General features: G+C 51.3%; 1 protein-coding gene across 1 annotated transcript; it reads left to right on the top strand.

Annotated features, from left to right (window-relative positions):
- The first annotated feature begins 35,059 nt into the window (after nucleotides 1-35,059).
- On the top strand, nucleotides 35,060-53,968 carry Gpr26 (G protein-coupled receptor 26). The gene is made up of 3 exons (XM_026384312.2): nucleotides 35,060-35,727; nucleotides 44,285-44,398; nucleotides 53,737-53,968. The coding sequence occupies exons 1-3, from the start codon at nucleotides 35,060-35,062 to the stop codon at nucleotides 53,966-53,968; spliced, it is 1,014 nt and encodes a 337-aa protein (XP_026240097.1).
- Nucleotides 53,969-70,953: the final 16,985 nt, after the last annotated feature.

Here is a 70,953-nt window from a genome sequence, read left to right on the forward strand (position 1 = left end):
ATGTCAAATTACCAAATCCAAACCGACTCCAAGCTGAGCCTTGGTAAAATGTCACAGGAGGTCCATCAGGGCATTGCATGTTCTTTTGGCCCTGAGGTAAGATGCAGAAGGAAACAGGGTTCCCAGCGTCCGGCTCTGCCCAGGATGCCAGTGCTTCTGAGAAAGGTCATCTGTGTTGATGAACAGGGTGTGTGGTGTAAGGACCAGGGCTGGAGACGCAAAGCCAGAGGTGACAGACCCCTTCCCCTAAGCTGCTGCCTGGGCACAATCCTGGCAGGTCAGAACACTCACCCGACCTCGGTAGCTAGGGTCGCAAACCAATTGCTGTGGTCGCTGGGATTGACAGAGAAGGAGAGAGAAGACACAGCCAACCTCAAGCAACTGAAAACATCACAGCCACTGTTTACAAGACCCAAGGACTGACAAGGCCCAGAGGTCCCCTGAGCGGGGCCACTTAAAGACACTGCAGCGCATGGTGTGTCTTCAATGGAACTTATTGCACAGGGGCTGGAATGGGGCACTTTCCTTATTCAGATTATTATTTTTTTTTTAAATCTGTGTGTTGGGGCTGGGGTTGTAGCTCAATGGTAAAGCACTTGCCTAGCCTGTGTGATGCCCTGGGTTCGATTTCCAGCTCGATTTAAACATTGAATCAGGACTGGCAATGTTGAGTTTCATCCGGCTGATCAATTTAAGATGAAGCAGCAGAAGAAAATGCAAATGTCAAATTATCAAATCCTGAGCTGCTGCCTGGGCACAATCCTGGCAGGTTAGAACACACCCACCTTCCCCTGCCCATCCTTAATCAGGGCACCACTGTCCCTCCCATCCTACAATTTTATTTGGGAATTCGATATAAGGGAATCATGCCTTAAGCAACCTTGTGAGGTTGGCTTCTTTCCCTCGACGTTATCAGAAAGGGAATGTATTTTACCAGAATCGAATCTGCATATTAATTCACAGAAACACGACTCTTTGAACTTCTCTGTGGCTGTCTGGTTTATGAAAACCTCCAATGCGGGGGACTTGGGTGGCCAACCCGCAGGCGAGCCCACCACTGGCTGTGAGGGAGGTTTGGAGGAGGAAGGAGCCGGCCAGGGTACCCATGATGACAGTGGAGACAGCGAGGAGCACGGAGGAGGTGATGGTGCTGAAGGTGACATGTTGAGAATGGAGAAGGTGGTGACAATGGCAAGGGGCTCCCACCAGCGACAGCTATGCCGACATGGATTACGAGGCTGGAGATCGTGGGCATGGGCACAATGACAGACAGCAAGGGTGCAGATGGGAGGATTCTGGCCGTGAGCTGCTCACCACCAGTGACTGAAGCATGAAGGGACGGTGGTGAGAGACGGTGGCCGCCATCACAGAAGTGATCAAGCGGGGAAGGTTTTATGTCTACAAAACACTGTTGTGTCATCCTGTCACCCTGGCAAAGGGTCCGGGGTAATCCCATATTACAGGGGAATTGAGGCAAGAAGTGAGAGACTTGTTGGAAGGTCATAAATAACAAGATAAGATCTTTGATGTTTCTCACTTCAAATCCAAGCTCCTGGGTCTAGCATCTTCAGGGCCTTGCCTTCAGCTGACTGCTAACAAAGATCCTGCGCTCCATGCAGTAGAGAGTCCCTCCCGCCTCCTGAGCTCACTGCAGTTCTCAGAACCACGTGTGATGAGCAGGAAAGCCCTCCCGGCAAATGTGAGCAAGGAGGTGAACCCCTGGTCACTGCTGGGAAGCCACTCTAACCCCAGAGACCTTCAGGGCTCTGTGTCTTGCCTGTGAGAACCACACAGTCACAGGCGAAGCCACCTTGATGACAGTGTGGTGTCCCATGCCAGGGTCAGGGGGAGGGGAGAAATGGGGTCCTCCTCTGGCCCAGAAAGAGTTGGCAACTCAGCCCTGCCCTGCACACACCTCCAAGACCTGCCTTCTGTGACCACCAGTCTAGGGACACAGGGAAATGCAGGTGTGGTTGGGAACAGGAGGGAAGGAACTGTCCGCCCAGACCAGGAGGCTGACCACATCCACCACACCACCCTGCCGGGCCCACAGCCATGCTGGCCAGAGAGAAGCAATGTCCAAGGACCCAGTGGCTTCTTTCTGTGGACATGATGGGCAAGTCGGTGGGAGAAAGAAGGAAGAGGAGGCGTTTGAGGAGGAGGAGCTGGGAAAGGTGCAGGGCCAGGCTGGAGCAGACCCCATGGGAGCATGGGCTGGGGTGTCCAGGAGGCCCCAGCACACTCACCGGTTCCAAGGGGGGCTCAGGGCACACCGGGAGGGGGGTGGTCTCAGGCCGATTTCCCATGCTTGGCCATCATCTGGATGCTCCCTTTGTTACTTACTGATGCAGCCAAGGCGAGTTTGGTGGTTTGAATTGTCCCATGTCCTCAACACCCAGTAGAGAAGGGAGAGGTGGGCAGCAACAGGAGTTTGGTTTTTTTTTTTTTTTTTTTTGACATATTTTATTTGCAATAATTTTAATATTGTGCTTTATTTTTTAATTTTTTTTATTATTAGTTGTTCAAAACATTACAAAGCTCTTGACATATCATATTTCATACATTTAATTCAAGCGGATTATGAACTCCCATATTGCAGATTCACATCATTACACATCCACTTTTTTACATACTGCGATACTAGTGTCTGTTGTATTCTGCTGAAGATAAACAGGAGTTTGAACATGGCCAGTGGCAGACAACAACATTTGTTTAGAAAATGCGGTCTGCTTGCCATGCAGCTGGCCTTAGGGACAGCAGCAGCGAGGGGTCAAATGTGCCGCCCTGCCCCCCACCATGTAGGACATGGCTGCCCCCAGCGGGCAGCCTCCTGAAAGAGACAGGGAACCCCTGAGAACATCCTGAGGCTGGTCTCCCGGCTGCCTCTCCTGGTTAGAGACCACGTGTCACTTCATCTGCAAACATTTCAGCGTGACTCTCTAACAGTAAGACCTCTGGTGTCCTGGGATGGCCGAAATCCCAGTTGCTCTGCACTCCTGAGGCCCTCACCAGCTGCTCGTGGTCCTGAGCTCTGTCAGGGTGGGGGGGCTGCTCATCAGAGCTGGAACCCAGGGACCTAGAGGGGCCCTCGCCTGGGCACACATAACCAGAACTCACAACCGACCCACATGGCATTGAACATCCAGCTGGTGCTTATAGGTACCTGGTGGCTGCGGGCACTTCCTGGCTGTGCCAGCATCCTCCGGGCTCTACTCTTGTCTTCACGCGGTCATCCTCCCTCTGTGCCTCTCTGTCTTCACGGGCATTCTCCTCTCTGAGTGTCTCTTGACGGCTTGTCTCTTTTTGTAAGAACACCAGCCTTATTTGACTAGGGTCCACTGTACCGCAGAACGACTTCATCACAACTTAGTTACATCTGCAAAGACCCTGCATCCAAAGAAACCAGCCTTCACCGGCACCAGGAGTTGGATTTTGACATATTCCTTTGGGGGGGTCACAGTTCAACCACAGCCAAGCCTTATTGCCGAAGCCCACCACAGACCTCCCAGCACCGAGAAGCAATTCTAGATGTCATTTTTGAGTGAGTAGTTGGCGTTCCCAAGCTCCCCTGCCGCGCGCACAGTACTTCGCTGTGAACTCGGTTCTCCCAGTCACACAGGACTCAGGCTGGCCAGGGGGGGTGTCCTGTCCAACCACATCCCGTGGAGATGCTCCCATTCTATGGAGTGGACAAAATGTCCAGTGGAGAGAAAGCAAACTGACTGTCAAATTGGGTGTGAGTTATATTTATGAAGAGAGAAAACCGGAGAAGTTTATTACAGCTCCAGAAATACAACTGTGCCAAGAAAATTAGATTTTTTTTTACTGAGATATAAAATGAAGAGACTAAAAAGCTTGGACAAGTTGGGAGTAGGAAAGTCCCACTGACAGTGTCCCAATCTCTTCCCCTGCAAGACCCTTTTCCTTTGGGGAGAGGCCCATGTTGCTTTCCTCTCCATTCTAATTTTACTGAGGCATAACCTACCCATCACAAACACGCCCGCTGGAATTGTAGAGTTCCGGGATGTCCGAGAAATGTCTGGACCGGTGGCAGCAATACCACGATCACCATCAACACTGCCATCCCATCGAAAGTGTCCCGGTCAACCTCATTCCAAACCCCAGCCCAGCTCACCCCTGACCTGGTTTCTGACACTGTGGATTAGATTCAGGGTCCCCCCACCCCCAGAGTTTTATATAAATCGAGTCATATAGTTTGTGTTCTTTGTCTTTTTTGGTTCCTTACATATTATAGATTCCCAGGCGTTGTGTTTGGGGGGTTAATTTCTTTGCGTTCCTTAGTAACATTCCATCATATGAATGTATCACCATTTGCTCATTCGTCCTCCTGCTGATAGACATTGGCTGTGTTTCTGGCTTCGGGGGATCACGAGTACAGCTGCTGAGAACACCGTGTAAAAACATCTCTGTGGACGTAGACTTTTATTTCTTTTGGATAAAAATCTGGGAGTAGAATGCCTGGGTCATATGATAAGTGTGTTTTTGACGTTTTAGGGAAAATGCTCCTCTGATGGCCAGTGTTTCATGGTTGTACATCAGTTATACATCTTGTGAGTCGTTTCTTGGAATCTCATGCAATTTCCCAAGTTTGGGGTTGTGTTCTATCATTAAGTTGTAGGTGTTCTGGATATAAAATGTTTTTCAAATATATAATTATGAAAATTTTCTCTCATTTTATAGTTTTCTGTTTTTAATTTCTTGAAGATGACTTTAGAAAAAGTTTTTGATTTTGATGAAGTTAAAAAAAAAAGTGTTTTTGGTTTACACTTTCCTGAGAGTCCTAAAACACGGTTGCCTACTTTAAGGTGGTGAATATTTTCTCTCATGTTTTTTAATAGAAGTTTTATAGCTTTCACTTTTAAATTTATGTCAAGAACCTATTTCAAGTTTAATCATTGCGTAGAGAATGACATAATAGTCATTTTTTTCCTGTTTGTGAGTCTAGTTTGTCCAACACAATATATTGCCTCTTGACCATTGATGAACCTTGAAACCTTTGTTCAAATACAACTATCTATTTATAGGTAGGTCTTTTTCTGGAATCCCTGAAGATTGGATCTTTAGGTTAATGTCTTTCATTAACCAAGGAACAGTTCCATCATCATTTTCAAAGAAACTACATCAGAAAAGAATTAAGGGGTCTGGGGAGGAGGCTCGGGGATAGAGTGCTTGCCTAGGATATGGGCGGCCTTTGCTTCCATCCCAAGCACCACTGAAAAAAAGAGAGAAAGAAAGAAGGAAAACTACCAAGTGTCCTACATTAGCAGGGGAGGAATGGAATGCAATAATATTATAAATGCTATAGAATTAAGCAGCTAATAAGGACAAGAAAAACTTTGAATACCTTTATGCCAATATTTTGACAATCTAGATAAAATGAACACAGTTCTTGAAAGACAGAAACTACAAAATAGATTCAAGAATAAATAGAATATCTGAATAGGTAATTAACTATAAAATATTAAGTTATTAATTAAACGTCTTCCCACTATCCCCTTGGACTCTGTAGCAGTAAATACAAAAGCCAGAGGCAGTGGAGTGGCCTCTTTAGAGCTGACGGGCAGGAACAGAGCCATTTGGAATTTTATACCCAGTGAAAAATCCTTCGAACATAAAGGGGAAAAAAGATGTCTTTACACAAAACAAAGAAGGACAGAATTCAAGAATTCAAGAAATATCAATGAAGTTCTTCAGACTATAACAAAATGGAGCATGGTACTGCAGGAGGGAATTAGGGACAGCAGAAATGGAGACTGATCAGCCATTATTTCTGCCCGAGCTACACCAAGATGATTTTGAATGGGTTGCAGATGCTTTTACTGCAGCTTGGTGCTTCATGTAATTGATACTGGAGCGATATTGCTGGTTAAATATTTTCTACCAAAAAAGTAGCCATGGTTTTTGTAACATCTGTAAAAACCGTTGTCATTTTCAGAGGGCTGTGGTGCATGACCAAAATTCTATGGTTCAAATATGTTTCTTTACAATAGTTGCCATTCGTGCAAGATTTAGGTAGCATTTTCCAGGCATGGGTGAATACCTAAGTAATGAAATTCAAGTGTTAGAGACACTTGAATAAGTGGGAGACATTAACTTTGTATTTTCCCATTTGTCTGAAGAGCTTGTGGAGTTGTATGCCTTAATGAACAATAAAAACTAATGCAAATAAAATTGAAAATCTCAATATAGAATAATGTCTCCTTTCCATATAGGTTTCTGTTCTGTCTTTGAGTTTTTGTGGTTTTGTACTTAAAAAGATTCTAAGACTCATGCGTTCTAAAGATACAGAAAAGATTTATGTCAGGGAAGCAAAAATATCTAATACTTTTACATTTTCAACTTTAAATTCCTAGAAGTTGTTTTTTTCAATAAAAATACTTAAATATTTGTTTACTCAACAGAAAATTCATCATATTTCTATGGTGTACTTTTGCTCCCTTACATATTTTTCTATTCTAAGCATCTTAAATTCATGTTTTTAAAAAAGCTGTTGCACATGGACTACATTTGAACTTTACCTTGTTCAAATAAATGGTGTACACATAATACTTGCCTTTTAAGAAATGGTTTGTCATTTAAAAAAATAAGAGTCAACATACCAAAGCTAGGTACACATCACGTTTTTTTTTTAAATGGTTGATTTAAAATGTACATGACTTAATTTCCAAAGTGTTGAGTAATTTGAATCTGTTCACTAACTCTGTTTTTTTTATAATTGCAAATCATACTGTAACATATAGCGACATACACAGAATTGATATTTTGTTTTGAATGAACATGAAATTTTTATGTGTTGGAAAACTTGATTTAGATTTTTTAATTTGAAAATCAGAAAACATAATTTGGCATTTAATCTACAGACTGTAGTTTTTCTACTTAAATGTTCTACAATGATCTCATTTTTGTGCCCATAAACATGAAGCCTCATTGTTGCTGTATCTTTATTTCTTATCAGATGCTGTATTAGAATCATTGTAGTTTTAGAGAGACTGACTTTTTGTGGAGCTGTTTTCCTGGGAGTTGGAGAATTACGTTAGGAAAGCCCTTTGCAGCCTCGCTGCATGTGTAAGCTGGGTAGTGGCGTGTGCAAGGGTTTCCTTCCACACCCACCAGCTGAGTGCAATGACTGAGTGGAGTGTTGAATGAGGTTTATAAAGACTTTCTTTTTTTCCTCTTTCTTTCTTTTAGAAATCTTCAGTGGGAAATAAAACATAAGGTTATGAAACAGGTGAAAGCAAAGGAGAACTCCTGGGTCAGGCAGGCCCTCATGAATAGGGGCTGCAGTGGCTGTATTAGTGGTGAACAAAATTAACTTTGAGGGAAAAAGAAAAGCCCCAGGGATAAAGGAGATCAATGCGAGATGGTAAAGAAAAGCTTCCCTGAGAAGAAGTAAGGATTCTAAGTTGATATGTACTCAGTCATAAACCCTCAACATGTATAACAAAACAAAAACTGAAAGAATAAGAAAATGTCCATCAGTTTGGCAAGTTTTTTTTTTTTTTTAGTTTCATTTTGTAACATGCAGGGCGTAACTGAAGCAGGTGGAACTTGGAATCACTTTGGGAAACATTTTGGTGTTAGGAAGAACAAATCCTCAGCCTGGAGTCCCCTGAGGGGTGCCGCTGGTGGCAAGTTCTCCCCTGGAGCCAGTCCAGGCCAGTCCAGGGGGCCCCTGCGCTGAGAGCTGCTGAGACTGGGGAAAGGGACGGGGCCTACGGAGCTGGTGGGAGGGAGGCTGGGGACTGGGCATGTGACTGACAACAGATGGCAGCCACCGTGGAAGAAGGAGCTGTGGGCAAGAAGGGGAACCAGCCTCGGAGATGTGATGCTGAACAACCACAAAAGTTGTCGTTGCTCTTTGTGTGGCTCTCCTGGGTGACATTTCCTACCACTGGTGACATGGAGATGCCTGGCTTTCCTGGGTAGGTGACTCAGGGCATGTGTCAGATGTCACCAGTGTGTCCCTTGTAGACACAGTCCTGTCCAGAATTTTCCCCCTCTCCCTGGAGCCAATGGAACATGACAGCTTAGAAAACAGGCCCTTCTGACGGACGGATGGGTGCCTTTCCTGAGAAATCCCCCTTAGGAGACTCCCGGGGAAGCCCTGGAAGGGCATTGAGTCTGCACTCCCATTGCAGGTGAGAAATGAGGCGTGGGGAGGAGACGGGCACCTCCCTGGGACAGAGAGGAGCATGGAGTTTGTGTGTCATTAGGCCTGTGCGTGTCATGTGGGTACTGTCACTGTCAGGTAAGGCTGTTCAAGTTCTGTGGCATATTGTGTCTTACAAAGCAGAGCCACTCCTTGTTGTCTTTTTTGAGAATAAAAGAGCCTTTCTGTGAGCAAGCCACAGCAGCACTGTGGTCCAACCTCTGCAGGCTATAGAGGAGGGGGTTCTCCCTCATCCCGGGTTCTGGTGTGGGCAGAGCACCTTGAGCTTAGGAGGTTATCAGGTGAGAACGGTCGGGGAGGGGATGGAGAGAGCAGCATCCTGGGTGGACCCAGAGGCATGAACCTGTCCACACACTGGTCTAGCCCTGAGTAGGGTGGAGTCCGCACCGCCCTCACCTGAGTCCTGGTCAGTAGAGAGGGTTCTAGGACTGTCTGTGCTCCCTTCAGAGACCAGACGGGGCGGGAGTGTGATCCCTGATTGTCCTGGGGCAAGGACGTCTGTGATCTGTGGTGCTCCACTGCCCACCCCTTCCTTGATCCCACGCAGCTCAGTCACTGTTGAAGTGGAGAAGGAGTTTGGGGTGGGCCTCAGGGTCAGGCAAGAAAGCTGAAAGCAAAGCCAGGGCCAAGACACTGGGTCGCCTGCTGCCAGAAGAAGGGGTTTCAAACCCAGCTGGCCAGCAGGTCTCCCAGGGATCCTAGGGACACTCTGGACTGGCAGGGGATGCCTGGAGAGGCGTTATTCTCACTTCGATGGTAGCATCTGGAAAAATATGACTGAGAAAAGTTCCAGAGGAAGTAGGAGGTGTCCTGTGTGGTCTTCAAAATGCCCACAACTTCTCTGGAGTTTAGGAATTCTGTGGGTCACTGACAGCAGAACCTGGCACGGCAGCCCTCAGCTCAGCCAATGTGAAGTTCAGGTGAGCCACACTCACTAAAACCCGCCTGTCTGTTGACTGTCAGGCCTGGGTGCATTTGTAGACTCTGAGTAGGCAGCCTGCAGCCTGCTCCGCAGGGTCCCCACTGCTGCTACTCAGCAGGAGTTCACTAAGTTGGTGGCTATGACCTGCCCAACTGACAGCAGTTTCCAAGAGCAGGTATGTAGCTGACAGGAGTCGACGCCAAGCTCTTTGGAGCCATGAGCAAGCTGAGTTCTGATGTTTCATGGACGTGAAGCCATCTCACAGCTCCACCCTGAATCCACATCTCAAGCCTGAAGTCCACCGTGAACCCACCCATACCCTTCAGGCTGGGACGCTAGTCCTGGTGACTCACAGTGACAGTCTCCCTGTAACAAGGAGGAGACAGAGTTGGAGGTGGGGACAGAAGGCAAAGGGAGTAGGGGCACTCCCAGTGGGCAGCCACCGCCTGAAGCCCTTCCTGCAACCTTACTTCTGGAAGTGAAGGTCCTGGTAGGAGCTCATCGCCCTTGAGCCCTGGGCTTTCTCTGCATACCCGACCCTCTTTGAGATGAAGCAGTCAGCTCCATTCTATGGATGAGTACACTGAGGTGCAGAGAGGTAGTCTGACTTGGTGGAACCATCATGAGTGAACAGTGCAGCTGCTTTCACGTCCCAGGTGGGGATCCAAAGTTTTTGCCACCACAGGAGCAGCGCCCGCAGCACGTCCGGAGTGGGTGCTGCAGAGACCCACTGACAGCTCAAGGATGTGCAGGACCCAGTCTACTCCCCAGGAGCTGGCTGCACAGGTGAAGAGAGGCGATGGTAACTGCTCGGAACTGATGCACTGAGGACCCACTGAAGCTCGGGCGGAAGTGTGACTGGATGTCGGACGCCATGCCCACCTCGGTATTTAGGGAGGGCTAGATGGCATCTAGGGAAAAGGGTGCTTCCTCTGCATCTCTCCACACCAAGCTGGGTCCCCCTGCAGGACAGGGGCCAGGTCTTATGTGTGACCCTGCTCTTGGCACCTGTCATAGTGCCTGGCACAGAACAGGCGCTCAGGGAACATCAGACAAAGTAGGGAACAGGAAAACATCTTAGGGTGACGAAAGCACTCCCCCCGGCTCACCTACGAGGAGAGGAGGCTTTTTCTGTAGACATTTGCATCTTCTTTCTAAAGTGGAAACAATAGGACCATCTCCCTGACTCAAATGAGACAAAAGAGGAGGGAGTGCATGTCACCCCTAGGTTCTCTAAGAGAGAGGCTCACCCAGCAGACCTGCTGGCCCAGGAGGCCTGGACCCGTAGCACAGCCCCACACAGAGGAGACTCCAGACTTGACTCTAAATCCTGCCCGGTGAATGGCCTGGGCTGAGTCTTGCTGATTGCAGAGTTCCTCCAGATCGACTGGTTTCAAAACATATTCAGGTCAGAGACTAGCCCTCATCAAATGCTTCTGCCTCTTCTCCCAACTAGACTCCTAGGGGGCCGGGGTTGTGTCTTGTTCCCTGTAGTGGCTTTGGGATCCAGCAGAGCTGCCACTGCTATCCTTCTGAGTGGCATTCACTGATCTGGGCATTGTGGCTCCATCTAGGCACGCAGGCATCGACTCCATCTTGATTTATTAATTCACTCACTCCAATCATCCATCTGCATCCTTTTGTGATTTGGTTGGTGCATCCTGGCCATCTGCTCTGTGCTGGGCGTTGAGGACGTAGAGACAGACAAGTCGTGATGATCGTCAAGGAGCACCGTCAGCAGAGGAGGCAGGATGCACACCGACCCTTCAGTGCAGGGACAGTGACTCCAGAGCACGGCACTCAGGGGGGAGCAGCCCAGAGCAGGGCCCAGGGTGAGGGTGCAGCCCAGGCCCAACGGGCTGCAGGGGCGGGGATGGCTGCCAGAGGAAAGTAGCATTTGCCTGGAGTCCTGAAGGATGTCCAGAGCAGGAAGGCCAAGCCTGTGGGGCAACACGGAGGTGAGAATGCCAGGTATTGAGCGAGGGACTCCACGGGAGTAGAATCATGGGCTGGCGGGGGCAGGCAGGGCCTTGGCTGCTGGGTTAGAGCCACAGATGCCACCAAGGAGTTTGGACTCGCTGGTGTGGATGGTGGAGGGGACTAAAGGTACCTGGTTGCAGAGAAGGAGGACTCAATCTGATGGTGCTATGGGCAGTGTCCAGGAACAGGAGGGGCCAGCTGGGGGAGGGGATCAGAAGACCACCGCACATGCCCAGGTTTGGGAAGAGGAAGCTCTGCACAGGCAGGGACACTAGGCTGCAAAAGGAAATGGTGCTCTGGTTGCCCGTGGGCGTCCAGGGGCACAGCGAGGATTCCTTCGCCTTTTCAGCTACAGATTCAGGCTGGTCACCTTGACCCTGAACTGTATGAATGGAAATGATCAAAATTGCCATCCTTGACTTTGAGGGATAAGTAGCTTTGGAAACACACAGGCTTGGGCTCTGGGTCCACTTTCTTGTGTGACTGATTCAGTAAGGTTCTCATCGCCGGACGCATTGGAGCCAGGACGAGGGCCAGACATTTGAGAAATGCTTGAGAGTGTCCTAACTGGGTGACACTGAACTTGACGAATTTCTTGTTTCTCCAAAGTGGAAAAGCCTACAATTCTAACCTCCAGATGGTCAAGGAAAAACCTGTCCTGGGTGGGCTCATGCCCTGAAGACTAACTCCAGCCCCAGGGCAGTGGAGCTTCGAGTCTGACGCAGGCTGCACAGGAGAGGCTGTGGAGGGAACCCGGCCACTGGGGACTCACCTACGGAGGAACTTTCTCTGCAGAAGAATGAGATTGAGTCACCCCAGAGGGAGTCGGTCCCCTCCACCCCACTTTTGAGACTTTTGAGGCATTCTTGCCTCCGTCAGCATCCCCCATGAACCAACCATCCTTTGCTAAAGTGAGAGGGGAAGTCCCAGCGGGACCAGGAACCGGGAGTCTCACCAGCTCTGATGGGGGCAGGGTAGTTCCCTTGATAACTTGGGAGACGCCTCTTCATGTAGGAAAGGGGTCGGGGTCATCCGAGAAGAAGCCTCCTGGACACCAGTATCTTGCCTCTGTCCCCGCTGGGGGCCAGGTTGGTTCCCTGAGGGTCCCTGTTTTCTGGCTCTCCCACATGGGGTGGAGCAGAGATGTCCTGATTTGCTCAGGAAATTTTCAAACCTGTGCTGCTGGCTCTTTAGTCCACACCTGGTGGGTGGAGGCGAACTGGACTATCGCCCAGTTTCTGGGAGCACCGAGGGCAGCTCAGCCTATGTCCCCAGCTCAGCTGACTGACAGGCCAGGGCCCTCATGATAGAGCAGATGGGGTGGGGTCAGGGCCCTCATGATAGAGCAGATGGGGTGGCCCTGACCCTGCTCTCTGGCCCACCCTGCCTTCTTCCCTTCATCCCTTTCCTAGGGCCATGCACCCTCCAAACTGGGGTGTTTACCCCCCCACACACACTCTCCAGCCTCTGACTGTGGCTCCCGGGCCTTTCAACTCCCCTGTTACCAACCTAAGGACGCCCAGTCCAATACTCTAACCACTCGGAGGAAATCTCCTTTCTCCCAATGTGCCCAGAGCTTCACCTTCCGTCTTCTCTTCCATGGTTTCCCGCTCTTGCCCCTGTTCACACCCTCAGTGCTTGTCCCTCCTCTGTCCTGTTGGAACATTGCCCCTTCCACGGGGTCTTTCCCGGTCCTCAGTTGAACTGAAACTTCTTCTGGGCTCTTGTAACATGCTACCTCTGTAACAAAGCACCGAGATCTCTCAGCTCTATTATAGTGACCCAGATAAATGTTCCCCCGCCCCTTGGCATCCTGAACAGCATCTGCCCCAACGACAGCTCCCGCAGGGTCCTGGTGTGTGACAGGTGCTCCAGAGGGACTATGGGTCTCTTTTAGTCATGATGACTAAAATCACCACCGCATGGGCAGGACCAGATCCCCCAGAGACTGGAACATTCTATTAAGGACATAAGTGACTTGTGGGCATATTACTGTGGTCAGCTTCCTCCAAAGGCACAGTGGGTTTATCACGAACAGGATGCATGCATGATTTATGTACAGGCACGGGTTTAAAAACTCCTTTAAAAATAGCATCAAAATATGCATCCTTTCAATTTAGGAAGAATTCATTTTTCCTCTCACGTTATGAAAGATCCATTTAAAGACATTCCACACTCCAGGGAAATAAGCCGAGCATAAAGGTCTCTGCCAACACCTTGCGCAGGTACTGGCTCTGCATAATCCTCAACCCACGCGCGCTGCCTTGGTCTCTAGCGACAGAAACAAATGGCCTAATGAAAATGGAAACAGTCTGTCAATTGTCTGCACATTGGGAATTTGCCTAAGTAGATAAAAATATAATTGGCTAAAGTTTTACACATCTAACAAAATGTTTTCTGTCTCGAGCGCAAGGGCGACATTGAACACAAATTGAACATTTGAGGACAACAGTGCCCAAAGTTGGTATTTCCCCCAGCATGAAAAATGGAGAATGATTTAGAATCAGAAAGAAAGAGGAGGAGGAAGAGGAGCTTGTGCCAACATTGGGCAAAGAATTGAATAAAATAAGCCAGCCATAGTGGCCCACACCTGTAATCCCAGGGTTACTGGGGAGGCTGAGGCAGGAGGATCGTAAGTTCAAAGCTAGCCTCAGCAAAAACAGGATGCTAAGAACTCAGTGAGACCCTGTCTCTAAATAAAACACAAAATGGGGCTGGGGATGTGGCCCAGTGGATGAGTGTCCCTGAGTTCAATCCCCGGTACCAAAAAAAAAAAAAAGAATTGAACAAAACAATTCAATTGTCCACAGGAAAACATGGAATATTAGGGATGTTTCAAATAGCTTCCTGATAGTCTCTATTGGCCTACAAATTCAAAGGCTTCTCCCTGGATTTATTTTGCTTCTTCTTGGACTCAAAGCCAGCTGCCTCCTGAGGAGCAGTGGCCAAGTGCTCAGCTGGCACGTGACCAGCTGCCCAGATGAGGTTACACTTAGGGCAGGGTGGACCCAGCTCTAAACTCTCACTGTCCAAGGAAACCTGAGTTAGGATACTGCTACCTGCCAGGGCAGAGGCCAGTGTCCCTGCCTGGGGCTTTGTCACCATAATTTGAGCCTCCAGCAGGGTTTTGCCTGTCTGTGGAGAAGAGAGAGTGACATTTTCAGGATCAAGGCGATCCTCCTTTGCTGCCTGCAGTGGGTAGAAGTGGATGCCAAGCTCCATCTCTTGGAAGAGAACAGGCTCACGCAGAAGTCAGGGCTCAAGTTGTTGGACGTTTTCTCCCCAAACAAGGGAAGTTTCCACGGCTTTCACACCAGCCTCCACCAACGTCACTGGGCTCCCGTGCAGCTCATCCAACTGGTGCCCTCAGCAGGCTGAGCATTCACCCGGGGCCTGTGTTCCGCAGTCGGCAGCTGTTTCCAACAAGTGGTTCTGCCACGGACCTCCTCGAGTGGAACCTTCCTCCCTGGGAGAATGTGGGGCTTGGGGAAGGTCTCTGGGGAATGCAGCATGCCAGGTCTTTGAGGTGGCTCTGTATGGCAGTCCAAAGCAAGAGAAGCGAGTCACGCAGAGGCTTCCTTCCGTGGGGGTTTCTTCCAAGGTCACACTGCAGAGCACGCGGCAGACTCAAGCCACGGAACTGGTGGTGCTGGGAAGACCCCCACTCCTCAGAGCTCATGGAAAGTCAACACTTTCTCTAAGGAACAGGAAAACAGAGACCGCTCGTCCGCTTTCGTGAGGGAGCCCAGCCCCGAGGAGGATCAGTGCAAACTTGCGAATAGCTCAGGAATGCGAGAGCTCATGGCTTCTAGCTGGGGGACAGGACAAAGGGCACGAGTGCAGCTCTGCCTTGTGTGAGTGTAGATTCCTGGCTGCAGCCCTCACTAGCAGAGATCTCACCCCCCCCCTCCCCGCCCCGGCCTCAATTTCCTCATTGGCACAATGAGATGCTAATAACTCCCTGGCGGGGTCGAGGGGAGGAGGAAGGGCTCACATGAGGCAGGGGACAGCTCTGTGGGGTAGCACACGGTGCTCCTGTCCCATGCGCTGAGGACACAGGGCCAGGCCAGGCAGATATTATCCACGTGTGGTGGTGGCTACTCCAGTGTGCTCAGGGCCACGGGCCGAAATTAGGGTACATTCCTCTGTTCATCCAGCTGTTCTTTAGTAAGCACCTTTAATATGCTGAACACACTGTTGGCCCAGGGAATGCGACGGTGAGCAGGACAGATGCTGATCTACCTACCACATGGAGTGTGCAGGCTGACAGGGTTTGGAAGATGAAGCTCTGCTTTTTACAGGAAATTAAGTTATTCTTATTGTAATGTGAAGTGTATTTGAATATTAAGCTAGGAGTCAATTCCTCAGTTTTGCAGGTCACTTTCAAACAACTGCAGAAACAAAATAAATTTACAAATGAAATATAAATAAAACTTTAAAACCAATAACATTTGATTGATTGCATTAATTCAATGTGACAGATGATTCCGTTTTGCTGAAGCTAAGTGTCCAATTTGGAATTTAAAAGTAGAAAGGTATTGCCGTCTCACGTTTAGTTCTATGTTTAATTTAAAATTTTGTCTTTAATAAAATGCATTCACCCACTGAAGGGAGAAAATACTTGCAAATTAAAATAGGATAAGAGATTCTTGTCCAGATACATAAAGAACTTTTACAACACAATAATAAAAAAACCAAATAGTCCAATTTTTAAAATGAGTGAAGAGTTTGAGTAGATACTTCTCCAGAGAAGATACACAAAAGGCCAGTGAACACACAAAAAGATGCTCCAGGTTGCTGGTCATCCAACAATGCAAATCAAAGCCACAGTGCAGTGCCACCTCCCGCCCTCTGGGGTGACTACATCAACCTAAAAAAGAGGAGAGAGAGATTCTCCAAATATAATGGATTCCTTTGGGAATGAACATTGCAAGGCGGATACACATGGGCACATCCAAAGAGAAGAAGGGAGAACACGGTTTTTGAAGGTAAAATGAAAAGTGTTACATGGCTTTACAACTACAGGGATCGGGGGAAAGATGGACAGACAGTGGCTGGGCAGATGTGCTCTCAGAAGCATGTTTTTGCATTTGTGAAGTGCAAGGCTGTGGTGAACCTTGTGCAGTCACCTGTAGCATTTCCTCTCATGGCATAAGTACAGGACAGCCCGTCCTTCAGACCCTCGTGTTTATTTATTTATTTATTTACTTGTGACTCCCTTTTGGTTCTGACAACTGTCACATTTCTAATAATGAAATCAGATAATACCAAGAGTTGGCAAAATTGTGGAACAAATTGGAATCTTACGTGCTGCTGGTGAGAAGGTCAAATGGTGCACCCAATTTGGAAAACAGCTTGGCGGTTCCTAAAATGGTAAGCACAGTTTCCGTCTGTAACTCGGTGGGCCCAGCAATTCTGCTCCTAGATAGAGATTTGAGGGACTGGAAAGCACACGCACAGCCCAGTAGCATTTTTCATAATAGCCCAAGTGGAAATGTCCATCAACTGACAGATGGATGCATAAAACATGGTCTAACCATAGAATGATTTGGAGATCAAAAGAAAGCAGTGTCCAGATACTTGCTACAACATAGGTGAATCGTCATTACATTAAGTGAAAGAAGTTAGATCCCAAAGACCCCATATTGTCTGATTCCATTTGCATGAAATGTCCAGAACAGACAAAGTCATAGAAACAGCTGAAGAGTGACAGCCTAGGCTGAGGGGCCCTCTGACTGTGCCACTCCCTGCTTCAACCGGCTCAGGTCCCACTGTCTTCGGCATCGGGTTTGTGCCTCTCAGCCATACCTGAGGCCTGCCTGGGCCCCCTGGGGTGCTTCCCCCACTCCTCACCCTCCTCATCATGCCACACTCTTCAATTTCCCCAGCCTCCACCTGCACAGCCGAGATCCTGGACTCCTTTCCTAGGCCTCCACTTACCTGGCCAACGGTCTCTCAGCTCAGGTCCCTACTGACCCATCACTCCACCCGCAAACCTTCCAGGCTGTACCACCCTGGGCTGTGACTTTTTTGCTGACCTGCCCATCTCACACCAGGCTCTAAGCCCCCGAGGGTGAGGCTGCATCACCATGCCCACCGTTACATCCTCCAGCGTGGCATCCACATCATGACTGTGGGCACGCACCCCAGAGCCACTCTCTGCTCCACCCTCTGAGGCTGGGGACATGGCAGACCCTTGAGAGCGCTGACACTCAGAGGCAAGGCCACCTCCAGTGTCCCAGGACCATCAGGGATGAACAGAACCGGGCCACTGGGGTTGATTTTATTTCTATTGCTGCTGTAGCCACAAGAATAGAGTTTCCCTTTAGAGGAGGGAAGAGAGAAGGGAAAGAGGATGAAGGGGGAACCCAGGTACCCAGAAGGGTCACAGCTGGACTGTCTCCAGACATGGCCCCTCAGTGGTTGTCATTATCACAACCTTTTTGTGAACAGCTTTTGTTTGAAGGCCAGATGGTTCCCAATGGTTGGGGCCATGCTGATGCCACCACCCCACCAAAGCAGGAAGGGAGCAGCACCAGGAGGCCAGGGGACATGTGGTCACCCAAGGAGCATCACCCCATGGCCACCACACTGCTCACCTGCCTGCTGCCGGCGAGGGCAGGTTCTGCAAGCATAGCCTAGGCAGACCCACCGGAGGGTCTGCTGCTCAGGTGCTTGACACCAGGGCATCCTCTGCACACGTGTTCGTAGGTTATTTCTGGGTAATGAATTCCTGCCTTGTGGTTATTTTTATCTCCATTGTACAAGAGAACAATGGAATTTAGAAAGATGGGCAACACACCCACGGGCTTGGGGCCCCAACCCTGTGCTCTGCCTCCAGGACTCAGGCCCTGAACACAGGCGCTGCTGCTGGGTCTTCAGGGCACAAGAGGCACAGGCAGAGCCACACTCCAAACCTAAAGACCTCTTTTCTCTCTCCCCATGGGGTTCTTTCTCTCCCTTTCTCTGTGTTCTAGGCTGAGCTTCTCCTTTGGAACTGACTGTGAGCTCCTAAGAACACACAGTCACCTGGAAGAGACCCCGTGGCCGTGTGGAAGGGTCCACCCGAGAAAGGGGATTTAATGCCGGGGACTGGCACATTCTTTATTTTGGGACAAGTGGCTGAGGCAGAGTGATCCCTAAAAGAGAGAGACGTGCGAAATGCACCCTTCAGATTCTCCTTGGAGAAATCCTTCCTGCCACAGACTGGCATACCTCTCGGGCCCATGTCCAGCCCCTGCCTGGTGCCTTACCAGGGGTTGCAGGGAGTCTCAGGGCAGCAGATGCCTTGTCTGTCCTTCATGAAGGGTTCAAATGTCAGTGTCATGCAAAGATCCTTCCAAGCTCTGCTGGCTGGAGGGCAGCATCCAACCATATGGAAAGAAGCCAGATTGAGAGACAGGCTGGCACAGCTCACAGGAAGAGGGCCCCGGCCCTGAAAGTGAGGGACAAAACCAGAGGAGAGATCACTCATGCATGCAGGTTACGGGGAAAAAAATCATGGAAGATCTAGGTAGAGGGGCACAAGTTAATAACATCACAAGGGAACAGCAGGACAAAGGTGACAAGTTAGATTTATCCACAGAAGGACTGGCCTGGTATCTTCAAGAAATCTATGACACTTAACTGGGACTTTACTGAGCTTGGAGGGTCGAAGGAAGACGGGTGTGTGGTCTGAGTGGTCTTGCATCCTCAGACAAACCAGCTCTTGAGGACAGTTGTTGGGCTAGTCTCAGAGAAATTCGAGAGTGCTCTGGTATGAGATGGCTTAAAAATATTCCACCCTGACAGGAAAGTGGAGATTGTTTACTGAAAAAAAAATCAGATTATAAAACGTTATATGCAGAATGATCTCATTTGGTTGAAGTTAAAAAGGAATGAGATGTACTAAGGTGTTAAAAGTGGCGATCTCTGGGTGGAAGGAATATGATAACTTCCCTGTTTTTATTGTTGCTTGACTGTGTCTTCCATTTCCCCGGTGCACAGGAAGAGCTTTAGGAGCAATGAAAGACTATTTAAAACTTAGAAACCCATCCATCTGGGCAATGTCAGTGAGTAAGCATGGCAGAAAGGGTTAATGACCCAAGGAAAGTATTCCCACAGGTTACCAAGAAAGAGCCCTGCAGGGATGGAGGTGTGGGCTCAGGAGGCAATAGAAAATGCACAAACAAGGGAATGTAAATGACTGGTGTATTTGAAACCGTTCAGCCTCATTAGTAATAAAGGAAATGCAAACTAGAACAAAGAACCTCATTTCTTCCCATCAAATTAACAAGCCATAAAAGGATAAAGAAGCCCCAGTGCTGAGGAGTGTGGTGAGGTGCAGGAGGGCACAGCCACTGTCACCTCTCCGAGAGCAATCTGGTGACACCAGGACCCTGCAGCATGTCCTCATCAACACTTCTACTTCTGGGATTCTTTCTTAAGAAAAAACCTGTACATGAAAAATGTGATGCTCATTACAACATTATTTATAATTCTGAAAAATCATAGCTGTCCCAACCATCCAGCTCGGGCAGAATGGCCTAGCAGACCACGAGATCCATCCAACGCTACTCCAGGCGGTGACTCAAGTGGCATCTGGCAGAGTTGAGATGCATGCAGAACAGTCTCATTAGCACATTAAATAAAAGAGCCATTGACATTATGATCCCAACTGAGGAAAATGAGGAGCTGAAAAAGATAACAAGGAAATCTCCAAAAGGTGAGCGCCATTGGGCTGAGGAGGTGGGACTGTGGTAGGCAAGGCCCTCCATGTTTCAATATTTGCAAATGCTAATGAATACCCACTATGTTCATGATGAAGAGCTTGGGTTGGGGAGAGAATGGGAGTGTGGGAGCTGATCATGGAGTCTTTGGGGTTTGGGGAAAGTTATAGAATCTAGGAGCACAGAAAGATCAACCCAGCCAAGGGCATGAATGGCAGCCACCAATGTGCTGGTCAGTTCTCACAGATGCTTGGCAGGTTGGCAGGATCCTCATCTCCAGGAAAGGGCACATGAGCACCAAAGGGACAGGAGGCCAGGTCAAAGGCAAGACCCTTCCTGGAAGGAGGGACCTTAGCAGGTACAGGGGTGAGGGGGGTCACTCAGGGAGGCAAAGGAAATGCCTGACCGCAGACAGCCCCGAGCTAGAAGCCAAGCCGCCCAGGCCACAGGATGGCAAGGGGACTCTGCTACCTCTCAGCAAGATGCCTGGGCTTCTAAGCAGTGGCCAGGCTGTGCCCTTCTGCTCTGCTCTGGCCCCAGATACTGCTCCTGCCTCTCCACCTGTACCCTCTTTCTGGTTGCATGACTTTGGGAAAAGTTCACCTGTCGGTGCTGTTCACTCTTGTGTACGGTGGTGTCCCAGGATTGCTGTAACTGATGACCAGGAATGGTGTGTGTGTGTGTGGGGGGGGGTGTCAAAACATCAGAAATGTATTCTCTAAGTCCTGGAGGCTAGGAATTCAAATTCAAAGTGTTGGCAGGGCCAGCTTCCCATGAAGATTTTAGGAGAGAATCATTTCCTGCTTCTTTCTGATTTCTGGGGGCTACTGGCAATCCCTGGAGCTCTTTGGCCTGTGGCCGCATCATCCCAATCTGGGTCCCAAAGTCCCTCTCCTTCTGAGGACTCCAGGCCCTGGATGAGGGGCATGTTCCAGTGCAGTATGACCTCATCTTAACTCAGTACATCTTCAAAGACCCTCTTGAGAAATGAAGTCACATTTTGAGGTTTCAGGTAGACATGGATTTGGAGGGGACACTCTTCAAGCAAGAGCAGGTAGGCCTAGCAATCACGCCTATCTCAGGTGATGGCTTGAGCTTAAATGATTTGCTGTATGAGGCTTGCTTAGAAGAGTCCTCCACATTAGAAAGCTCCATCAGGGTGCTGCAGGTTTCTCTCCAGCTGCAACCTCCAGCTGCCCCAAGACCTGCGCATTCCTTAGCAGATCTTCACAGATGCAAACCCAACATCCAGTCCCAGACATTCCCCAAGCTTTACTGTCCGTGAGTCTCCTCCCTGGGCTGCCGTGCCTTTTTTGGACGGGATCTTCATGCTTTGTGATTGCTAAAGCCTCTGGTCTAGAGGCAAGTGGAAGGTTGAGAGGCAGAGTGTGAACCCCAGGGTTCGTGGTGGCCACCCGAGAGCCTCTTGCTCCTCAGGCCACCCTCCCGACGGTGGAGGAGTGACCCAGCATCTCAGGCCACCCTCCTGGCTTCTTAAAATGCTGTCCTTTCATGTTGGCACCCACCCTGCCAGCAGGGATGCTTCCAGTCCTCAGGGAGCTCAACTGCCCTTGGCCTCCACGGTAAGACAAAGGTCATAGTTACAGCTCCCTAGAAAGGTGGACTTGGCTCTGCCTCCAGGTTCTACAGAGAATCTGATCTTTAAAATGACCTTTGACCTAACTGCTTCTCACCCAATTAGAGTCAACTATGCACTACATCCTGGATTTGAGTGGCTCACACTAGTTTGTCTACCTTCTCTGGGTGAAGCACAAAGCAGCCACACCTTAGGGTGGGTTTCTGAGTGGCACCTCATCTTTCTTCTCTGACAGCCATTCTGAGAAAGAGTCTCGGTGCTGGAGGCATGAGCACCAGACCAGGTGGCCAGTGGGAGCCCCTCCCTGGATTTGTTAAGGTCCCCCTAATGAGAGAGGCTAGCTCCATTCGGAGGTAAATTGCTGGGTGCAAAAGTCCCTGGCTACCATGTGGTCTACCGGACAGTTTGAGCCAGCAGGGAGAAGAACAGTGAGGAGGAAGGAGAAGCAGGGTGCGTGGGGGGAGAAGAGCCCCAGGATCGCGCGGCTGCAGGGCTGCCTCCAGACACCTGAGGAGCGGGGGCTGCACCCCAAGGCTGGGTGGATACCTGTCCTCCCACCTGCTCCCACAGCCTCCTTTGGCCAACTGGTTATATGGGGTTTCTGTCTGCTCCGCACACAAAGCCCTTACTAAAGTAACTGTGTGCCGGTGCAGCCCCGGGGGAGAGCTCCTGTCCTCTTGTGATGGATTTTTTTTTTTTTTTTTGAGGAAGGAGAAAATTGAATAAATAAATTCAGTAACCAGAGTCATAAAAAAGAGACCAGGGCTGGTGAGGTCTGATGCTTCTGTTGGATTTCAGGGTGCACACCTGTTCCCAGGGAAAGGAAACAAACCTGCAGCGTGATAGGCACAGGCCAGAGTCCAGGCTGCCCCCGCAGGATGCTCAGAAGGAGCAGGTGCTGAGGCTCCAGGGTGTACTTCCAGAGCTTGGTGGGGACAAGTGTTCTCTCTGTCAGCTCTCCGTTGACTCTCCCCATGTCTCACCACACGTCGTGGGGACAAAGACTGGGCGGGGCAGAGATGTGGGAGTCACCTTTGGACTGGAGAGGGGCTCATGCCTGCAGGACACTGCCACGTGACACGTTGCCCATGCGGCTGCACATTGACCTGACACATGGTCTCCATTCCCACAGGGCAGAGAGCGTCTGTTGGTGTCCCTCGCTTGCAGATAATGGTGTCCCTCACCTGTTGGGGGCTCTCAGAAGCTTTCCCTGCTGACACCAAAGTCTGAAGCCAGGCTCAGGAGGACCCAGCCTGGCTCCTGCCACGGAAGCACTAGAGAGACCCTGACGCTCTCGGTGGCCCACTGTGTGTTGGCACAGAGCACTCCTCCTGTGGAACAGTGTCCTCCTCCGCAGGACCAGCTCAGCACTCTGCTCAGACGTCCCCTGTCCCTCGGTCAGCCAGCCGCTCTTCAGCAAGTGCTCCCTGGTGAGTGAAGAACGCAGGCAGCCTGGGGACAGGGAGCACAACGATGCATAAGACTGCTCAGGATTCGTGTGTCCCTAAATCTTCATCAAAACTCTGAGCGTGAGCTTCACAGGACACACACACACCCCAGCAGGGCAGGCCTGCCCAAGTCCTCCCCTGTTCTCCGGGGTTGACCTCCATCTCCTCCTACCCTGTAGGTGCCACCAGCCTTCCACAGCTGTGACTTTGATGACATGGGCTGGTCTAATCAGGGGTTTAGAGTCGACAATTGGGAGAAGTGAGGGCTGGGGTAGTCTTGGAGACGCCTCAAGCCTCCTTAGCAACCTGGGCTGGGCCTGAAGTGAAAGAGACCGTGCATTCGAGGAAAGGCAGAGAGCTGCCAGCAGTAGCCAGAAGGCCCTCACTACGGAAAACCCCAGCAAAAACGTCTGCCAAAAAAACAAAAAGAAAAGGTTTTATTGACAGAATAGACCTCTTCAAGTAGGACTTTGTTCTGGTTTGGCCAGAAGACCCAGTGCTGGCAAAGACGGCCCGGGGGCCTGCCCTCGAGGCACCAGAGGGCTTTGGCAAGGACCCCGCCCTCCTGGGCCCACTGCCTGAGCTGTTCTCCTCCCCAGCCCTGCAGGGGAACCTGCGTTTCCCAGGCTAGTTGCTGTGGTTGGTGACTTGGATCAAGCGCTCTTGGGGTGGTAGCGGCAGAGAGGGAAGAGAAGGAGGCTTAGTCCCCACTCTACCACTTCTGCCTGCAAATTAGCTTCTTGGTTAGTTTCCTCACCCAAAAGTGAGGAATGGCAAAACCCTTCACTGACTCCTCTTGCAGGGCAGCAGGAGAGAGAGCAATACTTTCAAGAGTCTTAATGCTTAAAACCTTTCCTCTGATTTAAAGGCCGCCAGCCTGAAAGGTCATATTTGTAGAATCTTCTGAGTGCGACTCCAGAGTCCCTGCATGTGCAGCCCACTGATGTCCTGAGCTGTTCTCTGGCATCCAGGCCCTGCTGGGCCATGAGATCCCAGCTTCCCAGCCTGGCTGCTGCATTTGGCTCCAGGCTCGCTCTCCCCACTCCTGGCTCTACACCATCGCTGTGCTCCTTTCTGGCCACAGCAGTCCTCTGGCCAGTTCCAGCTCTGTTCTACCACCTTGTGGCCCCAGCCGTGGGAAAGACACCATCTCTCTTTAGCTTTCACAGGCAGCAGCTTAGCCAGGAAGGGCACGTTGTGTGCTGAGGTACACAAGTGCTTCCCTTCCAGAGTTCTGCAGGCGCCAGCCTTGCCGCTGCCCTCCCCCAACCAGGATGCCTCTCAGCCCCTGGGCAGCACCAGGAGAGGTACAGGAGATGACATGTGCAAGGTACCTGAACAGCCCTCAGCTACTGAGTAAATCCAACCAGTGGTTGAAAACCTAAAGACCTTCCAACAAGGAAACCACGATGGTTTTGTCTGTGAATTCTCTCACATTTTTAAAAAACAATGCTAATTCTAGAAATTAGGAAAGGAAAAAAACACTTCTCAACTGGTTTTCTGAGGTCAACATTACCTTGCTATTAAAACCAGTCAAAGATATTACAGAGAAAAATACAGATTAATATCCTTCATGAAGCTGGCATGATGGCATCTACCTGTAATTCCAGCAGTTCAGGAGGCTGAGGCAAGAGGATTGCAAGTTCCAGACCAGCCTCAGCAACTTAGTGAGGCCCTGAGCAACTTCATGAGACCCCTTCTCAAAAAAATAAAAAATGCTGGGGATGTAGCTCAGTGGGAAAATGTCCCTGGGTTAAGGATTAAATCTCTAACAATTAAAAAAAATCCTTTATGAACATAAATGCAAAAACCCCCAATAAAACATGAGCAAACAGAATCCAACAATATATGAAGACAAAATACTGATTTTTTTTTCTAAGAATGAAACACTTGTTCAATATTCAAAAATCAATGCAATTCACTATGCTAAGATTAAAGAAGAAAATCACACAATTATCTTCATAGATGACTGCAAAAATCAACATCCATTCATGATACCAATGCTCATAAGATAGAAATCAAAAGGAACTCGTTTGTCTAATACAGGATAGGACATTTACAAATCATCTGAAGTTGGACCTTCTGCTTAAAGGTGAAAGGCTGAACATGTCCACCTATCACCAGGGTGAGGCCAGGAGGCCCACTGTCCGCACTCCCAGCGTAGGATTAGTCCAGACCTGTGAAGTAAGACAACAAAACAAGTAAAAGGCATTCGTGTCGTGGATGATGTGACTACTTACAAAGAAAATCCTGTGGGGTCTTCAGAAATGTTCCTACAAACAATGAAGTTTTGGGAAGTCCTCAGAGTCAAGGTTAATAACAAAATCATATTTATATTAATACATATATATTTGATATGTATATGCTCTATGATATGCATATATACATATATATTTACATGTGACACTCATTTATGATAAAATCCAAGTGAATTAATGATGGAATTATGCTTTCTTAATGTGATAAAGATATCTATGGAAAACCTGCAGCTGACATTACAACTGGAGAATGGCAGAATGCCTTTCCTCTAAAAATGGGAACAAAACAAAGCTTATTCCATCTTCATCGGATATGGTACAAGTCCTGGCCAGTGTAATAGGTAAAAATAAATAAATAAATAAGTTAATTAATTAATTAATTCATATAAGAAAAGTAGAAGTAAAATTGGTTGTATTCAAAATCCATGTGATTATATGTATTCATAACCCAAGAAATCTATCATGCATCCTAAACTTACATGTGACTTTAGCAAGGTCCCAGGATCAAAACTGATACATAAAAATCAACTATAGTCCTATATGTTATACGTGAACAGATAGTAAAATTTACAAAACAATGGTGTATTCAATAGCATCAAAAAGCATTATATATTTAGAGATAAAAGGGATGCAAGGCTGAAAATGAGGAATATTGTTAAAAAGAATCGAACAAGACTTAAATACACGAAAAGATACACCATGCTTGTGAATTTGAAGATGGGTCTTTCCAGCTTAATCTATAGATTCAATGTTGTCCAGTCAAAATTCCAATGGGATTTCTAAAAAATTAGAAATTGGCAAGCTACTTGTAAAATTTATAGGAAAAACCAGAAGACTTAGAATAATTAAACAGTTTTTTTAAAGACTAAAATTACGAAACTTATGCAACCTTAGTTTGGCACTTGGAGTTCTCACTAACAGGTCTCACACTAGTGTTTAAGACTTACCATAAAAGAATTGTATCAAAATATACAAAGACACAGAATGCAATGAAGAGTACAGAAATAGAATCACTCTTACATAGTCGGTGGTTTGACAAAGCTCTGAAAGCAATTCAATGTAGAAAGCAAGTCATATTTAACAAAAAATTCTTGAAAAACTATATCAAGTAAAAAAGATGTGCCTCACCCTTACCTCACACAATACATAAGCATTAATTTAAATGAATCCTTTGCTTAAATATAAAAGTCAAAGCTATAAGACTTTAAGAAAAAACAAATCTCTGCCAACTTGGGTTAGAAAAAATATTTCTTAGCAGAACCCAAAAAAGCATTAATTATAAACATATGGTAGATTGGACTTCATAAATATTAAAAAGTTCTGCTCTTCAAAAGAGACAATTAAAGGCTGGGGATGTAGCTCAGTGGTAGAGCACCTGCCTAGCACGTATGCATGTGGCCATGGGTTTGATTCCCAGCAACACACACACACACACACACACACTTAGAAAAGGAATAGGGAAGCCACAGATTAGAAGAGTATTTGGAACACATATATCTAATAGATATCTTGTATCCAAAACACATCTTAAAACTCCTACAACTCAGTGAGAAACAGATAACCTACTTTAATGCTACTTGCATAGTAAAATTGTACAGACATTTTGGAAAATTGGCATTTTCCTATAAAGTTAAATGTCTATGTAGGTGTTTACTGAAAAGAACTAAAACATCTGTGTTTTTAAAACGAGTACAAGAGTGTCCATAGAAGCTTAATTCAGAATATTCCCAAATTAGATATAACACAGATGTCAATCAATAGGAGAATGGCTAAAAAAATAAACCCCTGTGGTATATTCATACAATAGGTCTCTCCTCATCAACAGAAAGGAATGAGCTATGGAATACACAATGGCATGGATACACCTCAAATACGCTAATTGAAAGAAGCATGGAATGGATGGTTCTATTCCAATGAAGTTCTAGAACTTGCAAGATTAATCTGTGACGATAGAAGTAGAACAGTAGAGAGCTGGGGGCGGGATGGACATGAATTGACTGGAAAGGGACATGGGGAATGTTCTGGGAAGGTAGGACACTCTGTGTCTCATTAGACGTATGGAATACGTGGACGCTGTGCTTACCAAAACTCATCAAATGCTCTGCGTATGACTTTAACATTTCATTATGTAAATCAAGCCTTGGTAAGAAAAAATAAACTCCTAAGATAAAAGGAAAAAAATTGAATTCTGCATAGGGGAAAAATGCTTCTCTTATCAGAGCCATAGCACACAGCGGAAAGGCTCAGGTGATCTGATGGTTACTGGAGGCCTGGCAGAAGCGGGGGCGGAGAGCTTCCTGACACAGGGCAAGAGGGTGAGCCAGGAGTGTGCAGACCCAGGCATCTCCTCCCATCTGGCCAGAGCAAGCCAGAATGACGTCATATGTGGGACCTCACCCTGCTGTGTGCCATCTGGCTGGGAGAGTGGCCTTCTGATGCTGGCCAGTGGTTTTTGAGCAGGTGTGGCCCGGCTGGGCTCAGAGAGGCACCACCTGAGCTCAGCACTCTGCTTCCTGCGACAATCCCCTTACATCTCTGTCATAAGCAAATCATTTAGCTTCCCTTCAAAGTGGCCCCTTGGCGTTCATGCAAAATTAAAAAAAAAATATTTCCCCTGCTTTCTAAATCTTGCTGAGCCCTGCAAAAGCTGAGTCCTTTAGAAAAAGACTTTTACCTACCTCAGCTTCCCCGTGATCCCACTGCAGTTTCTGAAGGATAATATCACCTGATACCACTAGCAAGTTGGACTTTCCCCCCTCCCTCTTGCACACACACACATCCATGCCCCTGCACTGCCCCCAGCAGACCCGCAGGCAGGCTGTCCTTGAATGCATATATTATAATGCATATAGAGAGCCGGTCCTAAAATGCACAGGCCCCTTAGGTGTGATGAAGGGCGAAAGCTGAGCTCAGAGATTGCTCCCACCAGTGCACAGTCAGCCAGAGAAGAGCCAATCTCCCCCACACATCTGCCCACGCAGACCTCGAAAGCTAAAGTGGTGTGTTGCTTCAGCTGCCACGGCAGCAGAAGGGACTCCATTCCAAGCGAGTGGGGAAAGAAGGCTCTCGGATGCCTGCTCTGTCCCCTTTCCCTCTCCCTCTGTCCTTATCTCTGTTGTGACATCCTCAAGCAAATTCACCAGTGAGATTGCCTCACCCACCCACCTCATGTCGCAGATGGGAAACCTGCGTGTGTGGGGGGAATTGTCCAAAACCTTGTGGTCAGTTAGGGTCAGAGATTAGACCAGACCCTGCCTCCCTGCTTGCAGTGCAGAGTTCTGTCTGCTGCAGAGTGCTGCCAACCCATGGTCTCACGCTCTTTGGAAAGTACTGGAAATGGCTTGGGCTGGGGGCTCCTCTAATAAATGGCCTGCTGAGGACATCATCCTACTGCTGCCCTTTTCCTGGGGTGGAGGATTAATAGAAGGACCCTGGAATCACCAGCCAAGGAGGTGTCCCCTTCACTCGTACACTGGTAACATATTCACAAAGGTACAGACCCTGAGAATACCCCCAGGAAGCCCAATGGAGTGAGATGAAGTCAGGCTCCCCATTCCTCTGGGGCAGCCTGTCAGGGGCTCAGTGATAGGCAGGTGACAGGAGCTGCAGGTTTGACAGAGGAAGCGGAAGGCCTGCTTTGAAATATTCCATTTTTCAAAATGATGGGGCAGTTTTGTTGAGTGGTTAAAAGCATCCACTCTGGGAACCAACAGACCCGAGTGTTGCCCCCACTGGGTATGTGACCATGAGACACGGTTCCTGAGCTTGCTAACTGGGAGGAACCAGTCTTTTAGCATCTGCTCCGTACGCGGTAGCTGAGAGTGGTTGCTCTGAAGACTCAGTTTCAGAACTCAGCAGACACAGCACCCGAGGCCAGCTCTGTGCGTCTGTAGCCGGTGTTCACTTCTCTGTGCTTTTGTAGCTGGTGAAGTGAGCAGGAGGCAGTGTAGGAGGAGAGGAGCTGTCCACCATCCCGGTGCTGATCTGCCAGGACCGCAGCGGGCGGGGCTTCCAACCACTCAGGCGGCCCAGACACAGGCAGTGCTTGTGGGTTAGTGGGGGAAGGGAGAGGGATAAGAACCTGGAATAAATGACTTTTCCTGAAGACTCTAGTTCTGCAGGATAAAAGAACAAGCTCTACTGCCTCACTCCTGCCCAGAGACAGGAAATCAGCGAGGCCAGACATCTTCAGAAGTTAGCACAAACCAAGAGAAGCCTCTGTGGACTGGTTTCATGTCTCTCAGTCCAACACTCAGGAAGATCAAACACACACTTCTCTGCTCCCGGAGCCAGTCTGAGTTGCAAATAAAGGAGCTGCTCTGCCACTGGCTGGTTTAATGGATTTCTGGGGCGAGGTGCAGACCTCACTGGCTGTGTGTGTGTGTGTGTGTGTGTGTGTGTGTGTGAATTCAGTGGAGAGAAGAAGCTCTGCATCTGGGCCAGGCCGACTCTAGGTGGACAGCAGTTCTTTCCTTCTAATCAACAGTGGGGCAATCGTGGTGGAGGACATGAAGCCCTGGTCTGAGGAGGAGCTGCATTTCATCTCAGATCTGCCTCAGTCTATTTGAGAGCTTGGGGAAGCTGCTTTGCTGTAAACCTCCGACATGCAATCCACACTCGGGTCGTAACCCCCGTACCATGGACCACAAGAGGGGAAATGAATTTGAAGTGCTTAGCAGAAAGCCTGGCCCACAGTGAGCTCTCAGGCAGATATTGAATTCCTACAGCACTCAGCTGGCCTACAGCCAAGCATCTAGCTTGGGAAGAGAGGGAGAAGAGGAAGAGTGGGAGTGCTTGTTAATTGGCATCATTAGGAAAGACGGGGGATCAAATCTGGCATCAGAACAGAGTTGGGGTCATCTCACTTCCCCGCTCAGTTCCAGGACCCCAGCATGCTGCCTGACCTCTTTGAACCTCTGTTTCCTCATCTGTATCATGGGGTCATTGCAGCATTGCTTGCTCAGGGCTGCAGGGAAGATTAAATGAGACGAGGCAGGGAGCACCGCAGCAGAGCCAGCCTTGGGTGAATGTGGCCACACGGGCTGTGTCCATCAGAGGGGAGCCTCGGCTTCTCCCTGGAGTTTGCAGCGGAGACTGTCAGGCAGCTGGCTCCTTCTTCCCTATGGCTGGGCCTGACACCTTCCAGGGCTGGCCTGTGGGCCGGAGACAGCCACAGAGACTCAGGAGTGACAAAGACCTGTCCCTCAAACCAATTCTTAGGAGAGTAGACAAGTAAGCCAGAGGCCCAATGGCTATTGGAAGAACTGTTCTGTTGATTCTGCTTTCCCAGCATGAGGGCTGGGCTGCGGGTGTGCCTAAAGGGCAGGAGGGCCAATCTGATCTGATAGTGACAGCAGAGAGCACTGGACAGTGAGAGGGCCCTGGTCAGCATTCCATGCCCTGGTCTGCCACTCACCAACCACCTGTCATTATTCAAAGAATGGAAGGACATCTCCTTTAGGGTGTTGGCATCCTTATCTGTGCCACAAGAACACTTGTGGTTCACTCTTGGAAATCCCAGAATTCTACAGGGATCACAAGAAGTAGCAGTTGTGTTAATGCTTTGAAAATGGAAGCCAGCTGATGGCTCAGGTGGAGAGGCTGGCAGGGTTGTGCCCTCAGTGTGACTGAAGGCTCCAGGCCATGGAAGCCAGGAAGCCATCCTCTCAATGGGCCTGAACTTCTGTGCTTAAGCCCTGCCCAGGCTCCTTCCTGGAGGCTCACCTTCTGCTCAAGAGCTACAACTCCACGAAGCTGCCAGACCTCAGCTCTTAGGCATCTGCTTGGGCACCTCCTTCCCCATGGAACATCAGTTATTGCCCCTCCCCCTCAACTTGCACACATCTAGAACTCTCTGCTTTGCCAAAGGAATGTGCTTTGGGTATTCACGTTGCCTCCACAGGACCTCTCTTGGGAGCCCTGGTACCACTCTGGTCCCCGTTCAGTTTATATCAGTATTTCCTCTTTCTGACGATAACTGTGGAAAGGAACAGTGTAGTCATCAGCCCATGTTGAGAGTCGTAAGTGTGTGTGCGTGTGTCATAAAGATACTGGTAGAGTAGAAAGAAGGTGGGTTTTTATGTGCAATGGTGGACCTGGATTCGAACCCTGACTGTGCCATCACAGTCCATTGATGCCAACCTAGAACAAACTACTGGGCTCTCTGGGTCTCGACTCCTTCACTGGTAGAGATGGGATCATGATACAGATGCTGTAAGCATGGGCAATGGCGTGTGCATCCGGCCTCCTCTATGGAGCCCTGCTGATTAAGCCCTCCCTCGGGGCCCAGTTTGGGTATTTAATGAGTCATGTTAATGCTGTCATCAACATTCCATCACTACCGACTCCTCTCTGGCTTGAAGTCACCTGCTGTGCAGCTCTGCCACGGAGCAGTTCCCTGGCAGGCACGCCCCAGGCCTTGTTGCCCCTGGTCCAGCAGGCTGCATTCTTGATTCATCCTGGAAGGTTAGTGCGGACCTGTGTCCAGGCCAGGCCAGGGCCTGCATCTCCCTTCCTCAGTGACCGTGAACCCCTTGCTGGTGTCTAGGACCATGTTAGAACCTATGCTTAGCAAGGCTCAACCTGGCTGAGGCCAGGGTGGCTGGGGACATGGTCTCTATGGAGAACAGTCCTCCCATAGCCCCACTGCGGGTAGGAAATTTGTTTAAAACCCAAAGAAATTGAGCTTGTTTTCTTTAGGAAACTGAGATAAAATATTCTGAGTGTCTGACATTTTAACCTTTTGATGTTGCCTTTATGCAGTCAGGAAGCAAATAATCTTCAAAATGATTGTGTGTGTGTGTGTGTGTGTGTGTGTGTGTGAGAGAGAGAGAGAGAGAGAGAGAGAGAGAGAGAGAGAGAGAGAGGAGAAGAAGGAGGAGGAGGAGGAGGGGGAGAACACATGTATGTACATGTGAAGGTAAGCACAACAGTGTTCACTGGCTTCTGTTGTTGGTGGTCATTATTTTGATATTTCAAAGTTGAGTTTTGTGTTTTTTTTAACTTATATACCCAGAGACATCCAGAGACCTCTGGAATATACAGAAGGAGCCAGTCTGTGGAGCTAGGGTGCAGGCTTCATACCTTGCCAACTCTGTCACTTAAGCTCTTTGGCTTCAGTGCCCTTATCTCTGTGATGTGGACAGTGATAAGCTCTTTTCCCTGTCACTGTTGCAGGATTACAGTGTGATCCTGTTTGGACATGTTCTGTAAATTCTAACATTCTATGAGGATTTTACTTAACACTTTGCATTCAGGCATCCAGCTGCCTGACCTGGCCACTTCTCATACAGCATGATCCTCCAGTGTGGCCATGGACCACCCTCAGAATCACCCGAGGAGCTCATGAAGAGTGCAGAATCCCAGACCCTCTGATTGGGAAATGCTGGGTGTGACCAAGGAATCTAAATCTTTAACCAACACCCAGGTTTACTAGTTAATTCTGCCAAACGCTAAAATGTGAGGATCAAGGATGGAGACAGTGTCCCTCAAATATATTGGTTGATTTGTTTCCTCCATTAACAGTGCTAGAGCACCTATCTTATTTCAGGAGCTATTCTGGGGAGGAACAGTCTTTGGAAGCAGGGGAGACACTCAGATGTATACCTCACTCTGACACCATATTCTAAATGTCTGTTGAAGACACATAGCCAGCCCTGAACTCCATAGGACAGGAGGGGACCAAGAGACAGGGAAGATTCCTGGAATTCTTCTGTTTTCTTCTCTGGAAAGAAAAGTTGCACACACACACACACACACACACACACACACAATCTTGTATACTGCTCACCACAGCTCTAAAAGGTACTTACGGAAACTGAGGCTCTGGAGGTTAAGTGACTGGCCCAGGGTCCCATGGAATCTGTGAGTGATGTGCTGGTAAATGTTTAACGCAGGCTTGGAGGGTGGTGAGGCCTGATTTGTGCAATTTGCTAATTTCTATGGTGCAAGTGCTCCCAGCATGGCAGATTTCAAGCCACCAATGTCCTGTCTTTGAAGGGGGCTGGAGAGGGATGCTGACAATTGGTAGGAGCTGGGCTCCAGCTCTCTGCTGTATACAGTTGCCTTTCACACACAGACTGCTGAGGAGTGCCCTCTGTGGCAGTGCGGAGGGGAGAAGCCACTGATTTCCCTACCCCCCTGCTGTCTCATTTCATGAGCATCTGCACTGTGCTTGATGCTAGATGAGGGGAGGTGAGTCTGATGAGACCTCTGCCTTCAGGGTCGACTCAACAGTGATGGGAAAATGTCCCATCCAGCCACCACAGGCCCTGCCAGGAGGCTTCAGGATAGGATTGTCTGTGCTCAAGACAGAGGTTGCTAATGGGGTGCAGGTGGACACAGGAGTAGGGAGTATCTTGTGGAGAGGAAGGCTAACTGTGGAGGCCGAGAGCTGCCACCTATCTTTCCATCACTCATCTTGCCCAGAGTCTGGTCCAGGAGCAGGAGGGTCATGGTCATGGCACCCTTTTCTGAGGGGAGGTTGAGACTGTATATGTACCTAGTTACTGTGGATGTCAGCCACCATCCTCTCCATTTCCTGAAGAGTTCTGGTACATTGTGTCATCAGGTCCCTCATAAACTTGAACTTGCTGCTTCAGCAGACTCAAAGTAGACAGGTATGCAGTCTTCAGGGCTGACAGAAGGCAGCAGCTGGAACTCAGGGCGAAGATGCTGTGTGTCAGGCCTACCTCGGACATGCAGGCTTCCCAGGTGGGAGCACTCGGGGTCAGCTATTGTCCTCTCCTGGCTAAGGTGGTGCCAAAGGGATGTCATAGTGAGCCTCACTGTCCCCTCAGCTGATCTGAGAATGCTGCTAAATCTCTGATTGACAGGCAATGACAAGAAGCCACCAGAAACTAAATGCCCAACAGTGCAGCAGCTGCCCTGGTGACAGACTGAGGAGGTGTCAGGAGATGCCTGGGCCCCTGGCCATTCAAGAGAGAGATGTGGGCTCCTTCTCCTCTCAGCAAAAGAAGCCTACCCGAGTTTTCCAGTTCAACCCACAGAGGGAGGAGCACAATCCCTGGGCAGCTCAGCAGTGGGACAGGTGGGCTAGGGCTGTACCCCTTCTTCTAGGCTAGCACTGTGGGGGGACAGGTGGTACCGAGGTGTGAAGGCGCAGGCATCCCTCCCTTCCCTGAAAGCCTTTCTTCATTCAGCCTGTCTGACACACAGAAGAGGAAGGCAGGGGAAGGGGAGGGAGAGCCACGGGGAGCGGTCACCCTGCACAGGAGCCTCAGGGCTCATTCCCTCCAAGTGTGTCAGTGTCAGCGAGTGAGAGAGAGTGTGTGTGCGCGTGTGTATCAGTGGGGATTTCCATGACAGAAGCAGTCAGATTCTAGGGAGAGAAGGGGGAGGGGAGAGAACAAGAGGGGAGGAGAAAATTGGGGGTGGGAGAGACAGACGGAGAGACAGCAGAGGGAGAAAGAGGGAGAGGGAGAGGAGGAGGGGGTGGAGGGGAGAGCAGAGGGGGAGAGCAGGCGAGAAGGAGCTAGCGGAGAGAGGGAGGCAGAGACAGCAAGAGAGCAGAGGGTGTGCAGAGCGAGGAGACGGAGAGGGACGGACGGAGCGAGGGCAGGAGCGAGCCGAGAGAGCAGAGCAGAGGCAGAGCTGGGAGCGCCGGTCTTCAAGGATCCCCGGGCGTTAAAGGCTCCAGGTTCAGCAGCGCACGGCACCGCGCGCTTGACCGAGGCCGAGCGGGGTCCGGGGGTGAGCTGAGCGCCCAGCTGCCAACCCAGGAGGTGGCGCGGGCTCCGGGGTGGCTGCGCGTCCAGGTGTCTGCCCAGGGGGTGGCGCGGGGCTCGGGGCGGCCGCGCTTCCTCCAGGGAGCCATGGCGGCTGGGGCCGGGGGTCGCGGGGCGGCGGCGGCGGCGCCGAGGGGCTGAGGCGGCCGCGGGCTGCGCCATGGCAGCGCCGGGTTGCGGACCCTGAGCGCGGGCGGCGGGCGCGCACCATGAACTCGTGGGACGCGGGCCTGGCGGGGCTGCTGGTGGGCACGATGGGCGTCTCGCTGCTGTCCAACGCGCTGGTGCTGCTCTGCCTCCTGCACAGCGCCGACATCCGCCGCCAGGCGCCGGCGCTCTTCACCCTCAACCTCACGTGCGGCAACCTGCTGTGCACCGTGCTCAACATGCCTCTCACGCTGGCCGGCGTCGTGGCGCAGCGGCAGCCGGCCGGCGACCGCCTGTGCCGCCTGGCCGCCTTCCTCGACACCTTCCTGGCCTCCAACTCCATGCTCAGCATGGCCGCGCTCAGCATCGACCGCTGGGTGGCTGTGGTCTTCCCGCTGAGCTACCGCGCTAAGATGCGCCTCCGCGACGCTGCGCTCATGGTGGCCTACACGTGGCTGCACGCGCTCACCTTCCCTGCGGCGGCGCTCGCCCAGTCCTGGCTGGGCTTCCACCAGCTGTACGCGTCCTGCACGCTGTGCAGCCGGCGGCCAGAGGAGCGCCTGCGCTTCGCGGTCTTCACCGGCGCCTTCCACGCGCTCAGCTTCCTGCTGTCCTTCGTTGTGCTCTGCTTCACGTACCTCAAGGTGCTCAAGGTGGCCCGCTTCCACTGCAAACGCATCGACGTGATCACCATGCAGACGCTCGTGCTGCTGGTGGACATCCATCCCAGGTGAGGCGCCCGAGCCGGTGCTCCGGGAACTGGGCGAGAAGTCGGTGGGAGTGGGGCTCTGGGTGTCCAGTGTGGATCGTGGGGGAACAACTCTTCCACCAAGCTCCATTTCCTCCTCAGAAAGCCAGGGTCGGGAGGGGCCGTCCAGGGGACTTAGCAGGTGCCTAAACTCCACAGATCAGGGCCACCAAAAACATGGGTGATATTGGACAGGCCACTTTCTGAAGCAAAATCAGTCAGAACTAACTTGGGCTTCCTTGTCCTTGACTGTGTTTATAGCTGTCAGTGTAAGTGACATGGGAAGGCAGTGGGCTCTGTTTCACTGTTTAAGGTTTGACTCTCACCCTGAGAGGGTGGCCAGAGCCTTAGGAAGCCCTTGAGGCTCTTCAAACTGAGCAGGGCTGCTCCTCTGGGCCTTTCCTCTCTCCAGTGTCTGGCACTGCCTGTGTCCTGATCCTCTGTGTGTGTGTGTGTGTGTGTGTGTGTGAGAGAGAGAGAGAGAGAGAGAGAGAGAGAGAGTCCTTGCCCAGATGGAACCAGGCTGTGCCTTTCCCTGTTGCTCTGAGGGGACGGAATTGTGCTCACCCTCCAGAAAGCTCTGTCCAGTGTCACCTGGCCTCGGAGCCTGGAGACTCCTAAGACAGCCTGCCCACCTGCTTCCATCCCCATCTGGTTGCTGTTTCTCAGGAGGGCAGAGGGAGGCAGCAAGCCCAAGTACTGCTGAGAACCTCTGCCATCCCCAGGACCCCCCCAGGGAGAGGAAGGAACTGTAAGCTGAGCTGTCCTGTGCTCACCTGGCTTTCCTCATGAGATTAGGAAAGCAAAGAGGGAAAGTGCTGGTGTGTCTCTTCGAATGCTGCTGTTTATGTCCATGGAAAGCAGGCTCCCCCTCTGTTGCCTGTGACCCTAGGTGAGGGCTCTGGTATCCCAATAGGTGCTGGAGGTGAGGCAGGCAGAGAGCCCTGGTGAGAGAAGCTAGGGCCCTCCTGCTGTGAGCAGAGCTCAGTCTGTCAGGGAGCTCAGTCCCCAGGAGGCACATGTTCCTGCCCAGCACCTAGCAGACCAGAGGTGTCAGTCTGAACAAGGGTTCCTTGCTAAGCTTTTCAACCATGAGCAGTAATGCGCCGTCCTTGAATCTCACCAGGCCTGCACATCTAAAGGCGTGGAGATATGTGTCCATTGTTGCTCCCAAGAACAGCCACTCCTGATTACATGCTAGAACAATCTTCTCACCACAGAGCCTTCCCCACAGAATTACATGCAAAATGCACCTGCGGCAGCTCTCGCTGCCTGTGCCCGGCTCAGTGTGTGGGAGGAACATGCTGCAGCCACACTCGCAGACCTGTCCCCTTCCCTTCACCCTCCCCTTTAGAAGGTGCATCCCTGGGGCTCAGGCCAGGACTGCTCTTAGAAGGTGCAAGTTGTTTAACTCCAGGACTTGAACAAGCCCTAGAGAGGGCCCTCTCACCATGAGTCTCACGGCAGAGAAGAGATGGAACTGGGAAAAGAATCAGTTCCTATTTAGACTAGTTCCTGTTCGACTTCTAGAAGCGGGGGTGGGGGCGGTGGGGGTGGGGGTGGGGTGGGGGGCGGTGGCAGTGTCTCCCTTTCAGCCCATTTAGGGGCCAGGGGCCAGCAACAGATCTCTCTCTCTTACTCCAAGCCAGACACTGTGGGAGCATGCCTGGGGAGATCTTAGGGAAGGGCCCTCCTCTCCCCACTCCCCTCTGGGGGACCCCGAGGAGCTCCTGTACCTATCACCCCAGGCCCTTCAGGGCTCAGGAGCAGAGCCCGCCTTGTGGGAGAGGACAGGTTTCTGGGCAGCCTCAGGCCCTGCCCAACTCCCAGAGGCCCCACTCACGTCCAGGGTCAGGAGGCCCCGCCCGACTCCCATTGCACCAGCTCCATGGATGCTGTGGAGCAGTAGGCCACTCAGTGGACACTGCCTTGTCCCTCCCTGAGGGCTTTTGCCCACCTAGAAGAGACAGACATGCCTCAGGGGACTCCCTGACAGCTCGTCCTCTGGCGTCTGGCAGCTCCAGATTCTTCCTTCACACCAATGCAGAACTGCACAGCTCACTCTGGGGCTGTCTCTGCAGCCCTCCACTGGGGCCTCCTCACCCAATTTGGTGCCAAGAGCCTGTGTGACCGTGGGTACCAGTCCTGGGTTTTCAGAAGTCAGACTTCCTTCTCTCAGCAGCCAGGGTGGCTGGTGGAGTTTGGGCTCCCTGGAAGTTCTTCTTAGCCTCCTGGGACCCGTTTCAGGATCCCTGAGGCCCAGTGTGGCATTTGTCAGGAGGCCCTGGTGGTATCAGCTCTTCCTGCAGGATATTAATGCAATGTGCGGCAAGCCATGCCCCCTTTCTTCAACACCCCCAAACGGCAGGGACCTTCTCTTCTTTAAATACGGCCCTGAGCAGCATCCCGTGCCCCTGCCTGCCTGTGGCATTTCTCCAGTGATTACCTTTTCGAGGCAGGTTGGAGTCTCCAATGTCTGATCCACACCTAGCCCTCCACCGGCTCAGCTCAGTGTGCACTTCTGTCTAGTCCCAACTCCTGACCCGCTACAGCCACCCCTCCCTGGTGCTGCTAGGCAGGGATGCAGGTGCCTGCTCTATCCAGTCCACTGCAGGGCCAGGCTCATTGGTTTGGGTGAAGGACTTTTGAGAAGCAGGAGGCTGAAAGAGGACTCAACCCAGAAGCAGCCTGGGCTCCCCGCTAAAAATTCAAAGGGTCTGCAGGGCCTCCCCTCTATGTCCTATGAACCATGCCCACAGAGGCTGACTAACAGCTGGCTCTGGAGTGTGTCAAGTGGTGGCATTGTAGTCAGAACCTCACCATGCCCTTGACTTTATAGATGAGGAAACTGGGAGACAGGAAGTGAGGCACTCGCCTGATTTAGCAGATCCAGAAAGTAGCTTGAGTCCAGAATCATGCCGTGGTCTGTGGAGCAGTTAGGCAAATGGAGGCTCACCAGCAGTGTGTCTAGACGTGTAGATGCTCTAAACTAAGCTCACTAACTGGCAAATGGAACATGTTCTGTCCCCTTACTTTGGCAAATACACCTTTCCTGCAAGGTGGAGTTCACGCTTAGCCTCTACAGGCTCCTTGGAGGTCAGCCTTGTTCTTGCTGGGGAAAGGGGAGCTGGGCCACCAGCCTCACCTCCCGTGCTGGCCTACCCAGCACTGCAGGGGCCCTGTGCACCAGAAGCACACTGCAGGCTGCAAAGCCACGAACACACGCTGCTCACCAATGCTGCTCCTCAGGCCTAAAGTGAGGCACTCAGGCCGCACAGTCCACCCTCAGAGGCACGGGGCCAGCTGCAGATGCCTGCACACATTTTGGGAGCAGGATCAAGGCATTTGGGCAAAGAATGCCATGCTCCAAGCACTGAGAATTTGGTCTACAATGGAAGTGTGAGCTGGGCGATCCCCTCTGCCCTGTGAACTGGCCATTATATGGGGAGCAGTGTGGATCCCCAAGATGCAGGATCAGGTTGTACCAGCATCCTGGCCCAAACTTAGGGCTCTTTCCTACTGTGAGTCAGCTTGTCACTTGCCTTAAAAGCCGGAAAACCAAAATAGGTCACTTTGTGAGTGCTTGAGCATGGGCTGAGGCTGAACTACAGTCAGCTGGGGTCACTCATGACCCAGGTTCTGTGTGGAGGGCAGAGAGGTAGTTGTGGCTGGAAGGTGACAGCAGAGGTTGCCTCATTCATGACTCTTCAGACCTTCCCTGAATTGCCACCCCTTTCACCTGGTGACAGAGGCCTGCAAGGAGCCTGTCTTTGACCCCAGGAGTCACAATGCTGGACAGCCTCTCCCCTTTGTCTTGCACAGACTGGGGTGGACCCGCCCCAACCCCGATGCAAAGCTGACTTGCTTGCCCCCTGGCCAAGTTGCCGGCTGTGGGTGGGGGAGGCTCAGCCTCTGCCACAGATTCCTCCCATGGGTCCAAGGATTCCAGGTGCCACCACCAGGCCCAGGACTGTCAGAATGCTCAGCATTGGTGATTTCTATGGGTGACAGTGGGGTTGGGGGAACACCCCAGAACCTAGGGTCATCAGACCTGGGATGAGGTCTGGTCCTGAACCGAATTTCCCGAGTGGCCTTAGACATGTCCCAACCCCCTCTGCTGGACCCCAGTGTCATGATGTGCAGATGAGCACAAGACCGGCTCACAGGCTCCAAGATTTCCAGGAGCTTGGATTGCAAAGCTCTGGAGGGAGAACACGGCAGCCAACGCCAAGCGGTTTCATGATGCCATTGCTTTGGGAGTGGGCGAGGGCGCCCAGGCTGTGCCTAAACCATGACAGTGACAAGCCAGGAGCTGGGCTGCTTCCCCGGGAAAGGGACCACCCTGCCTCACTCATCTCCTGCCACCTCTTCTCACCTGGGAAGTAGAAGATCCCAGGGAGGAAAAGTGGAGCCAGCCCCCTCTTTCTCCAAAGTTCAGGGAAGGGGTGATGAGGTTCCCAACTGCAGCTTGGCTTGGAGTCAGTGGCCGGATGCCGGTCCCATCCGCACACCACTGTCTGGGTAGCAGGATCCTCTTTCCCTTGGGGCTGTGAGCTGGGTGGATGCCGTCATGGCCCTAGCGTCTAGTGGCTCTGGCCCAGCAGAGACACGACCCCAGTCTACAGATGCCCTCTGTGCTGCACACAGCCAGGTAAGGACAGTCGCTTGGGGTCCCTGGAGGCCCAGCAGGGTCACAGTCCTTAGGGAATCAGGACTTAGTCTCAGGCACCTGGCTGCTGGCTCTGCCTTACCGCACCCCTGGGGCAGCCCCTGGCTCCAGCTCCTGTTTATAAATGCTCAGGGCAAGACTCTTGCAGTGGGAGAGGAGTTTCAGGGCAAAGTTGAAACATAGTATGGAATTATTGAATAAGTTTCTATTGAATGAAGAATGAAAATTAATGGCCAGCATTTATTGAGTACTTACTGAGCTGGGAACTGTCCTCAGTACCTTTTGCATTAATTCGGTTATTCCCAGTGTAACACTACAAAGTAGAGACTCATTACTCTCATTTTAGAAATGACTAAGCTGATGCACAGAAAAGCTGTGTAACTTGCCCAAGGCCACACAGTAATGAAGTGATGGTGCCTGTACTTAAATCCTGAGGTCTGGCTCTGGTTTTTCATGCTTAACCACTAGGTGAGCCACCAAGAATGGAGGCCAGGCCAGTGGAGAGGTTTCACACCATGGACCATCCTCACTTTGTCTGATAGGGTTAAGATGCTCATAGTCCACTTTTTAAAAAATCTATTTTAGGATGCATTTCTAGCTCACGGTCATCTCTTTAGAAAAGATCACTTAAAAAGTGACTGAGTTGGGGGCTGGGGTTGTGGCTCAGTGGCAGAGCGCTTGCCTAGCATGTGTGAGGCACTGGGTTCGATTCTCAGTATCACATATTTAAACAAATAAAAGAAAACAAAGGTCCATTGACAACTAAAAAAAAAAAAAGGTGACTGAGTGAGTTTTCCCAAGATGTTCCACTCGTTATGTATTTCCTGGGTGTGAGGCTTGGAGCCTAGAACCATGGTCACCACCGACGTATGTGACAGCAGAGTGCTTGCCCTTTCATGTCCCCTGCTGCCCAGGCCTTCTGGAAGCAGGAAGTTATTTTTACAGCACAGGGAGTGGCCCTGGTCATCTGAGCCTGTGAAGGGTCCATTTCACTCCTTCAGGTCACCAAAGTGCTACTGTCCTTCTGAAGGCCCTCGAAGCCTTCCCTATTCCCAAGGATCTCTTGTGTTTTGGGGGAGAGGTTTTCCATGTGGCAAGGTGAGGGGGCTGCTGCTCACCTGGAGACAGCTAGGTTCTCGGCCCTGAGTTCCTCCTGGGAGGACCCAAGGAGCTCTGTCCCCCGCAGTGGCTGGCCAGCCCTATCCGTCCCTATGACGAACAGCAGCTCTCGTTATGCCTGTTGTGACAGCCCCTGAGATAAATGAGAAACTGGGTTCAGGGAGGTCAGGTGACTTCCAGGAGGTCACACAGCTAAGGGCAGAGCTTCAGACCCCTAAGCCAGAGCTCCTTTCCCTACAGGGTTGTTCTAAGCCCCTGGGAGCTGGCAGTCTGTCAGGTCACAGATGGAGAGGGCCCAGCCCCAGTTGCTCTGGGGTCCTCTTCCTGAGTCCTGTGTATGAATTTGGTGCTTCTTTTCAGGACATGCCCAGAATGCTCTGCTTGTCGTGGGGGCAGTGTGCAGAGATGGCACGGGACACCTGGCTTGCGTCTTGCAGCACACCTGTCATGGATAGCACTGAAAGTCCTGGGGGAAATGCATGCGTGGTCAAATGAGTGGGCCTCCGTGGTGGGGACTAATGCTGAGCATTGAGCAAGACAGGATCCCCATTTGCCTGGGTCTCAGGGCTTCCCAGGCTTGGGACTTGGAGTTTTAAACCAAGATAGATGAGTTGGTCACCTCCTTACACCCTGGCCTGAGAGGGGGGAGGCGCAGGCATTCCCCCCTCCTCCCTGCAGGTGTCACCTGAGCCAGAGGACTTGGGTAGAAAACTTGCAGGCACTCAAGTGCCATCAGAAAGTCGGGAGATTAAAGCCCATCTCTGGGGATGTGACTTTAGCCCCCACTGTGTGCCTGCCATGTTCTTCACGTGTCCTGGGGGGAGAAATCCGAGTCCTGGTGCCTCCCTAGGAGACATAGTGATTCAGACTGTCAGCAGGTGTTGCTGAAGGCTGCAGAGCCAGTGCCTGGACTCCTGCCACCACCCAGGGTCTTGGGACTGAGAGGGGCTCCCAGACATGGGGCTTTCCTTTTAAAACCAGGACAGCGCCCTGCAGACCATTGAGAATGCAGGACTGTCGTGTTTAAACAGGACATCTGCCACCACTCACCAACTGTGTGATCTTGGGAAAAAAAATCACTTAACTCCTCTGAGCCTCGGTCTCCTTATCTGAAAAATGGGGACTATACTGACATCAGCCCTCAGCTTGTAGAGTTGTGAGTATCAGATAAACAAATGCACGTGAGCTCCTGTCACAGGGTCTGGCGTGGCACATACTGAAGACTTGGGAATGTGGCTGTTGTATTAGTGATTAGGAATTGATGAGCAATATTAGTCATGAGCAGTGCATTTTCAACCCATATGAAACCTGTTCCTACCAAGCTCAGCTCCCAGTTCCTCTGTGAATTCCTGGAAAGGCAAAGTCAAGGGAAAACAGTTCCGGGCGAATTTCAGGACCTGTCAGTCCAAACCTGCACGGCGTTGTCCATCTGCGCCGACAGGAAGTCTGAGTAGAAGAGTTCTGAGCACGTAGTAAGATGATGGGTGCCCTGGAAGGACAGGGGCTGCCTGGGTGCTGCTGGTGCTCCTGGACCTGGGTCTCCAGAGGGGTCTCCGCTGCTTGCTGTGGTTGAGCAGGGGGCCTATTTTCAGACCAGGTCACTGGCAGCTGGTGCCTGGCTCTGCCAGGTTATCTTTGCTTCCTGGGAACGCTGTCCACAGTTTCCTCCTGGCCATCTTTAGTCAGTTAAATTATTTAGAACATACACATTAAAAGAACCTGCCCAGGTTGGGTGCCATGAGATGGAGCCCATGGAGCCTGGGCCAGCTTTCCTTCCGGGGCCTCCTCACCGTGATAACAGGCAAAGTAGCTGTAGCTCCCACTCCTCCTGTCGCTGCACACAGTGGGTCACAGAGCCTCTGCTTTTCGCAGGCCTTTGGTACCAGTTCTGGGCCGGCCCTGGAGTGGATCAAAGCAGGAGCAGGTGTGGCCAGAGGCATTGGTGGCTCCCATTTCCTTTCTCCAAACTGCTCCCTGATTCCACGAGGACTTGGTGGTCTCCTTGCTGCTCCAAACGCCATCTCTGGAGGAATCGGTGACCCAACTAGATGGGCTCTCTAGCTCCTGGCAGGGTTGAGGTGTGAGGAAGGAAACAGGCTGAGGATGTGGAGGAAAGGAAGCCCCAGGCCATGCCGCGTGCAGGGGCGCGGCACCCCGGGGAAAGGCCAGCTTTGAGTCACATGGATGGGGTTCAGCCCCCCTGTCGGCCAGCCGAGCAGGCTGTTTGGCCTCACAGAACTCATGGTGTTCATTGAAAAACAGGGCGGATGAAAAGCACCCCGCGGGCCTGATCCACTGATCGGGGTGAAGTTGAGAACTAGAAACTCTGCTCGGTAAGAGCGGTTCCGTGGGCTGGTGCGTAGTAGGTGTGAGTGAATGATGCAAGTGTAGCAGGAAGAATCGATTTTATTGGGACTCACTTAAGCACAATTGCTCCTGCTTCACGTGCTGTATGGGCTGAATGCATCTCACGCATCTGTGTGCTGACCTGGCCTTATGGTGCGTACAAGAGAGCACACACATCCAACAGGCACTGGGAGTTGTTATATTACAGACGATGGCCTCAGGCTTAGCAGTGTCCCACAGCCTGCTCACGGTCAGGTCACACAGCTGCAGCCAAGTCTCGACCCCAGGTCTCTTGGGCTCTGTAGCCCAGTGCCTACTCTGGAAGTCACTGTGTGGGTCTATCAGAAGTACCTCAGTGTGAGCTGGCAGGCTGCCTGTGAGTCACCTTCCCTCTCTTCCACACAGTGTGCGGGAGCGCTGTCTGGAGGAACAGAAGCGGAGGAGGCAGCGGGCCACCAAGAAGATCAGCACCTTCATAGGGACCTTCCTCGTGTGCTTCGGCCCCTACGTGATCACCAGGTGAGCTGAGCCCTGGTGTGAGAGGTTGGGGCTTAGGAGAGCAGAGCAGGCCGGGACCCTTAGCAAGAGCACCCTCTCCTGGCCCCAGTTCTTCTCCAGGATGCAGTGGGGTCACAGGGCACTCACCTGAGTCTGTGTGTGCTTTTCCTCTTCAGCCTTGGATTCTTTTTATGATTATTAATTATTGTTTTCATTGTGCCCAGTTATAGGGTACAGTGATAACTGGATGCATGTGTACAATGTGGAATGATCAAATTGGGGTGCTAACATTTCCATCTCCTTAAACATTTTTTTGAATTTTTTTATTACTAAAGTAGGAATTGAGTGTGTTTATGAGGGACAATGTGATGTTTCAAAATGTGTCTTCAGTGTGCACTGATCAAATCAGGGTCGTTAGCAGTGCCGTCTCCTCAGCATTACTTCAAGTCTGGAGGCTTTGAGCTGTCTCTTGTAGTTGTTCATGAAATATGTAATAGGTTGTTGGGAACTGCAGTCACCCCACTGTGCTGGAGCGTATGACTGCTGTCTGCACTGTTTGGGGACCTACAGTCCAGCCTGTGATGTCCCTGCCCCCTTCCAGCTTTAGTAATCCCTATTTCACATCCAGATGGACTTAACATCCGTCCATAGGAGAACGTGTGGATTTGTCTTTCTGTGTCTGACTCATCTCACTCAACACAATGTTGTCCAGTTCTATCTATTTTGTTGCAAATTTCTTTTTTCTTTTGGGTACTGAGGGTTGAAACCAGGGGCATTCAGCCACTGAGCAGCATCCCCAGCCTTTTTTTTTTTTTTTAATTTTAATACAGAGTCTTATTCAATGGCTTAGGGCCTTGCTAAGTTGCTGAGGCTGGCTTTGAACTTGCAATCCTCCTGCCTCTGTCTCCCAAGCCACTGGGATTACAGGTGTGTGTCACTGTGCCTGGCCAAATTTCATTCTTTTTATGACTGAAAATTCCACATTTTCTTGACCCTTCATGTGCTGACCAGCATCGGGGTTGATTTCCCATCTCAGCTACGGTGAACAGTACCGCAATAAACACGGGTGTGTAGGTGTCTCCTGGGGATGCTGGTTTCATTTCCCTTGGATGTACACCCAGAAGTGGGACAGCTAGATCATGTGGTAGATCTCCTTTCTTGAGGACCCTCTGTACTGTTCTCCGAGTCCAACTTGAATTATTTCAGGTTAGACTCAGAACCAAAAAGGCGTGAGAGACCCCTCACCCCCAACTCCACTGCATTCCAAATCACAGCCTTCCAATCCTTTGCCTAGGCCCACCACCCCAGGAGGCCTAACCCACGGAAGCAGGAAGAAAAGCAACAGAGGCCTGTTCTAGGCCTGGGCTCCTGCTGCCCACTGAATGCTGGTTAGTGCAGCCCCGGGTGTCCCCAGCCAAGACACTGCAGGCTTGGGGAGCAGGTCCTGCACCCAGGTGGGCCACCTCTGCTGGAGCTGGGACGTTTCTCATGTTCTCAGATGGTCTTGTGCTCCCCAGAGCTGCAGCCCGAGCTGGCCAACTGCAGGCCGCTGTTCTCGGGCTCACCTTCCTCAAGCCAGCCCGCCTGGGCCATGACATTGCCCCGTATCAGCCTCAGCCAGAAAAAAGAAAAAGATGACTTATCACCCAGTCTGTTCTGTGGACTGAAGGCCAGTGGCTCCACAGTCTGGGAAGTGGATGGTAGCCAAGAACTTCCGTGTTCTCTGAGGAGGTGGACAAGGAGCTTCTGTCAAGCCTAGAAAGTGGGGTCTGTACAGAGTTGTGTGTGTGTGTGACAGACAGAAAGACATGGAGACAGCACAGCCCAGCATCCCAGTGAGCCCCAGACCCCTCAGCTGCAGGGTCCTGGAAGAGCACCGCTGCCACACGGTCACCTGGCACTCTGACACCCTGGGAGAGGACCCCACTGTGGACAGTTCTCTGCATCCTCCCTGTGGTCCTTACTCACGCTGAAGCCTGGTTTGCTCTAGTGTCAGCCGCTGACCCCAGTTCTGCCCTCTGCAGCCCAGGAGAAGGCGCTTTGCTCCCAGACCTTGCAGATGGGCAGGGAGCCGCCTCCCTGCACCCAGTCAGTCCTCTTTTCTTCCTCAGACCAGGCTCCGGTGCCCCCCGCTCTCTCTTCCCTGGTGTGCTGCTTCCTTCTGGGAGACCCAGCTGGCCTCATCCTACCATGAACACAGGACCTAGAACTGCCTTCGGGTCTCTGGACAGGTTGATCTGTGCAGAGCAGACTCACCAGTTCTTCCTTCTGGAACTCTCTATTAGAACTCAGCGTCACGGACCTTCTTTGATGTTTAACAGCTTCCTGGGCTCCACACACTGGATGTCAGGAGGGTGGCTCCCCTCTCCAGCCCCCCAGTTTTAATAACTGAAAATGCCTTCAGACATGGCCCAAGATCTGTTGGGGACCAGAGTTTTCCCTGGCTGAGAACCATGGATGGAGACCCACTAATCCAGCCATGGAGCCAAAGCTTTCACAGAACAGAGTTCTCACAGGACACAAGCCCCTGCACAGTGACAGAGGAGAACAGGTCCCCTTGCCTTCCCGGGAGGTGGAGTGTGTGGTCAGCAGCGTGGCTGCGGTGTGTGCCTCCCAAGCCAACCCCAGCTCCGCCCCTCCACTGCATGACCTCGGGGCCAGTGCCCTGGCCTTGCTGGGCCTCCAGAGGGAGTGTGGGTCATGAGGGTACAAGGTCCCAGAGCACTGGTGTGGGTGGCTCAGGCCTGTGTGGATGACATCCCTGGTCATGGTCCTCCCTCCCTCTGATATCAGGCGTGGGCTTCTATCAGGGGAAGGGAGGTGTGGGCTCACGAGGTGAACTTGAACGCTTGGAGAACAGGTCATAGCTCCAGCTTCAAATAATCGGATTTTTCTCTGGGTTAATCTCATTTTCCAGCTTTTCCCATTTTTGTTTGTGGCTTGATTCCTTCAATAGTGCCCAGCAATACTTTTTTAGTAAAATCGATGGTAGGTTCACAAGTCAATGTGGATGGATGGATGGATTTTCAGTTTTCTGTTGCCAAATGGGTTTGATGTATTTTGAGTTTTAAAAAACATGCACATAACTGTTCATCCTTCATGGGGATAAGCAGCAATCTACTAGGAGAAAAGCCGTGCACAGGAGTCCTCATGAATACAAAATATGGCTCTGGTGAAGCCATGCTGGCCCCAGCGCCACCACCCACTGCTCACACGGGAACCCCCAGGGACTCACTTGGCCAGTGGCACTGAGGGCACGGCTCCGGTACAGGCGCCAGTGCTGCTCTCTGCCGCCTTCCTGTCCACAGAGATGAAAATCAAATCCAACTGAGGCAGCAACAGACGGATGTTGGGGAATTCAGAAGGAAAAGCTAAGAGCAAGCTCTTGTCTCTTAAGCCAGCCCAGGACTGGGCTTCCCTGCCGAACCCTGCAAGTCCCACTCGGTGCCTGAGGCTGTGCCAGAGCTGGACAGGTGCCCTCTTGACCTAGTTACATGCCCCTCATACAGACGAGGAAGCCGGGGCTTGGTCAGGCTCCGGGCTGGCACCCTACCCGTGAGTGATTCATCCAGGGTGACCCTGGACGAAGATCGGATGGTGGCTAGAGACTGTGGCACCTGGCAGGATGGGAATACTGACACAGAAGGGGGCTTGTGCTGTGACATCTGTCACCCTTTGAGCCGATTGAGAAGATCCATCTGACCGGGGGAGCTCCTGCTCTTTGTCCCCCATCTTTTCACATCTGCTTGACGACTTTCTCAGATCAGGAAGCCCCGTCTCAGCCTGGAGCCCAGCGTTGACCAGGATCGTTCAAGTCTCCAGCTTTTTACTGGAGATCACAGTCTGCGAGGCCATACCTGCCACCTGGGGAACACCTGTCCTGTGTCCAGGGATATCGCCACATACCATGCCTCACCTGGGACAGCTCTCCTGCAGGGTGGGAATACTGAGGCCCCCGGGGGCTCGGATCCTCGTCTAGGTTCAGAGAGGTGAGCTGCCCAGGGACACATGAGCAGGAGTGGCCAAGCCAATGGTCAAAGTCAGCATCAGCCACTCGGCTATAATTTATCCTTTGGCCCATGCTACAGCTCCAAGACTTGGGGACCAGGCACTGGAGACACAGAGATGCCCCTTGGACAGGTTTTATCCCCTCCTACTATCAAAACACCAGCACCTTGGCATGAACCCAGACAGCACCCAGGCTCTCCTGGTAAAGCAGGCACATGGATTTTCTGAGTAAAAATGGCGGGTCCACATGACACTGTCCCCATCTCCCACCTGACTGGCAGCATCTTGTGTGGCTGAAGCAGAGCCCAGGAGGCCATCAGCGCTGGTGGCAGAGCCGTTGGCAGACCTGGTTGGTACGTGCTGACCAAGTAGTGGCTCTCATAAAGATGGTCTCAGAAAGCCCACGGCACCAGCTGGAGAGCCACCCGTAGCTGTGCTAGGGGGTGTGCGATGACAGCGGGGGACATTGGCAAAGGTCTTAATAGGAGTCTGACACCTCTGCTGCACAGTCACACTGGCTCCCGTGTCCTCAGATCCGGGGTCAATAGGACTCTCCCTGGAGCGACCGAGCAGGACCACAGCAGCCTCCTCGAGAAGCACTCGCAAGTATTTTCTGAACCGAAGTTCACGGATCTAGAAGCAGTTGTCAGGCCGTCATCTCTGCAGTGGTCTATGCTTACAAATAACTGTGGCCGTCTTAAATCATTGCAGTCAGGCTTCGAGGCATTTGCAGATCTGACAGCTCCATTATTGTGGCTTTTCAAAGTAATGGGATCATGTGGCTGGGAGAGAGGTTCAATGTGCAGGTGGCTCCTGAGTGTTAATATTCTATCAATAAAACCGCTTTTCCATTCTCATGCCTCATGAAAATTTCAAGCATCAGCTTATGACTTTCAGGTCTGCAAACATGAAGGCTAAGTTCTCCAAAAGTCTTGGGAAGACAATGAGCTGGCTTGCCGGGGAGTGTTCTGTGGCCTGTGTTGTGAAATGCACAGTGTGTGTGTGTGTGTGTGTGTGTGTGTGTGTGTGTGTGTGTGAGAGAGAGAGAGAGAGAGAGAGAGAGAGAAATGGGACAGACAGATCATGAGCACAGACTGTAGGAAGAGAGGGCTCTAATTTACTGCTTTAAAATCAGTATTTGAATGCAAAGGTACTTGGCTTCTTGGAAGCAGAAACTGAGTCCAGGCGTGGGCAGGCCCTAGTCACTGGTGCCCACGGTATCGGTTCCTGTCCTGGTTCTTTCATGTCCTGGCCCAGAGCCTGGACACAACACCGCTTTGGCTTTGTCTCTGTAAATTTGGGAGAATGATATGGTGGGGTGGGTGAGGCTTGTGGTCAGTTGGCAGATCCTGAGCCCCGGGGGCCAGGAGGAAGTGCTGGTCGGGGGCTGCTGTCCTCCCCCCAGGACTTGCTCTCCTTGGGGATTCCTGTCATGGAGAAGGTGGGGACATCAGTCTCCCCAGGGTCCAGAGAATGCCTCAGGGTTCTTGAAGATGTGTCCCCATCTTCCTTCCTTCCTTGCTGCGTGAGGTGAGAGGACCCGGTGAGTGAGGGGCCATGGTGGGCGGCCTCCTGTGTCCAGTCCCTCTGCTCTGACAGCCAGCTAGGAGTGGCTAGCCAGCAGCCTCGTGGGGCTTACTGCCAAAGAAGAGCTCTGGCTCCCGGGACACATAGAGAGCAGGGGTGTAGAGGTGCAGGCAGGTGCACAGGGCTGGGGGCATGAACTGGGAGGCACTTTATATCCCCAACACACACACACACACACACACACACACACACACACACACACACACACACACCGCAGCCCAGAGTTCTTCCATAAAGGGCAAAAGTGCTGGCACTGGAGTTGCCTGAAATGCCTAAAAAGCTGAGCACCGCCCCTGCCTGTCCTCTCCCATCCCAGTGCTGTCCCCTCACCTGGCCTGCTCACAGGGGACCAGGGGTGGAGATGCGCTTGTCGTGTGCTCAAAATGCCTGTCTGCTTTACACCCAGGGGCCACGTGGGAAGCCCTCCTGGTGCCTAATGGGCAGGTCTGGCAGGTAGTAGGAACAGTGCGTATGGGGACAGGCCCTGCTTCCTGGAGGCTGGGGAAGGAGCTTTGGCAAACCCCCAGCGTCGTCCTTGGTACACACAGGGCTCTAGGAATGGGGTGGGGCGAGGTGCCATTTTGATGTTGTGGCCAGGGACTCCAGGAAATCCAAATACTACAACCATCCCTCACCCCTGTGGGTGCCTTCGGGGTCTCAGTCTGTTAGGGCTGCCAGAGTAGTACCCCAAACAGAAGGGCTTAAACAACAGGAAGGCACTTACATGTGGTCCTGGAGGCCCAGGGTGGTGGTGTGGACAGGCCCGCTTCCTTCTGGGACTGTGAGGGACAACTGCCCTGGGCCTCTCCCCTGGCTGTGGGCGGGTGGCCTCTGGCATTCCTTGACATGCCTCTCCCCAACCTCTGCCTTCGTTGTCACCTGCTGTCCTTCCTGTGTGTGTGTGTCTGTGCCCAGATTCTCGGCTTGCCTGAGGATGTTAGTCCTGTGGGTCAGCCGTGCCCACCCTCTCCCTCAGACCTGCTCTTCATTAGTTACATCTGCAATGACCTTGTTTTCAAAGGTCACAGTTCTGAGGTGCTAGAGGTATGGCTTCAACGTATGAATTGGAGGGTGACACAATTTAGCTCATCACAGGTGTCGTGACAAGAGGAAATGCTGTCTCGCTGTATTAACACCTGAGCCCAATAACTCCAGGCCCCGTGCTAGATGGCAGCCGGGGGGCTTGCACCTGTGGGGGGGGGGGGCGCTGCTGCTCTGCAAGTTGCCCCGTCTGTCAAATGCTGAGGCCACCAACCCACTCTGACCACCAGAGGGAGGGGTGGGCAGGGGACTGAAATACGCCACTCGTGTAGCATGGAGGAGTGTAGAGTGTAGACTGGGACTGATCTGAGTCACGGAATCCTGTCTTGTCGAGGAGGGTGTAGGAAGCGGTGTAGGAAGCAGTGGCGGAGGGGACTTGGTGTTAGAAGATGGGCTAAAGTGTTCCCTCTCTAAAAGGTCATCCGGGAGGGACCCTGTGGTCAGCCCCACACCTACCCAGATCTGGAATCAGGAAGAAACAGTTGGGCAGTGTGGACACCCTCGCCTCTTCTCAGCCCCCATAAGGAATGGAGCCAGGATGGGGCAACGTCCTCCACGGAGGGGGACATCCCAGCGCCCCCTGCTGGAGACCACAGGGAGCCTCGTCCAGCTCTGCGCTCACCCAGCTTCCCTTTGCCTGGGGCCTGACGAAGGAGAGACCTGGCTTTTCAGAGCAGTCCTTGCCCTGTGCGCTGTAGGGAGAGGCCAGAGGCAAAGTCAGGAGAATTGTAAGATCAGAGATTGTCCATCAAGGGCTTGACCCAAAGAGCACCCTAACTGGGGAGTGTTCGTGTGGAGCCGACAGAGGTTTCCAAGTGCCATAAATAGATCATCTCCATTTTCCAAATGATGAAATTTAAAACTGCTCTGAATAATTTTATGCTGTGAACTCTTCAGAATCGTCCGATGATGATTTTGCTCTCGCTGGATGGGTTGATGATATGCAGCTCTTTAATTTGGGGGAGAGTTAGAAAAGTTACCCGTAGAAGGCTAGGCACGCTGGGGCACGAGTCGGCCAGGCTCAGCAGCCGTGTGCTGGCCCCCAGCTAGTTCTCTGTGAGCATGAGCTGTGGATTCTAAATTCAAGGATTTTGTCTCTTTAAATTCATCACTTCTCAAAAATAGGTCTCATAAAGAACATATTTCCCAAATGCGCACAGTCCCACTTCCTCATCAGGCTCCCGAGGACCTGAGAGGAGACGTATCCACTGTGCCCTGGGGGCGGGGGCAAGGGAGAGGGAAATGGAAAGGCAGCCAAGGGCCTCGGATGGACTGGCTGGAGGGACTCGCTGGAGATCTGCTCGGGAAAGGGGCAGTTCCGGGGAGGAATGGAGCCCCACAGTTCCCTGGGGATCAGGACGTCCAGCTAAAGCCGGCAGCAGAGTTCAGCTCTGGCTCAGCTCTACTGAGATCCATGCTGCAGATACTCAGGTAGAAGAAGGTGCCAGAATCTCAGAGTAGAATACAGGCCTGGACCTACCGTGGCCACTGATGTGCTGTGTGATATTGGGCAACATCCTCCCCTCTCTGGGTCTTGATGACAATGGGCAGGGGAGAGGGTGGTTTATGATCTCCAAACTCTCTCCCAGTTCCGAGTCTTTGTTTGTTTGTTTTTAAATCCCATGTTCATGCTGGACCATGGCCAGATACGAGGGTGCTGAACACTAACGTGTCTGTTTATGCAGCAGGAGGCTCTCACCCCTCACAACCTGGCATTGGCATCATTGACTCGTGCCAGGAGGACCCTGAGAATTGTACTCTTGGACACAAGAGCTGTGACTTCTTTTGTCCTCCCCCAGTGAATGAGGGTCATTTCAGGGTACCCGGACCTTGGTCTTATCAGAGCCCCCCAGAATCCCAACCTTCTCAGCCAGCAGGTTCTGTCCTGCTTTGAGCTTCAGGCAGTGTCACCAATGACCCCCACCCCTTTCCTGCACGGCCTTGCTAGGAAGGCAGAGCAGGCTCGGGGCAGTCGTGCCAGACTCTGCCGCTGGGAAAGATGACGGGACCATCTTGCCTACACTTCTGGCTTTTCATATAAGACCTGAGTTCCAAGGTGTGGAGAGAGATTCCCAGGGTCACACCAGGTGAGCCGCGGAGCCGGAGCCAAAGCGAGAGCACCATGAGCTATCAGTCTGTTTCATAGTGAAGCTTGGGATTTAGAGTTGATCAGAGCTGAGTTCAAATTCTGCCTTTGCAGTTGGCCAGCCATGCAAAGTTGACCGGCAAATTATCTGACCTCCTGGGACATGTTTCTTTATCTGTGAAATAGAAATAAAGCTTTCACGGTGGTACACACCTACAATCCCAGCGCTCAGGAACCTGAGGCAGGAGTTCAAAGCCAGCCTCAGCAACTTAGTGAGGTCCTAAGCGACTCAGCAAGACCCTGTCTTTGAATAAAATGCAAAAAATAGGGCTGGGAATGTGGATGAGTGGTTAAGCACCCCTGGATTCACTCCCCAGTATTAAAAAAGAATAAAGGAAAAAAATAAAGAGATATGTCACGTCCCCCAAGTTCGAGGGTGCAGTATCTAGAATAAAAGAAGAGCCTGTGGCTGCCCACCATCATGGCTGTGTTGTCCTTGCTGCCTGAGAGGTGGTCTCTGAGCAAGGGCCCGTGGCCAGGAAGCCGTGGGTGGGTGCAGACTGGAGCCTGCCTGTGGCTGCCCACGTTCGTGCATGGCTATGCTGTGAGTGACAGTGACGTCCCCGTCTCTCCGCAGGCTGGTGGAGATCTTCTCCGCGGCGCCCATTGGCCCCCACTGGGGGGTGCTGTCCAAGTGCTTGGCCTACGGCAAGGCTGCCTCGGACCCCTTCGTGTACTGCCTGCTGAGACACCAGTACCGCAGAAGCTGCCGGGAGATTCTCAACAGGGTCCTCCACAGACGCTCCATCCGCTCCTCGGGGCTCACAGGTGACTCTCACAGCCAGAACATCCTGCCGGTGTCTGAGTGAGGACCGCTCTCCCGCCGGAGGGTTTGGAGGGAGGTGGCCTGGAGAAGAGGGAGGCGGCTGGGCTCCTGGGCAGACACCCTGCCACCGCCCCCTGGCCAGCCCAGGGCTGTGTTTCCCAGGCCGTAGGGCCCAGGGGCTACTCTCTGGCCCCTGAGGGTGGAGGCTGGATTGTCCTGTGTATCACCAAAGGATGCCACAGGGTGTGCTCAGGCCTTTCCTCCTGAGAGGCCCCCAGTGGACGACAGTGTGGTCACTGTCGAGGATGCAGAGTGCTGGTGGCAGTGGAGAGCCATGCGTCCACCTGCTTGCTGACCACTGGATGTGGGGCTCCTCGCAGAGGAAGAGGGACGGTCTCCATGGGACATTTCAGGCCTGCCCAAATGGAGGCTGCAGTGACCTGTGGCCCAGACCTGGTGACTCCTTTCTACTTGGTAGTGGTGGCTGCTTTAACCCAAATATTATCCAGCTGGGACCCTTAGCAGGGACCCTGGGACTGTACACCCATGGGAAAAGAGTTGGACCGTTGGTGGCTACTGACGGCTGCCCACCCATTGTCTTAGGAACGGTATATTGGATTCAACTTTTATCCCCCACACCCAATAAAAAGAACTGATGTTTGTGTGTGTAGACAATCTTAGCATGAAAATGGTTTAAACAGGCAGGTGACACATGTACTCGGTTCTTTGAAGTCTGACCAGGAAGTCACCTTCTTGTGAGTTACATGCCATGAATGTGGAAGGCAAGGAAAAGCAGGAAGAAGGTGGCTGATGGGTCTCTCTCCTCCCCATTTGTGACCTGAATTGACAGGAAATGTTTTGCCTTGTTTTATGCATGTGGTCCAGCACACCCTTGAAATGGACAGGTGAGGACTGACCAGAGCAGGAAGCCAGCCTTTATTTTTAGGCATTGGGGCCCATAACCCTAGGGGCTCAATCGCCTAGTTTCTTTAAGTCTATCTGCAGAAAGCAAAGGGTGTCCAAGGTCATCCAGAACGTGCCCTGTGCTACTGATGAGAGTGAAACTTTGACAGAACGTGTAACCGTGATGCTTAGCTAATCCAGGACCAACCCCTGTCTTGATCTCATACAAACCAAAATGCGTTGGCATAGGTTTGGGCCATCCTGTCTTTATTTCCATTTTAAATCCGTCTGTGAATGCACAGAGCAGTTATTGCTCAATCCTAAAGTGATCCTTCAGGGTGGAAAGGATGCAGCCGCAGAATCAGGTGTCCCACTCTCTTACATCCTAGCCTGGGAAACACTGGGGCAGGACACCGCCCACCAGGGACCTGCCGGGAGAGCCTGTTGGCATTCCCTACTGGGCAGCCCCAGTATTTAAAGGCAGAGAAGGGTTTGCAGGGCTATCTGGAAAGATACCCTCTTATTAACACTTAGCTTCTCATTGAAAAGGCAGCTCAGCCAGGCCAAGTGTTGTCTGGTTCTAAGGTTTCCATGGAGACCAGAATGGAGACAGATGAGCCTTCCCGGTGCTGGCAGAGGCACGTCACGCCTGTCTGGGGGAGTCACTGGGGCACATCCCTCCCCTTCTGTGAGTGGGGTTGTCATGTTGGTAGTTTCCGATCAGCCATGGTGGAAGTTTCTGTACCATGAAAATCAGCTTCAAGTCAGGCCTCTCTCCCCAGGAGCCGGCTGTTAAGCATCTACCAGCACACCACTGCCACAGTGACGGTGTGTTGATGAAACGAAACCACTCTGTTCAGAGCCCATTTGGCCACTCAAGTTCAAATCGCAACAGACACACCCTTCAGAGCTTTCCTAGTGACAAGCAGCTGTCCACTCACCATTGTCCCAATGCCAAAAGTGCTGTTGAGGTTACAGTCAGGCAGGGGCCAAGACAATATACACAATTGAACCTGACGGGAGAATCTCCCTTTTCTCATGACTACTCCAAAGCTGCGCGGGAGGAGAGGGTGAGCCTGGGGATGCGGTCAGTGGGCGGTCAGACTCTGTATTCATCAGTCATTGGTTTGGAGTGACGCTGTGGCAGATCCTCTCTGCTTGCTCTGCACAGGCATGAGCTGTACTTCTGGTGGCAGCTAGGTCTCTCTTCCTCTTCTTTAGCTAAGAAGCAAGATCTGTCACCCACAACACCACATGTCTTGGAAGAGACATTTCATAATTGCCGTTGTATCTCTAAAACTGCTTAAAAGCTGATAAAAACCAGTTGTCGTGGCATCATGTCAACAAAACCCCAGATACGTCAAATGTGTGTGTGGGGGGGTCATTATCCTTTAGACACAGGTGTTAAAACCCACGAGGAAGCCCGACAAAACTGCTGCATCAGCGATCAATGTCATCAATTCTCCTATGATTTACCTTTGGATAAATAGTCATCTATACCCCCCGCCCGGCTTCATTATTCCAGACTGAATTACTACCTCATTTGGGAAATTGAGTTGATCAGATGTCACATGGTTTTCTCAGGTATAACATGTAGGACCACCAGGATTTCAGGCACTGAGCCCAAGGGCCTGTGTTTGCTGGACTCCAGCCAGGGCAGAGCTTGACATGCAAGGCCCACCCTTGGGGAGCAGCAGGACAGGGTGAGGACATTTTAAGAAGCTTGGTCATAACACCCGCGAAGGACAGGCTGTCTGACTCTGCAGTCCCCACAGGCTCCTTCCCTGGTCCTGCACCTCAGAATTTGCTTGTGGGCTCACTCTGCCCTGATTCCAAGTTTTTCTCGGGTTTCTTCCTGAAGGAGGGGATTTCAGAGCCCTGGGGACCCCCGGGGCACAGTGCACTTGATGGGTGCCTTGGCATTTGGGTCATGTGCCCTGTGGCCAGCTCCCTCCCAGATGTCTCGCGGTGGCTGCTCACCCTGGTTCACTTAGAAGGCGGGCGGGGAGGAGGCTGACGCCTTGCACCGTTTCTTTCTCTCTGTGATTATCCCGGGACTCTGCTCAGGCTCCTGTCTCCCTGAGCAATAAAGCTCTCTCCTCGTGTTTGTGAAGCTGGTCCTTTTTCATGTGCCTTTCTTCCTGAGAGAAGATGGAAAGAATGGGGCCACCCTCGTGTCCTGGTTTTACCTGTGTATATGCTTGGGTGCAGGGAGGTGCCTTTGTCTGGCTGTGACGAGACCCTCAGAGGAACCCAAAGGCAGCACATTGTTAGGATTTAACCCGAAGGCAGGATAAAACAATTTGCTTGATTTTAATGAGGACATTTTATTTGCCAGAAATCCCCTGGATCAGCTTACATTCTTTGGCCCATGCACACCACAAGGAAGAGGGCTGGGTATGTTTGGGGCTCCCACTCCCTTTCCAAAAGCCTGGCAGATCTGAACGGAGTCATTGGCTCAAAATTTTCTATCCCCTAGTGTCACCAAGGGAGGTGATTGAAAAATGCAGATTCTGATGTCCCCGCCTTCAAGAGCAATCTAAGAGGACAGATGGGACTTGGGATTCTGCATTTCTAACCATCAGTGCCCAGGTAACTGACGTGGGTGATCTTCAAACTACTCCCTCAGGAAAGATGATCATAGGTATCTGGTGACTGTGCAGAGAACTGGATGTTTCTGGTAAGTCTCCACTGTCTTGTGTTTTCCCAGTTCTCCAGTAGTCCCATCTCTGACTCTATTCAAGGGCTGGATCATTTTGTTCTCAGAAGGACAGAATGGATCTCTCCACGAAAGGCTGAGACCTCCTTTTGGAAGACACCAGATCCTGCGGGGCAGCCCACCCTGGCCTCCCAGGGCATTTGTGAGCGGTGCTGCCCCTCCCCAGGGTCTCAGGTGGTGAGCAGCAGATGTGCTTGGGTGTTGGCAGAATATGGAAGAGTTGGGGACCTTGTCAGGGAAGAGGGACCTGGGCCCTCAGACGGTCCCTTTGGATAGACTGGCTATGGACGGTGGTGACATCTGATGCTTTGTCCCTGACCAGAGCTCCCCCACCATCCCACCCTGCCTCGTAATGGAAGTTGAGCCCTCTGAGCCAGGGCCAGGGAGAGATGGTTCTGGATACCAGTCCTTGGGTGTGGTGCCCTTGTGGGTTCACAGCTTCCTCCATGATGGCCACCTCTGCCAGGCCCCCAGGAGCAGGTAGTTCAAAGGCATTGTCCCCAACAGCCGGTGCACACCTAGGGAGCTGGACACCAGGCCCTGTGCCGAGGGCTCGGAGAAGTGTTTCCACTGCTCTCTGTCATGTCAGTTGTGTAGATCCAGGAAGATGTGTGGGTCTTGGGGGCAGAGAGGTTTCCGGGGGTATGCAAAGCAGGACAGCCCCCAGAATGGCAGGTTGGTGATGTTGGGTCCCCCACCTTGCCCAGCCTAGGCTCTGTGGCTGTCTCCACTGTCAGCCATACCTCTCACCCCACTCCCTGTGGTCTTCTCTCCTCTGTGTGTGTCTCAGGAATCCCGAGGGAAGGAGCATAGCAGCCACCTACATACTCAGAATACTGGCCCAGAAGCCCCTGTCCCTGCAGGGAATCTGTCTGGCTGACATTTTAGATATTGTATGGGAGAAATGTGCTTTGAAAGTTCCCCGCCTAAGGACCGTATCACAGTGACTGCTCAGACCTGGTCAAAGGACAGTGGCAGGGGCCAGACGTGGTGGCACACATCTGGAATCCAGGCTGCTTAGGGGGGGCCGAGACAGGAGGATTGCAAGTTCCAGGTCAGCCTGGGCAACATAGTGAGATTCTTTGTCAAAAATTTTAAAAAATAAATTAAAGACCTGGGGATGTAGGTCAGGGATCAGAGCAGCCCTGACTGCAGCCCCAGGAAGGGGGCAGGGCTTGCAGGCTTCCTCCTGCCTCTTGTTCTCAGAGGCAGCCACCAGGCTGAAGGCCTTCTAGTGCCTCCTTCCCCAAACACAGGGAGGAGGGGCAGGAGCCAGATGCATTTTTGCAGGGGCGGGGGGCAGGGGTGAGTTACTAAGTGGGGAGGAGTCAGATTCCAAGGAATGGGATTCTCCAGCTTCCCAGGGATCTGCAAGAGGGAAGGAAATGAGTAGGATCTGTGGTGGCTTCACTGGGTAGGGACCTGGTACCACTGTGCAGAGGCCATGATCTTCCAGGGGTCCAGAGAGCAGAGTCCTGGAGCGGGGACAGAATGACCAGTGGCACCTGCCAGCTCCATCCCTAAGCTGTGGAAGTGTGAACTGTCACTCCTGGGCTCTGTGTGCCAGGCCCTGTACTGCATCAAGCCCTGGGGTGTGGCACCCAGTGGTGGGGTGCAGAGAGGGCTGGAGGACTGGGCTGGCAGGAAGGAGGGCTTTGGAAGGCATCACAGAGACAGCGAGGTTTGGGCCAGAGAATGAAGAAAGAGCAGGTGAGTGAGTAAAGGAGACCGAGGAGGATGCAGGGAGGGAGAGGGGCGGGCAGGGCCAAGGGAACGGGTTCATCGGAGGGGCACCATCTTTCTTAGGAGCACAATTCACTCTTACACCAGCCATTTGTCCAGGGCAGTGCTCTCCCTGCATCCAGAGTGGGCACAAATGTGGCTCTTCGGGAGGGGAGTGCCACATGTTTAATGTCAAGCTGGGTCTGAAAGGTCACTGCCACCTACCCCCAGGGACTGTGGAAGCACTCACACAGCAGAGGCCACCGTGCTGCCCAGTTGTCCTGGGGCCGCTCAGCAGTGCAGCAGCCTCCATCTCCTGGGGCATGTGTCTCGGGGGTGCAGGGCCTCCTGCTGGTGTGTGCCCAGCATTTAAAGGTCAGATGTGAATCTGGTCCACCTGAGCCATGCTTGCTTACCATGTGCACCATAGTTGAGGGCTTTTTAGATGGTCTGGACGTTTGGTGTGCAGTCAGCATCAAACTTCTTCCCTGGTGCAGAAGTTGTTGTGCGTGTTTAATAGAACCCAAGGCCCATGATGGCGTCCAAGAGCCCCAAATCTGCATTTGGAGATAGGAAGTCTGCTTTGAGTCATGGTTCAGAGTCCCACTGTCAGGACCCAGGCCTCAATCACGCCCCATATCATGGAAAGGGAGTGGTGGGTGGGGGAGAATCAGATACCATTGCAAGGGACCCTCAATTAACGGGGTGATAGCATGCTCCAGCTCCCAAGGACCATATCATGGAGACTGCTCAGGTCTGGCCCAAACACCCAACACCCAGTCCCCCAAAGCCCCCCTGCGGTGCCTTCCCTCGCTCACTATCGCAGACCAAATCCTTGCTTGAATTATTAATAGTAACCAAACCCCCTGCTTGGAAAGACTTTGAATGCCAAGTTTCCTCACAAACTGAAATCGTTCCAAACCTCAACAGTCCTGTTTTACAACAAATGTGTAAATACACCCTCTCTTGGAGCACAGGGGCATTTGTGAGGTCTGGTGTCCCGCCAGCCCCCCAGCATCTCCCAGGGGAAGCCCAGCTGGTTACAGGAATTCCAACACAGACAAAAAAGGTGCCTTGCCTTCCCCTAGTGACCCCCTTGGTGGTCTTGCTAAACATGGGGACGAGCCTGTCTCATATTCTTGGGCACACCTGGAAGGTTTCTGAAGCCTAGCCATTTGGGTGTGCCTTTCTCATTTTGGTGAGGAAGCGCCTGAAGCTGTAAGTCTCTCCCTGTGCTACAGTGTCTAGGGCAGAGGATGACAGCAGACCAGGCCAGCCTGCAAATCCTCCCGCCTGGACCAAGAACAGCAGCTTTGCCCAGCCCTGTGTCCCATGGAAGAACTGTCACTTCCCACTAGGGAGGGGACAGCTGAGTGAATGTCACCCTGAGAACTCATGGGGCTCCACATCACCAGAACACCAAAGTCCAATTCTTTGCATTCCTTGAGTTTTCATGTATTTCATTATCTTTTGGTGTCTGTGCAAACCGAGGCAGGGGGACTCATGTCATCTGGAGCTTGGGACACGGAGACAGTGGCAGGGATGACAAAAGGGAGCCCACGCTAAGGAACCGTACAGTACGTGCCAGCTAGTTTAGTAATCCACACAGAAAGGCCCTTTATATTTGCCCACTTGAGGATCACTTTTGGAAATCAGGATTTAGAAAAACTAAAAGATATTTTATTCCTGGGGACAGAGGGACCTGCAGATGATGCCTTCTATACAGGGTCTCAGTTCCTGAACATCAGATCCATAGGAAAATGGGTGATGCATTGTGCTGGAGCAAAGACACCCATAAATGTGTGCACCCGTGACAGTGTGCCCATGAGTGTGCACATGTTCATGTCACAGACATCTGCACAACAAGGATAAAACAAATGAAGCAAAAGATTATCGTCTTCTCATGTTTCTTAACATTGTAGCTTTAATTCACTTTCTTCTAATTAATGAATCAGAAGTACAGCTTTGCTTATTTTTTCTAAATACCAGAAGCCTTCCTACCATGGCAATACGACCTGTCATGTACTACACCTGCCAATGGCTGTTTTCTGTTGAAATGGGACTCAAGGTTTTTGAATCCAAGGCCAATGCTGCCTGGTCTGTTTACAATGGCTTGTGTCTCGTGAACACATATCAAATGTTGTAATATATTTTTATGATAGAATTGATGGTCAATACAGGGGGAAATATATTAAAATATATGCATATATATTGTGATTCTGTCCAATAAACGCTCCCTTTATAAAATCTCATCCATGTTTTACTGACTTGTTGTGAACACATTTTTATGTCTAAATTAATGATCAGAAAAGTCGGTTTTCCGTGATTTCACCCAAGCTTATACTTCTTTCCCTCCTGCCTTCCAATATTGTACATTCTCTTCTTTCCTACATCCACTGCCCAGGTGCTCCCGGCCTCACCCAGCCTTCTGAGTGGTGGGTATTCCTTCGTTGGAACCATCTCTTAATTTATAGACACCTAAGCAAACACAGCTGCTTGGACAGAGGCTTATTTCCCTCCCAAATACCACGTGTCTTAGTTCATTTTGTGTTGCTTTGATGCAATACTTGAGACTGGATAATTTATAAAGAACAGAATTTATTTGTCACAATTCTAGAAGCTGGAAAGGCCAAGGTCAAGGAGTCTGCAACTGGCAAAAGACTTCTTGCTGTGTCATAAAGTGGAGGAAGCCATCACAGGGTGAGAGAGAGAACGAGATTAAACCTGGTGAGCCTGCGCTGTGCTGTGCTAGGGGCCTCATCCACAGTTGCTCCTGCAGAGCTCCAGGGGTGGGGCTTCCTCCTTCCATGGCCAGGGGGAGGGACTGGGCTCTGACAGGTACAATGGCTTGTGAGGACCACGCAGCTGGTGAGGGGCATTGAGACTTCAGTGCCGTGTCACTGATGCTACATCCCACTTCCCCCAAAGCCATCAGGTGCCTCCTGAACTTAGAGGTGACTCGGCAAAGGCTCCCCTTTCCCAGCTGGAGGAACTGAGGTATAGAGAAATACAAGCCTTCCCAGGAGCAGTGGTTAAGACACAGCTCTCCTGGAATCTTAGGAAATCTAAGTCATTTTGTTCTCTCTTTCAAAAACCACTACTGTTTTCTGGTACAGACATCGGATTTGCCACTTTCTGGCTGTACCCAGCAGTGCAGTTGGCACTGATTTCTCCTCCTAATGGGCCTGGGCCACCCTGGGACCCACTCAGGACTAGTGCACTCAGTCCTGGTATAAAGAAGCAGGAAAGCAGCTGTGCCTAGGAATGGGATGCCCTGGTCATAGGGGCCACCCTCACCCCTCACCACGAGGGCTCAGCTCTGGGTCCAACTCCAGGGGTGAAGTCCCCTCTGCTGAGTGAAGGCATGGACAGCTATAGACCCCTGAGCACCTACAGTGTCCCAGAGGCTATACCATACACTCTAAAAGTATCGTCTCCACCAATCCCCGCCCTGTTCATGCTCCTGTGACAGTGGCACTATCCTTACCCACACCTTACAGCCAGCCAAGGAACCTATAGGGATGGAGGAGCTTGTGCAGGTGTCACGGCTCCTGCATGAAGAACCAGTTCCATCTCCCTGCCTCCTGCTGGCCTCTTCCTTCTGCAGGGACCCTCCAGGCAAGCTGGGGCAGGGTCCCCCGCATCAGAGTCTACATTTATTACAGCAGTTCCTCCTGATCCTCAGTTTTGCTACCCAGTTCATGACCACCAGTCAATCATGTTCAAAAACCTTAAATGGAAAATTCCAGAGACAGATTATTTGTACATTTTAGACTGTACACTGTTCTGAGAGTTGAGTGAGAAAATCTCACACCATCTTGCTCATCTCAACTGGGATGTGAAGCATCCCTTTGTACACAGCCGCCCTGTGCTGCCCAACCTGCCCAGGCACTTGACCACTCCTCCGTTAGCAGATGACTGTCACAGTACGACAGTATCCTCAGAACATAAGAGTAGCAAAGCTGGCAATCTAGATAGGCCAAAGAAGGGGTATAAAGTCCAAAATGAAAGTGAAAGTCCTTGACTTAAAGAAAGAAAAATAAATCATATTCATAAGAATGAATCTTGAAACTGTGAAGAAGGAGAAAGAAATCCATGCAAGTTGGGCTGCTGCATCTTCAACTGCCAAAGCCCAGGCACAGCATGTGATAAGAGCTGAGTGAAGATGGAAAGGCGTTAGCTGGCAGGGTCAGTGCCGTTTGAACCCACTGGGGGTCCGGGACATAGTCTCCCCTGTGTTTCTCTCCTCGCTGAATTCCAAAAGGGTTAAGAGGCCTTTGCAAGAGCCACCTTGCAGCCTGGCTGCTAACTTATTTGGTTTGGCCTTATACAAAGATCTTCACTCTCTCAGTCACAGTTATCCATCTTTAAAAATAAAGCCATAGTGTAAATTTAGACACGGAATCAATATAAAAGAATGGAATCCAGAAATAGACTGACACACACATTGATTCCACAAAGGTGTTGAGACGATTCAGGAGGGAGTGTGGGACAGTTTCGTCTTATAGGGCTGTAGTCTGGATATCTGCAGACAAAGATAAGTAAAAAAAAAAAAAAAAATCAGATCCACTCCCATCCCATGCACTGAGCTTCCCTTGAAGTGTTTCATAGGCCCAGATGGAAAGACTAGAAATATAAAATCCCAGAAGAAAACACAGGAGAAAATTTTTTCAATTTGGGGGGGAATGCAAAAACCTGTATTTGACAGAATGCAAAAACCATGACCATAACATTTAAAAATCGATGGATCAGATTTCATTGCAATCAAAAACTTCTGCTCCTTAGGCACCATTAAGAAAACGAAAAGCAAGCCACAGAATGGAGAAAATATTTGCAAATCCTATGTCTGGCAAAAAGAACTGTATCCATAACATGTAAGACAAATGCCCAATAAAAATGGGTAAAAGATTTAGATACTTCCAAAAGAAGACACAAATTGCCAACAAGCACACAAGAATGTCTCAGCACCGTGAGCATCAGGACAGGGAAAAGCAAAACATCCTGAGAGACCACTACACAGCGCTGGAGAAGCTAAGATGAAAGACGGGCAGTGCCGTGTGGTGGAGCACATGGACCAACGGACACTCCCATCACCGCTGGTGGGAATGTGAAATGATACAACTAGTTTGGAAAACAGTTCAGCGGTTTCTTATAAAGGTGAACATATACTCACCACATGATCCAACGATTCTACCCCTGTGTTTTCTCCAGGAGAAATGAGAACGTGTCTGCAGAAAGACCTGCAGCTGAATGTTCACAGGGACTTTATAATAACCAAAGGCTGGAAACAACCCAGACACCCACCAGCACATGAAACAACGACTGCAGTATGTTTTCTTTTACTCCATTTAAATGAAATTGTTTTTAAAAAAAAGAGACTGTATTAACCTATAATGAAAAAAAGTGATCAATGGTTATTTGGGCTCAGGGCAGTAGAGATTTATGTAAAAAGCATGAAGCAAAATGGGGGCTCTAGAAGAAAAATTGTGGGGTGTTTTTTTTTTTTTTTTGGTGCTGGGGATCGAACCCAGGACCTTGTGCATGCAAGGCAAGCACTCTACCAACTGAGCTATATCCCCAGCAAGCTTTGTGTATTTTAATTGTACTGTTGGTTACACAGTGTGATACATTTAGTGGAACTCTCCTGAAAGGGTGCAATTTGCTGCATACAGATACATCATGGCTGAATAAAGTTGGTTGAGCAAGTAAATCTCCTGGAAACTCTGACAAATACTCAAAATCACCTTCCCACATTATTGAAACTTGTTCACTTTTCCACACTGCTTAAACTGCCCCACCAAAAATGGATGAACTTCATCCACGCTGACGAGTCCTGGGCAGCAGGGTCTTTCACCTATTTTCTGGCTACAGGCTTACTGTCTGTGAAACCTGTGGACATTTCTTTTTTTTTTTTTTTAATGAAAAGTGAAATACATAAGATTTCAAAGGGAACCAATGATATTAAAATATAGTTGCAAAAATACTCTACAGGGGACCAATCATGTCAAAATATAGTTGCAATAAAGTAATATATGTTCTTTGTTATTAACCCACCAAGTGGCAAGATTCAGTGGCAGTCTAAAAGTTGCCATCTTGAGCATCTTAAGCTTAAGTCTAAACAATCTTCCAGACGTCTGCAGCAGTCGCAGAGCAATGTGGAAATACCTGTGATCTCAGTTGGTAACACAGCCACAGGTGGGCTCACGTCCCTCAAGTGGATTCTTCATTTATAATGAAAGGTACTTCTACATTGCTACATTTCCACCAAGGGTCAGTGAAAATGAGGACGTTTTTTTCCATCCGTCTCCAGAGACTGAGTTCTGTCGGTGGAACCCAGTTGAGGACCAACAGTTTAGCATGTGACTTTTTCTCTTTTCCCCTTTATACTTTTGTGTAAAAGTTTTAATCAGATTTCTTTCAGTTGACACGGAGATTAGCCCCTCACCCACATGAAGGTGGAGAAAGGTGCTAGGAGCCCTTGGTACTGAGGACAAGGAGGTTCAGAGAGCCGGCAGAGCTGGGGTCGGGGATGGGAGGTCCCACCTGGAAGTTTTATGGGGGGCTGGAATAGCTTCTCTCCTCCACACAGTTTTAGAAATATGGGGCTCAAGGGAGGGTATTTCCTGGGTCCCACAGAGTCTTCAAGACTCAGCTCAGCACACTGATAGAGGAGACAGGAAGGTGGGTCAGCAGAACCCAGATGACCATGAGCCCCAGGTGCCACCTATGGACAGTCCTAGTCTCCTGGGGTCAGGACACAGAGAAGACCTCCCTCCATCACCACCACAGCCCCAGCACCCAGGCAAGACTGTGTGGGGGTGGCAGGAGGTCCCACCACCGTCCTCAGTCCTCACTGCCCTGATGGCCACCTTCCACCCAGGTCTCCGGCTCTGCTCCCGGGTGCTGGGTTCTCTGCCCTGCCCAAGTGCCTCAGGGAAGGAGACACAAAGGTGCCCTCCTGCTGGGACTCCCCAGGATTCCCCCTGAGCAGCGGTCACAGGAGAGGAAGGGCGGGCACCACACCAGGCCCGGGCCCCAGCTCTTCTCTGCAGACCTGCTTGCTGGGTGCCACTGTGGGCACCCAGGGCAGCAGCAGCAGGGGCAGCCACTGGTCACCTGGGGCTCACACAGGCTGTTAGGGGCACAATGGAGCTCTGACATCACCAAGTGTACTATCACAGACACGAACACTGTGGCCAGAGGAGAGGGATGCCCTTGCCACAACCTCGGCTGGCAGGTGATAAGACAATCCCCGAGCCCACCACACTTCAGAATCACAGGGACCTCCCATTCAGCCCAGGACCCCTGACACCTATCCCAAACGTGCACCATCAGCACTTCTGCAGAAGGGCCATGCATGGTCAGCGACAGCCCAGGGAGCTCCCTCAGGGGCCAGGCCTGGGGCCCTAGCACTGATCCATTCCCAAGTGTACCTCTGAGAGAGGTTGGGTGGAGACCCCTGGCCCCATATTGGCTCTGAAGAGAGGGAGGGGGAGAGTCAGGAGAGTGCCAGGTTCAAGGAGAACCTTAAGCCTGATTTACTCTTTTGGAGGGGGAGGGTATATCTAAAAATAAAGAGGATGGGAGGCAAGGGGCAGGGGAAGGGGATCTGGAAGGCTAGTCTTAGCTCCTCAGGCCAAGCTGAGTGTGGCCTGAGGCTTGGGCAGGGATATGAGGTGGGACTTCCCATCTCCCGCTCAGTGACTGTGGGCACCCAGGTCACAGGGTGGTACTTTTGACATAAAGCCCAAGAGGCAACTGTTACAGTTTGAATCTGGAATGTTCCCCCAAAGCTCATGTTTTGAAGGCAATACAGCAATGTCCAGAGGTGGAGCTTTTAGAAAATCACCAGATCAGGACTGTAACCTCATCAGGATTAATCCATTTGATGGATTAATAGTTTGAATGAACCAGGAGGAGGAAGTCGGTCAGCGGGAGGGCGCCCCTGGGAGCTGTATCTTGTCCCTGGCCTCCTCTCCCTGCCTTCTCTCGCTGTTTCTCAGCTGTCATGAACTGTCATGAACTGTCTCTCCCATGACACTCTCCATTGTTGTGTCCTGCTTCACTTGGGCACAGAGCAGAGGAGCCAGCTGACCATGAATCGAAACCTGAAATGGGGAGCCAACATGAGCCTGTTCCTCCTTAAGTTCTCGTCAGGTATTTTGATCGCAGCAATGAAAACCTGCCTGACACAGCAATTCTGGGCTTGGCCCCCAGACCTCAGCCTCCATAAAAGCCAGGACTAGCAGGATGGGGTTTATGTCCACCAGGTCTGTCCACACTGTGAATCAGTCACCAGGGGGTTTGCAGGGATGTCCCGCGACATAGCTCCACTATGAAACCTGCTGCGTCCTGCAGTGGCCCTTCAGGCCTCCCCACCATGGCGTCTCGCCGACAGTTTCTGCCCCCCGGGTCTCAGCTCAGTGTCTGGGTTCCTTCTCTGGATCCCCCACAGGAGGTAGCCTCTGCTTGTTCAAGGCTCTGCTTTCCCTGTGGAGCTGGTGGTGCCGAGCTCTCTGGTGAAAACCCCTTCCCACAGGAGGTGGTTTGAGGAGGGTGGGTGTCCTTCAGAATCCCCTGTGTTAAAGCAGGAAGGGAGACGACTGGATTGTGAGACCCTCCTAGTTCCAACGGGCTGACCAGGAGATCCCTGCAGGCAGCTGGGCTGTGACAGGAGGAGGTGGGTCCCTGGGGCCTGCCTTGGAGGGGGACGGCTTTCCTCCAGCCCCTTCCTCTCTCTGTGCTTCCTGGCCACCATGCACAGAGCAGGGCTCCCCGTGTGCCCTTCTACGTCATGTTCTGCCCCACCCTGGGCCCAGAAGAATGGAGTCAGCTGACCAGTGACCAAACCTGAAACTCTGAGCCCAAATAAACTTCTCCTCCTCTAAGTGGTTCTTTTCAGATATTTTCATCACTGCGACTCACAGCTCACTTACACAGTGGGATGTGCGTGTCTGGGCACTGGGAGCGACTGTGTCTGTGGACAGATTGTCATTTAGCCAAAGACTCTGGGATGAGTCCAAGCTTGTGCGTGGGTCCCTCCTCCTAGGAACGAGTTTGCGTTTTTTTCATTAGAAGATGTTTTAATCAGTTTTTTTTTTTCTGTTGTGTCTTAAACCCCACCAGCACAACTGTAGAGGAGGAAAAGTGTATTTGAGGACTCACAGTTTCAGAGGTTTCAATTCATAGACAGCAGCTCCCTTTCTCAGGGCTGGAGGTGAGGCAGAACATCATGGCGGAAGAGTGTGGCAGAGGGAAGGGGCTCACAGTCAGGAAGGTGAGAGAGACTCCCCTGGCCAGATACAAAGAGAGACCCCAGAGCCATGCCCCCAGGGCCCCACCTCCTTCAGCCACACCCCACCTGCCTCTAGTCCCCACTCAGTTAATCCCATCAGGGGATCAATTCACTGCTAGTTTCAGGTTCTTGCAACCTAATCATTTCCCCTCTGAACCCTCTCACATTGTCTTACACGTGAGCTTTTGGGGGACACCTTACATACAAACCGTAACAGAAAATTTCTCAAACAAGTTTCCTTGGCTTTCAAGTAACTTAGCAATTGATGCTAAAAATCAGTTTAGGGCTCCCTTGATATAGGGGCCATCTGTTCTCTTTTATCTTGAGCATCACTTTGTCATTCACCCAAAATTGCAGCTTCAAAACTTTTGACCAACTGCAGGACACGTATCTGAAATTAACTCCACGGAAGTGCCAGCGGCTGACAGAGGGACTGAGGGGGAGGAATGTGAGCTGGACTCTCCCCACTTCCCCCGTTCACCTGACCGCCTTGTGGACACCGTGCTTTTGCAGCTGAAGGACATTTCCCAAGAGCAAAGCTTCATGCGCTGGGTCTAACTCAGTGTCCATTGAGGGTAGTGTCCATCTCCCTGGCAGATAGCTCCCGGGGTCTAAGTGTAGGGGTGGAGCTGGCCGGCCGTCGTGTGGCAGTCGACCAGCACTGTCAGGTGGGGAGAAGAGCTGAGTCCTCGTCCTTCAAAACCAAACACAACGCTGACTTTGGAGCCCGCAGGCTCTCTGCAGGAACAGGAAGGACACTGCACAAGTCCCAGAGAAGCCCAGAGCTCTCACTGGAGTGGACGCCTCAGAGCTGCATCAGAGCACCTGAGCCAGCCCAGGAGTGGGGTCCTGGCTGTGTGAACCCGGCAACATTCTCCCCTCCTCTGAATGTTGGTTTCCTCGACTATACAAAGGAAACGACAATACCTCCTTTACAGGTTGCTTGTGAGGGTCAGATGTGACCCTTTTGTCCTCAGCCTCAGCCCCTGTGTTTACTCGTTTGCTGATCTTTCTGTCCCCTCCTACCCCTGTCCCCCTTACCATGTGTCCTTGCCTTCTTGGTTTTGCCCTCCCAGAAGAAAACGAGCACACTTCTGGGGAGAGAGTTTGCATTCTTGGGTGTTCTTCAACCTAGGAAAAGAGTCCACACTGGGGGTCGGTAACTGGTGGAACCAGACTGATTAGCAGCCGACCTCTGGCTGGGAATGAGGTAGGGGCTGCTGCTGATGCTGGAAATGCTGGGTCCCATGTCCCAGTCTGCTTCCCATACATGGGCCATTGTCTGCCTTCTGCACGGTGCTGGTATTCACCAACATTGCTTCTCCTGCCTCCTCTCACATCTCTCCTCCCATATCCTAAGTGCTCAGCACAGTGCTAGGTACACAGCAGGCACTCAATAAATACTTCTTTTCTGAATTCCCATGATAGCTGCACCGTGTGAATGGTAGAGATAGATTTTCTTGTCACCCCTTGAGTTTCTGCAGACATCAGGCATTGCTGAGAATGCTGCATTCCAAGTCAAAATATTCATTATGACACATGCTGTTTGCAATTTCCACAGTTCAAGTCATTACACCATCATGTGCCTTGGGAGGAAAATAAACCTCTCTTGGGAATGCCACTGTGCAGCGTCTGAGGTCAGAGCTCCGCCTCCATGCTTTGTGACCTTGCTCAGGGCACCTCTCTGCTGACCATGACAGAAGGAATTGCAGGCCTGGGGTTGTATCCAGGGGGCCCCCAGCTAGAAGAGATCCAGTCACACATCTCAGGTGAGTTCAAGAAGCCCAGGACCCCAGGAATGGCAACCCATCAGACCAGTACTCCATGCAGCACCGTCTTTGAAAGATCGGGTACCCTTTCAGGCATTGAAGCCACATGGAAATGCCTCTGTTTGACATCTTCCCCTGTTTATCCCATTAAAAAAAATAGCTGTGCAGTGCAGAAGTTTGCTCCTGTCTCATTAGGTGCCTCCTCGTAATTGCAGGGTTTAAATCAAGCCGAGGCAGAGCCTCTCAGGGAAATTAAACCCAACGAGCAAGAGAACAAGAAAATGCGTAGGCGCAGGATAATGGCATGCCTGGGTCTCCAGCAGTGGGCTCAGGCAGACAGGCGGCAGATGGAACTGGAATTGAAGGGAAAGCTGAAACGCAGCAAACCCAGACAAAGGGTGATCAAAGCAAGCCTGAGAACGTTCCGGACAAGTCTCCGGCTGGTTATTGGTTGGGTGATTTTGCCTGATAATTGGCTCTGTCACTTTTACCCCACCCTGATGCCTCTTGCCCATGTTCCTTCAGTCCTCCTGGTGGGGGAGGAGCTCTGGCAGGACTCAGGGGGCTGCAGGTCAGTGGACAGTAGCCAGGGGATTGTTCACTTGCACTGTCTCCCGATA

This window comes from Urocitellus parryii, chromosome 5, assembly GCF_045843805.1.
Source record: "Urocitellus parryii isolate mUroPar1 chromosome 5, mUroPar1.hap1, whole genome shotgun sequence".
NCBI classification, from domain to species: domain Eukaryota; kingdom Metazoa; phylum Chordata; class Mammalia; order Rodentia; family Sciuridae; genus Urocitellus; species Urocitellus parryii.

Bases quoted from the DNA above. Each gene is read 5' to 3' on its own strand.
- Gpr26 (XM_026384312.2), top strand. From the start codon at position 35,060: ATGAACTCGTGGGACGCGGGCCTGGCGGGGCTGCTGGTGGGCACGATG. The intron at 35,728-44,284 runs GTGAGGCGCCCG...TCTTCCACACAG, and splicing joins CTGGTGGACATCCATCCCAG to TGTGCGGGAGCGCTGTCTGG. The intron at 44,399-53,736 runs GTGAGCTGAGCC...GTCTCTCCGCAG, and splicing joins GGCCCCTACGTGATCACCAG to GCTGGTGGAGATCTTCTCCG.